Raw genomic sequence first — 72,089 nt, 5'->3', positions numbered from 1 at the left:
AACTCGATACTCAGCTTCTGCAGAAGATCTTGACACTGTAGTTTGTTTCTTGGACTTCTAGGAGATCAAAGATTGGCCTAAGAAGATACAAAAACCTGAAATGGATCGTCTAGTGTCGAGACAAGTGCCCCAATCAGCATCAGAAATTTTTTTGAGCTGAATGTCTACTGAGTTGAGGTTGGTTTCTGCATAAGCTCTAAGCTGAGATGACTTGGAATAAAAAAAAAGTCCTTCACCAAGTGTCCCTTTGCCACTCATTCAACTCTTAGCGCTGCCTGTCAATCTCCCTCTGCTGCAACATCATTGTTCCACATTTTCTTGATTAGCCATCAGCTTGGCTAATTCCTCTTGCAACACAATCAAAGTCGTCCTCAAAGTTTCAGAATCCATCTCTTTCTCCTCCAATTCTACTTGCGGCTCATCCTCAGCCACATTTTGTGGAGGAGGCTGGGTTGACGCATTCCCAAAAGGATGCCCAGATTTCCTAGTTGTTTTTGCCATTTGATCTTCTTGGAAGTCTTGAGTTCGGCTCTCAATGAAAGCACCAAAATGTCGACCCTCGGTTTGGCCAACGACACGGAGTCAAGTAAAACGACAGAATTGAGATGAAATCAAACCAAAAAGATAAATAGCACAAAGATTTATAGTGGTTCGGCCCCAGAGATGGTAATGACCTATGTCCACTTAGTGTTCTTATTAATGTAGAACTCCAAAACCTGCTATCAATGAACTAGGGTTCACGAGTTTCACAAGCTTGGAGATGAATACAAATTTGGTAGATAAAAACACTATAATTCTCTCTAAAGATCCCCAAAAGTCTCATCTCTTGAACCCTTTGAGTCTTATTTATAGGCTCAAGGAGTTCCTTATGGGCCGGTGGGCCTTGATTACATTTAATACAAGCATATCTCAAATAATAATATAAATTAAAATTATTACATAAATGCAAGATTACAAATCTATAAAAGATATCTGAAATATTGCGACCAGCCTGGTCGCCCATGAAATATGCCTTCTGTTGGGTGAATCCTCTTCTGATCGATGGTCGAACAGAACGTACCCACGTTAATAGTCACGTGCAATCCACGTGCAGACTAATTTTGCCACGTCATCAGGTGAATCTTTTTCCGGTAAACAGAATCTACCATATGAAATAAAATTGGAAAGAGGATGGGCGGTGGAGTACTCACAAAAATAATCATTTAGATGACTTGGTTTGTTGATATTTCTGCCAGATTTTGTAGTCCTAAGCTGCTCCAAATGATGTTTAATAGGTACATTAGTGGAAATTGACAGTGGAGGCAACATATTGGGTGTTGACTCAATGCTGGATGAAGAATTCAAATTGTGATCTGAAAAAAAAAAAACTCAGTTAATCCTGCATCTGAATGGTCGAATAGAACGTACCCACGTTAATAGTCACGTGCAATCCACATGCAGACTAATTTTGCCACATCATCAGGTGAATCTTTTTCGGGTAAACAGAATCTATCATATGAAATAAAATTGGAAAGAGGATGGGTAGTGGAGTACTCACAAACATAATCATTTAGACAACTTGGTTTGTTGATATTTCTGCCAGATTTTGTAGTCCTAAGCTGCTCCGAATGATGTTTAATAGGTACATTAGTGGAAATTGACAGTGGAGGCACCATATTGGGTGTTGACTCAATGCTGGATGAAGAATTCAAATTGTGATCTGAAAAAAACTCAGTTAATTATGCATCTGAATGTAATTTTTGTAGAGGAAAAATATGCTAATAAAAGATGACATCTCGATAATGAAATATTTGTTGAGATTGTATATCAAGCAAAGTGTAAGCTTTCATACTTGGAGGATATCCAATAAAAATACAAGCTCGAGAACGAGATGTGAATTTGTGTCTCTTGCTGTGAAGTGTACAAGCATATGCAAGACAACCAAAATTTCTAAGATGATCATAAGATGGTGGTTTGTGATGCAATAACTCAAATGAAGTTTTGTATTTGAGTAGAACAAAAGGAGTTCTATTTAATAAGTAAACTGCAGTATTGATGAAATAATTCCAATAAGAGAGGGATAGGTTTGATTGAAAAGCAAGGGCTCGGGCTACATTTAATATATGTTGATGTTTTCTTTCAACCACTGAGTTTTGCAGTGGTGTTTCAACACAAGAATGAAAATGTTTGATGCCTTTAGTTGCATAAAATTTTGTGAGGTTTAGTTCTTTTGCATTATCAGTTCTTATAGCCTTAATATTAGTTGAAAATTGAGTTAATACAAAAGCAAAAACTGTGGAATAATGAATTGAACATCATATTTGCATTTCAACATATATATCCAAGTAAAACGAGTATTATCATCAACAATGGTAAGAAAATAATGATAACCTTCTATACTTATTGTGTTAAATGAACCCCATAAATCCATGTGAATTAGCTCAAATGGTGCAGAAGCTATATTATTGGAAGAATTAAAAGGTAATTTTTTTTTGCTTTGCTAAATGACAAACATGACAAGGAGACTTAGAATGAGAAACTGAAAAATGTAGATTTTTATTAAGAGGATTGGTAACCATCATAGATGGATGTCTGAGTCTTTAATGCCAAGTATTAACATTTGTACAATTAGTTTTTGTCTGAACAGAGGAAGTACAAGAGATTGTATTATAAACAGAAACACAAGAATGAAAATATGACTTGTCTTGTTGAAGGAAGTATAGGTGGCCAATGCGATTAGCTATCCCAATCGTTGCCTTCTGAGTTGGTGCCCGAATAACGCAGTTAGAATGAGTGAAGTATATGACATGGTCATGGTGCTTAATATAAGCAGGAACAGAGAAAAAATTGAAGCAAAAATCAGGCACAAACAGGACATTTGTTAGAGTAATATATGGATTTAGTTTAACACAGCCAGACCTATAAACTTTAATTTGTGTGCCATTAGGTAAAGTAACAAATGGAGTATGACATGTAGAATTGAAAGAAGATAAGCAATTCTTGTCAAAGCACATGTGGTGAGTAGCACCACTATCAATTAACCAAATAGCATTAGGTATAGGATAGAGGTTACACGAAATGTTTGAAGTTGATGGTAGAGTTGCTTCTGCTTGAGGTTGTGTTTGTTGAAGTTGTTGAGTGAGCATACAAATAAGATTTTGTATGTTTCCAGGAGTCATAACAGTGGCTTGATTCATGTTTGACTTGAAAGGGTTGTCGGGTTTCTTCTAATCTCCATAACAGGGTGGAAAACCATGGAGAAAGAAGCATTTTTTCTTGAGATGACCCGGTTTATGGCAGTGTGTGCAGGTTGGGCGCATCTTTTTGGGTCGAGAAGAGAAGTTGTTGTTGTTGTTGGTGAAAGGGCTGGCAGCAGCCAATGTAGGAGTATGCAAGGGACAACGTTTCCTTTGCCTTTCTTGCTGAACCACCATTGAAAAAACTTTGGACAGATTAGGGAAGGGTTCTATAAGCAAGATTTGGTCACGAACAGCATGGAAGGAGTCGTTGAGGCCAGTCAAAAACTGAAGCACTTGATCTTGATTTTGATATTCAAGATTATCACAAGAAGCTGCACAAATGCATTGAGTTCTTGGGCGGAGCTCTTGGATTTTATTCTAAATGGCCTTCAATTTGGTGAAGTAGGTGCTTACAGTATCAGAACCCTGGTGAAGAATAATAAGAGATTCACGAAGTTTAAAGATCTTGGGACCATTACCTTGATCAAAGCAATGATTGAGCTCACTCCACATTGCTGCCTCAGATTCAAGGTACATAATACTGGTCTTGATCTCAGGTGAAACTGAGTGAAGAACCCACGACATGACCATTTGGTTGCAGCGTTGCCAAGCATTGAAATGGGGATCGAAAGCAGGTGGTTGAGGTAGAGAACCATTGATGAAGGCAAATTTGTTCTTAGCCCCAATTGAAATCTTGAAATCTCTTCTCCAAGATTGAAATTTTTTTTCTGTGAGAAGAGGAGATGTAAGTATTATACCTGGATGATCGACAGACCCTAGGAAATAGGGATTTTCATGGGCTGAATGATCATTGATGTCTAGGTTTGGATTTGTTTGAGGGTTGTGATGAACCCTAGTGTCGACGGAGCCTATCAGAATCAAAGGAGTGTGATTGACTGAGCTAGTGGGAGGGATGCCACCAGAAGAGGGTGGAGGTGGAGCAATATCTTCGACAATGGAAGATGGAGGACGAGCGGAAGTTCTTATTCTTGGGCGAGCCATTTGCTGGAGAAGAATGGTGAGACAGATTAGTTTTCGTCTGATACCATATTAGAGAAAAAGTTCTGATTTTATTATTCTCTCAACAAATGTATTTTTATTATCAACTGTGTTAAAAGAAATGTCTACAATGAATATATATACAACCAAAAAATAGGAGTAGATTAGGAACAAAGTAAAAAACTATCTAACCAACTCATAACAACCAAAAAATAATTAGGGAAATAAACTACTTTTAATATAAAGTGCTTAACTCAAATTTTATGTGTTGTTGATGTGCTCAACACTATTTATTAAATTATAATAATTAGGATATGAATTTAAATTCATTGACATATGAAGTGTTAGTTAAATAATATTAGGCATTTAAGATCTCTTAGAGCTTTAATCACTCATTTTTTATAATCATATTTTCTATTATTTTATTTTTATCTTGGAATTATTGTAATCTAACTTTGTATATATTAATTTGTTTGACTGTGTTGACCCTCATTTTGGTCAATGACACAGAGTCAAATAAACGATAGGAGATTAGTACGATGCTTGAGAAAACAATCTAATGGAAAGTAAAGAACACAAAGAATTATAGTGATTCGGCCCCAGTGATTGGTAATGACCTACATGTTGGGGTTTAATGCCCTAATTAAAACCCAAATTCTTTGTAATCTCATTTTATTATCAATAAAAGAATAGAAATCATTTTTTGACTTGGTCAATCACTTTGCTCACATGTTTTATTTTCATGATTATTTGTTTAATATAAACTTCTATTAAATCCCGAGCATATAGCTAATCTTATTTATAGTGATGTAATCATAGTGGAATATAAATATGATTATATGTTCAAAAATAAGTTAGTCCTAAGATTAGTCAGTGCACCAGATTTACACTGACTTGCAAATCTACCATATGATCTACTTACACATTACAGTGTTATGTTCTTTCCAGAACATTAGCAAAGTAGTTAAGATCGGATGTATTTGTTACATCGGACAGGACCGATATTGACAGTTGATAAGATAAGTAAACATACCGTTATTATCTATTCTAGTCATATCATATAGTCGACCATAGGTCAATTCAATCTCAATTCTGAGTGGTTAGTATTCTAACTGATTGTATTATTTGAGTTCTTTGACTTGTTCGTTACCAGCTTACCCTACGGACTAGCCCATACTTACATCTTGGGAACTCGGTAGTATAATTGAGTGGGAGTGTTAATCATAGATATGAACATCTATAGCTTCTGATGAAGAAGTGAAACGATGGTTTCCTTTTAGTTTGGTTCAAGGTGTTAAATGATAGACATCTCATTTCAGTAATTAAATTAGTTTACTGAAATATCATTTACAAGGAACTAAGTGTTTTAAGGATAAAATACAATGAGGGGTAAAACGGTATTTTAGTCCTATCTCATTGTAGACCGTCTATAGAGGATTGAGTGACAATTATGGTTGTAACAATGGATAATTAATAGCGTATCTATATTTGTTATAGAGCGTTCTATGAATTCAAGAGTGCAATTCCGAGTCTATAGTGGAGTCACGAGGAATTAATAAGTTAGTAAATTTATTTGTTAGATTTATGATAACTTATTGGAGCTTGATTTCATAGGCCCATGGTCCCCATTGTACCTTGGATAAAATCATCTAGATAGTCTCAATTAATTGATTTAATTATCAATTAGAATTATCAAAGTTGACTAGGTCAATTTTGGATAGTTTCACAGAGTTGTGTAATTTTGAGAAGAAAAGAGAAATTATGGCAGATTTATTAATTAAGATAAATTGGTATCTAAATTAATAAATAAATTAAAATCAAGGTTCAAATTATAAATAATTAATTTGATAAAGGATTTAAATAATTAAATCAATAGAAAATATTACAGGCCTTGATTTTAAGTCCAATGGGCTTATAATCAAATGGGAAATTTCACGGGCCTATAGCCCATGATAATTTCGACCTAGGGCTTCAAAATGGCTGTTATTTTATTGATTTTTTAATTAAATTAAATGGCCTAATTGAGTCTATAAAAGGAGTGCTTAGAGAGAAGATTTTAGAGACGGCAGATAAGTCACAAGTCAGATTTTCTGATAGTTTTATATTCTCTCTAAACACAAGTCCTTTTCTAAGCCACTTTGTTATTTTCTCTTCTTCTCTCTATATCTATCTCATGTGTTGAGAATTGCCCACACTAGTCTAGGTGGTTCTAAGGATACATTGGAAGATCGTGAAGAAAATAGAAGATCGGTTCAGTTTCTTGATAATACTCCGCGACAGAAAGGATACAAGAGTTAGAGAAACTGAAGGAAGGACTCTTAATTCCGCTGCGTATACTGTAAGTATTATATTATTTGTTTCTCTTTGAATTCAATTTTAGAAACATGTTTTAGGCTATCTCGTATTAATTTGTTTAATATTAGATATACATGAAAATAAATAAAGATCTTGTATAAGCTTAATCCAACACTACGTCCACTTGATACTATTATTAATATTGAGCTTCAAAGGTGTGATCAAAGAACTAGGGTTCTTGAGTTTCACAGACCTTAGAAGGAGAAAACAATACAAACGATGGATAATAGTAATGCAATTCAAAAAAAGATCAAAAGATCCCCCCTTGAGCTATTTCTTGTATATTTATAGGCTCAAGGAGGGTTACAAGAGTCAATTAATTATATCTTTCCTTAAATAACGGATCTTCAGGTTATAATGAAGAGATATTCTCGGATATCATCACAACTGTACAGATTTACATATAAATAAACGGAGTATACGACCAGGCTGGCCATATATAAAACTTGAACTCCGTATATGGAAATATCTCTGGTCGATAGGCGAGCAGCATCTCTGCCACGTATCGGCCACGTGTCGAAAATTCTTGCCACGTCATCAACAGCTATTTTTTGGATAAACAGATTGAAACCAACACACTTTAGTTTTAGGAAATTTTAAATAAAAGAAATTCCAATGGGAGTACCTCACAAAGTTGCCCAAAATTGTCACATCACTCTAAAATACTATATTTAATTTTTTCTCTCTTCTTATTCGGGCACTCTTCTAAAAAAAATAATCCAATAGTGGGCAACTCCAAAAATAGCTTACCTTGTCTTTCTTTAAAGAAACTCTGCCTATAATATATTGTGACATTTCATAAAACTGCCAACTTTTCTCAAAATCATGCCGGACATGATAATATGAATATCTAATATGCAAATTTATGTATACTTATGCATGCCATGCATGAATGCTATGATAAAATGTCAATGATCAAGCTTTCTAATAAAGAGTAAAGTAGTTAAACACATAATATACTCTCATATAGCATATAATTCTTGCGTTGTAGTTGAGTACTTTACTTGTCTCATGAAATGATCTTTGCTCAAGGTATAAGAAACAAGTGCCTAATATTTTACATTAATAATCTTTTTAATTTTTTTAAATTATTAATCAAATATATCACATAATTTATATCTTATACTTTAATATATTTATGTATATGCCTTCGTATGAAACATTTCTTCAAATATATAATACTCATGACTCCATATAAAAGGGTTTTGTCTAAATCACTTATACTGTACTATCACATCTAATTATTGATTCAGGTGGTGACTTGAACCCCATTGAATATACTGATTTTGATTTCCAATCAAATAGGGACACTTGAAAGTCGATGTCTGGCTCAATATTCACTCTTAGTGGAGGAACTATAGTCCAAAGAAGCATTAAAGAATCCAACAATCCATATTTAACCATGGAAGCCGAATATTTAGCATACTGCACTTTTGAGGAAATTTAAATATGATTATTGAAATATGTTATTTCAAATATTGTTTATTTTTAGTGATTTTTAATCATATTGAGAAATGTACTCATCTTAACTAAAAATATGGTAACTCGGTTTGGAACCGAGCCAAAAATACTTATCGAGGAAAATTTGAGAAGATAAATATTCATTGACAATTAATTATGGAAAATAATTATTTTGGGCATAGGAGATATTTATAAAACCATGAGAAATTTTACCAAGTTAAAATTCTTAGTAAAGAATTCAAAAGTTTGCATTTCTTAGAAAAATGCTTATTTTACCTTATTGTGGAATAGGTGGGGTTTTTAGTGAGATTTATAGATTTTGTTGGGGTGAAATTTGAAATAAAAAGAGTGTGGGTGTAACATCCCAATTTTCTAATAAGGTTTGGGACCTTGATTAGCGTGTCTGGAGGGCAATAAGTGAATTAACATGATAATATATGTGAATTTGAATGAATATGTGATTAGAATGCATGTTTAGGTGGTATAAATATGCATGTAGACCCCGTTTGTATGTTAGGGGTAAATTGGTAATTTTAGCCCGCTGAGGGCATAAATGTGATAATTGTATTATGTGATTTATACCACGTGAGTGTGGTGATATTAATGTGATGCACGTGCCGAGACGGTCCTAGGGAGCTAGTTAACTTAAAAGTCACAACGGGATTTTATACCCGGCTCGGGAGGAGCCTAGGGGTGCTTTGGCAATTTTGTAAGTTGAGTTGAGAATTAGCGGTTAATGGTTAATGGTGGTTGAGTAACTTGAGTGACCATTAGTAACCATTAAGAGTAACAGATTTTAGGTGAGGAAAGTGGTAGAATTGCAAGGAATGTGAAATGCCTAGGATGTCCTTGAAGTTTAGTTAGAAGGGGAGTTAGAAGGAAGGGCAAAGTTGTCTTTTGGCAGGGATTTAGATTACTTCAGCTAAGGGAAAGATCATTCACGTTATTTCACTTGGGCAATTCAGTTTTAGCTGAAAGAAAAGGAGAATTAAGGGCAAAAAGGAAGAAAGGAAGGAAGTTGGGAATTCTGAGATTTAGGAGAAGAATCAAGGTGATTTGAAGCAATTGAAGCCAAACAAGAATCAAGATTGGTCAGAGGTAAGTTTCATCTCTGGAATCTCTGTGTTTTTAGCAAGTTCTTATAGAATTTAGGATGAAAATTTAAAGATGGTTTGTGGCTGGTTTGCTTGAGAATTCAGTTTGGGAAAAACCAAAGGGTTTAGCTTGAAGTTGGAATCAAAGAAGCTTAAGGTTGAATTCTCTATTTGAGGTAAGGATTTTGTGCAATTATAAGGTTTATTTCTGTTATGGTTTAAGGAATTTGAAGTATGGTTTAGGTTTTTGTAGGTTTTGGTCTAAGTTTCTAACTTTCTAGTTTGAACTATTGAGGCATGGAACCAAAGTGTGATTTATGGGAGTGATTGTATAATTGATCCTGTTTATGATGTTTATAGGTTGTTAAAGGGTTCATTTGGGGTTTTAAATTGATGTTGGGGTTTAGGTACTTGTTTGGGTTGAATTGGAACTGTTTTGGCTCGGGAAAAATGTAGGAGAAAACCCAGAAATCTGGGTGTAACGACCCAAAATCGCTAATAAGGCTTAAGGGCCTTGATTAGTGTGCCAGGAGGGCATGTTGGGATTTATGTGTGATTTTATGAGTTAAATGCATGGTTATGATTTAAAGCGTGTTATGTGACTATTTGATTATTTGAGATGCATGACTATGTATATTAGTATGCATGTAGGCCCGGATTGTGTTAGAAGGGCATAATTGTAATTTTGGCCATGTTGGGCATAACTGTATTAATATGTGATGATTTTTGAGACCACAGTGGTATGTGGGTATATCCGTGATGTGTAACTTTCGGCACGAGGCGATCCTAGAGCTGGATAGCGGGGAAAAGTCACAACGGGGCATTATGTTTGACTTTGAGCGAGTCAAGGAGTATTTTGATGTTGGGTTATGAAAATAAATAATTGGAGATATATTTGAGGTTAGGATGTCTAGGCGGGAATACTGGGGGATTTTACCATTTTTGCCTCGGGGATATTTTGGTACCCCGAACCTTGAGGTAACCAGCTTAAGTTATAAAAACAAAACAAATAAACCATTTGGAGACTTAGAGAAACCGACCCAGCCTCCACCCTCTCTCTTCTTCTTCTTTCTTTCCTTTTTCTTTCATGAATCCACAGAAATCTTAGGAGAAATCAAGCTTGAATTTCTGAAAATTGATGGTGGGATTTGGAGGTTTAGCTCATGAGTTAATCAAGAACAAATCAGGGTAAAGGTAAGCAATTAATTCTTTTTCTCAAGTTAAATTTCTGAGATTTTGTTGGGTTGTGAATGTTTGTGGGTTTTTGATATTCAAGGTGGAGTTTGAGGCTTGAAACTTTGAAGATAGGTCATGGGATCCTTTGGGAAACGATTCTACAACTGAGGTAAGGTTTAAATTAAAGTTTGATGGTTGAAATTGAGAATTTCTATGGTTGGTTTTGAGTTTTAGGTTTGAAATTTCAGAAATTTGGAATTTGGATCTTGGTGAGTGTTAGGTTGGATTTTTGGTGGAATTGTGTTGTTTAAACCATCCTAATGTTGTGATTATTAATTGGTTTTGATTTGGGAGCTTTGGGATGGCTTAAGGTGAGGTTTTAAGCTTGAAAATGGTGCGTTTTTCTGGGTTCGAAGGGTCGGGCCGCGGCATGGTTCTTGGAGGGCCGCGGCCCTTGAAGGCTAAGTTGTGCTGAGGATGGAGGGCGGGCCGCGGCATGGTCCTTGTAGGGCCGCGGCCCTTACCTGTTTCTGGGCATTTTGTGGCTCTGTTTGGGGGCCATGCCGCGGCATGGTTGGGCCATGCCGCGGCGCTTAAGGAATTTTGGGATTTTGAGAATTTGGGCTTGGGAATTTAACCTAGGGTGCTCGGGGTTGAGTCTTTTACAATGTTTGGTGAATTTCAACGTTCCGAGTACTAGAACTTGGTTTAGAAACTCATTTGAGATTAATCTTATTGGTATCCATTATCTTGGTTGTGACTAGGTGTTAAGCTAGTGCTCGGGAAGTGGATCGTGCTCGGGGGCCGTCATTTTCTATTTAAAGCATTTGGAACTAAGGTAAGAAAACTATAACACCCGTAGGATAGGGCATGGGCCCATAGTGTGATTGCCGGGCATGACCCTATATTGCATGTTGCATGATGAGATGATTGCAGGGCATGGCCCCAGATTGTGTTGTGTGCAAATGTTTAACCTTAAATGAATCATGATGTGTGAATGATTATTTTGAATGTACTATATGTGTGATTATGATGAAATGAACGGCAAGTGCCGAGAACGGCGTAGGCCGGGGCGGCCGTGGGCCGAAAGTAACACCTAGCACATGGGATGCTATATTCGGGGTGGGACCCAAGGGATACATGAGTTATCCTCGCGGTGAGAACCGATACCCCAGGGCTTTGGTAAGGCTCTGGGGCGGCATGGCCGTGTTTGCTTAGTCTATTGATTGACTTGTTTATCTGTGGATTATCTGTTATGATAAACTGTATTAACTGCATATGTTATGTTCTGCATGAGTTTTCTTGCTGGGCTTCGGCTCATGGGTGCTCCGTGTTGCAGGTAGGGCAAAGACTGAGTCAACCAACCATGAGTACGGAGAGCGTGAAGCGACGCGTACATGTTTGGCCTGCCCGACTGCTTTGGTTGGGGGTTTATATGAAATTGGCTGTAATAATCTATGATTTTATAATTGATCAACTGTAAACTTACTTCAAGATGAAAATGGTTTTCAGACCTTATTTTTGGGATCCCAATTGTTTAAAACTAGAAGTTTTTATTGAGTCAATGCATTTTCAAGGATTACAGCCTTAACTTTTATTAGTCACACTTTTGCTTCAAAACCTCGGTTAGCGAGTTCATTGCACTGTTTTGTCTTAAAAATTCACTTAGTAACGGCTCTAAGGGAGTAGGGCGTTACAACTTGGTATCAGAGCGAGCCAAGGTTTATTGGTTCTGGAGATCGACCGAACATGTATGCTCGCTGCAGTGACAAGCTCGACTCAGGGTTGGTTGGTATGAATGATTAATATGCTTGAATATATGTTTGATTGCCCTGTTTGCCTGCTTATCTATATGGAGCATGAGAAATGAGTTGACATATGCAGGAGATGCTGTTGGGCTGAGCCCTTGATTATTGCATGTTGAGATTGATGCATGCTGAATAGTACTATTATGCATATGGATGAATATTGGCATAATGGTTCGCATATTGAGTGTATGTGGATAATTTTCTGGATTTAATTCATATGTTATATCTGTATATTGGCTTGTATGAAGCATGATGAGTATGGTTATACTTAGTGATGATAGAATCTGGTAGCTAAATGCATATTATTGTGGATTTGACCTAGTATATGCTTGTGTGTTCATTATACCTGTGGATATTTGGACCTAGTTGTGGTTTGGTTCAGGGTATGAACCACAGAGTTCAGGAGTCTGGTCGGTTTGACGGGTGAACTCGTGTTGGTTGTTCCTAGAAGGGTTTCGTGGACCTGATATTGTGTTAAAGAGGGGATTCTAGATATAAGTTGGAGTGGAGATCTCCAGTTATCCCTGGATGCAGCAGCAGAGGGTCACTAGTGTGTGGGTAAGCTGTGGAGTTTGTTAGTCGAGATGGGATAAGTGATCAGCGGATTTCTCGGGGGAAATAGCTAATTTCGAGGTTTTAACAGTAAGGTTACCGGTGTTGGTTTACTGTGAGGTATGGACAGATAAGGGTACTATATGAAAGGGGTATAGGGTGTTATCCTCTAGTGTTGAGGAAGGTTCGAGTTGACAAGGAATTTATCAATAGACGAGCAGAGTTAATTCCACCCATGGTTAAGAGGATGAGAGATCCTGATTAGAGGGTTATGTTAAATGTTGAGGCAGAGGGATGCCTGGAATTGGTACTTGGGCTGAGGTACTGGCTTAATGGGTTGGAAAGAACCTAGATGATGAATGGTTAGAAGAGATTTTAAAGACATGATTAGAACCGTGGAGGCGGGCAAATGTTTAAGTCTGGTTTGGACTGTTAGGGGTAACGACAGCGTAGATCAATGGGTTGGGGAATTGGATAGTTCATTTCAGAAATTTATACAAATGGATGTATCTGGAATTGGTGGCGACCCATTTAAGGACATGAGATCTGGAATAGTCTAAAGCATTGGGCTGCTTTGAGGAAAGAGTTTTCGTTTGCATGTGGATGGCGGAGAGGGCCATGTTGTTCGAGGAACTGATGGTTGATGATTAGAGCATGAGTGCTAGAGCCGCAAGGGCGGTGCTTCCTTTGATGGAATTAGTAAAGATAGATTCGTGATAATCAAGTTGAAAGAACCCCGGTTAGTGTTGTGGCTTCTGGATTGCCAAGAAATAGGGGAAAAGTATGACTGATGAGATGGTACTTGTATTGATAGAACGCAGCGAGGTCGGATTCTCAATTTTGAGGGAAAAAGGACTCCAGACAGTGCTTGGGCACCTAGATTGAGATTGGAAAGAAGCCGGATCGAAAAGGTAGTTATCGGGATGGCGACAGGAACCAGGAGGTTAATTGGTATGCACATGAGGAAGAGGATGCCACCTGAGAGGAGGTCAGGTGAGGGCATGACTTCTACGTAGAATGACTCGGGATGTTAGGATGGATTTCCCATGGTGCGGGAAACGGAGAACTGGAATGCATCGATACATTCGAGGTTCGAGGCTGAGTCCTCAAGGATGAGTATTTAACTGACGAGCTTATACTTTGGACATGTAACGAACTGGAAGGGCTCGGTGTTGAGAATGTTCCGAGAGGGAGATGGACATAGAGAAGTTACCTCAAAGGTGCCATTTGAGAGGCCGAAGACAGTAATACTTATTGAGAAGGAATTAGAAACTCTGGCAGATGGATTGTCGAGGATATCATCTGGAGTACGTAAAGGAGACAGAGCTGACCAGTGGAAAAATTATGTGGGTATGAAAAGAAATATTTGGGAGTACTTCAAGGTTGGACTACAGATAGGATTGGTATAAGGAACGAGGTAAAGGACGGTTATGGCTGGCAGAAAATCTAATGAAGCAATCGAAGGAATTTGATCTTGGATTAGCCAGAGTGTTATACTGCGAGGATTGCTAGTATCGTCGGGTTAGGACGAAAAGTACAATGTTGGATACAAGATGGGACGATGTCCCCAAGAGTTGGTCTATGACATGGTTATTGCCAGTTGGAAACCGAGGATAGAGACATTTCGTGGATGGTCTAGTTTGCGCCGGCTAGAGTGTGAGGAGTTGGTAACAAAGATTCTGGAATGGTTCAAGCTATAGTAGCACAGGTAAGTTCTTTAGACAGAGAATGCATGAACGGTGTGGGCAAGTCCCCTTCAAGCTCACGAGCAGTGCATGTGGATTACTCCCAGACGGAAATGGTGAGCAACTGATTATTATGCTGAAGACGTTAGTACCCAGAAAGCAGAGTCTCAGGTAAGGTTCTACGGAGTGTTAGTTGGGTGTCGTCAGGAGTTCTCAGATTATAGCTGCAAGAAGAAAGGACAGGTAAGAGAAGAATTGATCTGAAGCCGCAAAGAAGCTAATGAAGAGCGTCTGAAGGATTGAAAGCACAACAAGACTGGTAAGTGCGTCATCTACTGCATAAGCACCTCCGGTGATTTCTACATCAAAGATGAGGAGAACAGTAAAACTTGAGGTTAGACGGATTGAGTGGTGTCAAATCAGAAAGAAATTCAGAAGACAAGGTAAGATTTGATTGGTTACGGACGATGATGGAATTTGCGTGTGTTTTGGTTAAGTAAAGAGTGATTGCATAAAGGACCTGATCTATGGTAGGGTTATGGATATGTGGGAGTGTACCATGATTGGACACGCCCAGGAATAATTGACGCGAGGATGGATCGAACCTGGCGGGAGGTGAAAGAATGAACGTGGTTGATATACTTGGAGCGTTAAGTTAACAGTTATGCATATCATAAGGTGCTTGAGTATTGGGTAATAGTAAGAGAGATAGCGTTGAGACACAGATGTGGTGAAAAGTAACGGACGGATGATCAGTGTTTGAAATCCTCGATTGAGCGAGGGGAGTTATAATTGGAGACGGAACTCCTAGATGTGAGGCGTGTGTCAGTCAGGGGATAGCGCCATAGACTGTGATAGAGTGGACAAGGCGACGACCGAGTTTGGCGTAACGCTAGTAGGTATGATTAGCTGGTGAGTGTCAATGATCTATGGAATTTAAAGTGTTGGCTTGAGTTGAAGCAGGGAAGGACCCTGCTAAGGTAGTACAAGTTGGGATACCAGGAATGGATGAAGGATCCAATTAGATTTGGTTTATGAACGAGAATTCTGAATGGATATCATTCCACCTCCTAGGGTACGTCGTACCGGGAGGGTTGAGCAGGTGGCAGAATCTAGTGTTTCCTTTGGACCCTGAGGGGTTAAGTGATGTGGTAGTGTATGATGGGAATAGACCACTTTAGACCTTGAGTAAGGTGTTTGGACATGAAAAGTTTTAACTCAGTTGATGGAGTTAATGTGGTTGGGTCAAGTGAACTAGTTTCAGGATGGAGCATCGATGATATCGAATTGAGACCCTATAGTATTTTAAATTTTGGAATGGATTTAGAGAACGAAAAGAACAGAGTGGGAATCTGGGATTATCAGTTGATTGCAAGTGTAGTGGCAGTCTGAAAGCTTATCGGATATCTTAAGGAATTAAGCGCTGAGTAGGCGAATACTTGAGGTATTAAGGGAAGTGTAATCCCTGTTGAGTTGGTCGTGGTGGCAAATGCTGGCGTCTTGTTAAAGTAACACGACATAGGACATGGTAAGAGGTGAAGGATAGTGAATACTACGATTTGGCATTGGTTCAGAGAGAGCGTCGAAAAGGTTGTTGGAACTCTTAAGGCAGGAGTGTCTGCCTATATGAAAGCATAAGAGCTGGTAAATTGTTAAATTACGAGGAAACAAAGCTCCGGAAGGAAAGAGCTGCATCTCTGCACAATAACAGACGAGGATCTGTAAGGTGTTCAGAGAAAGAAGGGGGAGTTCTGACTCTTGATTCAGCATAAAATTCTGAACTTGTACTAAGGGTTAGGCCAGCGGGGCCTACAAGTTGATCCCACCTGGTAGAGGTGATGACTTTTGGGTATCTCTGGAATCAGGAATAAGACAACGAATTGGTCATTGTAATCTAAGCAGACCCTGAGGCTTCAGCAGGGTTGCGGTGTAAACAAGAGGCTATCGAGTGTATGGCCGTTAGACAAGATCTTGTGGGGCAAGATTGTTGCGCCTGGAAGAGAGTTGTTGGAAACTAAAGTAAAGGCGGTGGACCTTGGGATTCAGGGTCAGAGTTGCGAGTTTCCTGATTGATGTGTTTGGATAAATTTCGAGGACGAAATTTTTATGAGGAGGGGATAGTTGTAACGACCCAAAATCGCTAATAAGGCTTAAGGGCCTTGATTAGTGTGCCAGGAGGGCATGTTGGGATTTATGTGTGATTTTATGAGTTAAATGCATGGTTATGATTTAAAGCGTGTTATGTGACTATTTGATTATTTGAGATGCATGACTATGTATATTAGTATGCATGTAGGCCCGGATTGTGTTAGAAGGGCATAATTGTAATTTTGGCCATGTTGGGCATAACTGTATTAATATGTGATGATTTTTGAGACCACAGTGGTATGTGGGTATATCCGTGATGTGTAACTTTCGGCACGAGGCGATCCTAGAGCTGGATAGCGGGGAAAAGTCACAACGGGGCATTATGTTTGACTTTGAGCGAGTCAAGGAGTATTTTGATGTTGGGTTATGAAAATAAATAATTGGAGATATATTTGAGGTTAGGATGTCTAGGCGGGAATACTGGGGGATTTTACCATTTTTGCCTCGGGGATATTTTGGTACCCCGAACCTTGAGGTAACCAGCTTAAGTTATAAAAACAAAACAAATAAACCATTTGGAGACTTAGAGAAACCGACCCAGCCTCCACCCTCTCTCTTCTTCTTCTTTCTTTCCTTTTTCTTTCATGAATCCACAGAAATCTTAGGAGAAATCAAGCTTGAATTTCTGAAAATTGATGGTGGGATTTGGAGGTTTAGCTCATGAGTTAATCAAGAACAAATCATGGTAAAGGTAAGCAATTAATTCTTTTTCTCAAGTTAAATTTCTGAGATTTTGTTGGGTTGTGAATGTTTGTGGGTTTTTGATATTCAAGGTGGAGTTTGAGGCTTGAAACTTTGAAGATAGGTCATGGGATCCTTTGGGAAACGATTCTACAACTGAGGTAAGGTTTAAATTAAAGTTTGATGGTTGAAATTGAGAATTTCTATGGTTGGTTTTGAGTTTTAGGTTTGAAATTTCAGAAATTTGGAATTTGGATCTTGGTGAGTGTTAGGTTGGATTTTTGGTGGAATTGTGTTGTTTAAACCATCCTAATGTTGTGATTATTAATTGGTTTTGATTTGGGAGCTTTGGGATGGCTTAAGGTGAGGTTTTAAGCTTGAAAATGGTGTGTTTTTCTGGGTTCGAAGGGTCGGGCCGCGGCATGGTTCTTGGAGGGCCGCGGCCCTTGAAGGCTAAGTTGTGCTGAGGATGGAGGGCGGGCCGCGGCATGGTCCTTGTAGGGCCGCGGCCCTTACCTGTTTCTGGGCATTTTGTGGCTCTGTTTGGGGGCCATGCCGCGGCATGGTTGGGCCATGCCGCGGCGCTTAAGGAATTTTGGGATTTTGAGAATTTGGGCTTGGGAATTTAACCTAGGGTGCTCGGGGTTGAGTCTTTTACAATGTTTGGTGAATTTCAACGTTTCGAGTACTAGAACTTGGTTTAGAAACTCATTTGAGATTAATCTTATTGGTATCCATTATCTTGGTTGTGACTAGGTGTTAAGCTAGTGCTCGGGAAGTGGATCGTGCTCGGGGGCCGTCATTTTCTATTTAAAGCATTTGGAACTAAGGTAAGAAAACTATAACACCCGTAGGATAGGGCATGGGCCCATAGTGTGATTGCCGGGCATGACCCTATATTGCATGTTGCATGATGAGATGATTGCAGGGCATGGCCCCAGATTGTGTTGTGTGCAAATGTTTAACCTTAAATGAATCATGATGTGTGAATGATTATTTTGAATGTACTATATGTGTGATTATGATGAAATGAACGGCAAGTGCCGAGAACGGCGTAGGCCGGGGCGGCCGTGGGCCGAAAGTAACACCTAGCACATGGGATGCTATATTCGGGGTGGGACCCAAGGGATACATGAGTTATCCTCGCGGTGAGAACCGATACCCCAGGGCTTTGGTAAGGCTCTGGGGCGGCATGGCCGTGTTTGCTTAGTCTATTGATTGACTTGTTTATCTGTGGATTATCTGTTATGATAAACTGTATTAACTGCATATGTTATGTTCTGCATGAGTTTTCTTGCTGGGCTTCGGCTCACGGGTGCTCCGTGTTGCAGGTAGGGCAAAGACTGAGTCAACCAACCATGAGTACGGAGAGCGTGAAGCGACGCGTACATGTTTGGCCTGCCCGACTGCTTTGGTTGGGGGTTTATTTGAAATTGGCTGTAATAATCTATGATTTTATAACTGATCAACTGTAAACTTACTTCAAGATGAAAATGGTTTTCAGACCTTATTTTTGGGATCCCAATTGTTTAAAACTAGAAGTTTTTATTGAGTCAACGCATTTTCAAGGATTACAGCCTTAACTTTTATTAGTCACACTTTTGCCTCAAAACCTCGGTTAGCGAGTTCATTGCACTGTTTTGTCTTAAAAATTCACTTAGTAACGGCTCTAAGGGAGTAGGGCGTTACACTGGGTTTGCGTAGGGGCGCCGCGGCCCTGTTCTTTGGTGTCGTGACGCAAGCTTACATCAGGATCAGGGAAATGCCTCTTGGCGCCGCGGCCCTTGATGGGAGTGCCACGGACCTAGGCTATTTCTGACAGTTAAATTTTGCATTTTTAGGGCTTTTGCCCGGGGGCTCGGGGGATGGTTCCAATACATTGTTTTAGGGAATTAGAGGTCCCGGGAGTACGGGATTGGTTCCAGGAAGTGGTTTTGAGATTGGTTAGTATTAAAAGTGTTTTATATGTGTTGTGGCTAGGATTTCGGAGAGGCTCGTGATAGAGGACCGTGCTTGTGACCTTGGTGCATCGGAAAGCTCGAGATACAGGTAAGAAAACTGTAGCACCCGTAGAGTAGGGCACGGGCCCATAGTGTTGTTGCAGGGCGTGGCCCTACGTTGTGTTGTTGTTAGGATGTAGTCTTGATTGAGTTATTATATATTTGTATGTTGTTTGAGAATGCTATATGTGGTTATAGCAGAATGAACGGCAAGGAGCCGAGAAAGGCAGTGGGGCCAGGAATATCATTTAGCACGTGGAGTGCTTATGGTTAGGGTGAGACCCTAATGGATACATGGGATATCCTTACGGTGTGGACCGAGAACCCAGGCTATGGTAACGCTTCTGGGACAGCATGGTCGTATATGTGTTTAAATCTTATAGACTATCTGTTTGTCTGTGGATTATCTGACATAATGGTTATATGATATGCGTATGTTATGTACTGTATGAGTTTTCTTGCTGGGCTTCGGCTCACGGGTGCTCTGTGGTGCAGGTAAGGGCAAGGAAAAAGTCAACCAACCATGAGTACGGAGAGCGTGGGGGCGGCGCGCACATGTTTGGCCTGCCTGACTGCTTTGGTTGGGGGCATTTTGAGAAATGACTGTATTAAACTATGTTTTTGATCATTAGTCGTCTGTAAACTTGTTTTGAACTGTCAATATTTTACAAACCTTATTTTGGGATCCCAAATGTTAAACTCTTGGAACTTTTAATGAAATAGAGTACTTTTAAAGATTACAGCCTTAACTTTCTGTTTAATCACACTTTTGTTCTAAAAACCTTGTTTAGCGAGTTAATTGGACATTTTAAACACACTTAGTAACAGCTCTAAGGTAGCAGGGCGTTACAGTGGGGGTTGAGTGATGGATGACCATAGGGAAGGTTTAATGGTAGTTGGCTTGTTTGAATTTTTTTAGAGAATCAAGAAGCATGCAAAGCTTCTCCACTCTCACACTCCACTTCCCTCTTTTTCTCTCTACCCTAGCCGAAACCCTCCCCCACTCTCTTCTCATTTTTAGTTTTCTCTCCATTTTTCTTCTTTAGAAAAGCTATCTTCTCCCTCTCGCCATTTTGGCTAGCCCCTTTTCCAAGTGAGCAAAAGAAATTCCACTGAATCTCCTTTAGCCTATATTTGGTAGGGAAGAAAGAAAATAGGAAAGATAGAAAAAACGAAGTAGATAGAAAAAGGAAATGAAAGAAAAGAAATGTATTTTCTCACGGACTTTTGAGTTATATAACCCTATGCTTAAGCAGCTTTAACAATATAACCTCCTTATATTTGAGTAATATTTATTTTTTTACAATCTTAACAATACAATTACCAAATGACCTTACCCCCGAAAACCCTATATATATAATAGCTTCCCCTCCTTAGTCTTGTCATTTTCATACTCCCCTATTTTTCCTTTCTGCTGATTACAATGGACCCCATAATACAATTACCAAAGAATTGAAAAGAAGAAAAACAACAAAATGATAGACACTCCCACTGCCATGCTAAGGTGACCAAAATCTCATTAAACATTTCTCACTTTTTGTTTTTTGTTCTGTTTTCTTTCCATTTTCACAACTGTTATATATTTACATGTGAATGAGTTGATTATATTGGGCTCCTTGGATTAAAATGACACTGAGTACCCATTTCTTGTATTAAACTTTTGTATAATTTATTATACTTTGCTATAATATTTATTTTTTTTATTAATTTTTTTACAATCTTAATAATAATGTAAATCATATGTTTGTGAAAATGTCTCAATGAACTAACTTTATTAAATTAGATTGAGATTTTCAACTCATATACAATATGTGTTGTTGCTTATGGTTTGATATTTGAAATGAATACTTGCTTGCATTGATTAATTGTACTACTTCATTATCTTTTTTATTTATTAAAAAAAATACTGGATATGTGATGTTGAGTGTACATTTTAGCTTAGTTTCATAATTGATATATTAACAACCTTGGTTTTATTGAAGATTTCAGTTACGGTACATAATCACTTTAAGTCAATTTTTTTAGACCCATATATTTAAATAGATCTTATTATGATGTTCAAATAATGATATTTTTATGTAAATTTGCTTTCTATTAGCATTTTTAGGTGGATCGACTTTCCAATCACCTAAGCTCAACTCTTATACACTCTATTTCCTTGATTCTATGACACGAACGAAAGTACCAAGCATTAGAGATCCACAACAACTGATTCAACGATGGTTGATTATTCATGAATCTAGTCTGGAGTCACCGTGCTCAAAATCGTTGGATTCTAGTGTGTCACCAACACCTCTCGCAGACACAACAATGACTCAATTAGATAATGAGGTAAATGAAGTTAAATACATTTTTTCTATTCTTGCACTTTTTTAGAATAGATAATATATTTAATTGAAATAAATTTGCTATAAATTTAGAGCACTAAAGGCATGACTTGAAAAATATTGGTTTAAAATGTAGAATTCAACTAGAACGAGTAGAGCTCAAGTGGTTATGGTCGAGATTTTTAAAAACGCAATGGACTTTCAGTTTAGAGCTCAACTAGCATGAGTTGAGATTTCCAAAGTCCAGTTGATAGCATAGAGCTCGGCTAGTGAGTAGAGCTCGACCATACATAGTTGAGATTTTGAAAGTCTAATTAAAATTGTAGCATAGAGCTCGGCAGGTGTGAGTAGAGCTCGATTGATGTGAGTAGAGCTCGACCAAAGTGGAGATTTTCAAATTCTAATTGAAATTATAGTATGGAGCTCGATTGGTATGAGTCAAGCAATACCATACATAGTCAAGATTTCCAAAGCCTAACTGAAATTCTACCATAGAGCTTGACTGGAGTGAGTAAAGCTTGACTGATGTGAGTAGAGCTCGACTATGCATAGTAGAGATTTCCAAAGTCTAATTGAAGTTGTAGTATAGAGCTCGATTGGTATGAGTGAAGCTCGACTGGTGTGAGTAGAGCTCAACCATACATAGTTGAGATTTCTAGGCTTGAGTAGAGCTCTACCAAACATGGTCAAGATTTCCAAAATCTAAATGAAATTTTAGTGTAAAGATCAACTAGAGTGAGTAGAGCTCAATTAACGTGATTTTTTACTCTATTGATTAAAAATTTATCTTTTTCTTATATTGAATTAATAGGTATATATTGAAGAAGATTCAGTGACATGTTTTGAAGAACAATTAGAATCACATGTTGATGAACAATCAGAGTCTTCCTCTGTTCCACCATAGAAAACACATCCAGTAAGTTTTGTTTTGTAAAATATTTAAGTTTTTATGTTATTTAATATTGAGAAATATGATATTTAATTTATTGCAGATTGAAAAGATTCCTCGATTGAAGCCTATATTAGAGGAGAATGAACACTTTGAGTGCAAGATAAGTGTAAAAAGTCAGATAGATAACGTCACAAAACTTGTCAATGATACTGATGGGCATGCGACTTGTGACAATGTTGGTGTTACAATTGAAGGCCAAGCTACAGAAGTTGGTAACAAAAATCATGTCCAATGTATGAGGGAAGCCACAAGAGATGATATTGATAGGCATGAGACTTGTTAAATTGTTGGTGTTACAAATGAAGGCCAAGCCACTTGTCAAGCTACAGAAGTTGGACCAGAAGAGAGTCAAGGTGACAAAGTTGACTGGTTTGCTCTCACGGCTCACATAGATCAACGATTTTCATTGATAAGATCATAAATTTCAATGTTTCCTTCAAAGATAATTTCCTTACTTCAACAACAGAATATCGTATCAATGCCCCAAGTACCATTACATAAAAATTAACCTCTAATAATGGTTCATAATTAATCGGGAATAAAATTACCATTTTACCCTTTTAATTATATTTTGTTTCCTTAAGTACCATTGACTTTCCTAGTGAAGGTTAATTCATAACTAAATTATGGATTTGAGCTCAATAACCTTTCAGTCCCAAAAGTTAACCCTTAAGAGAACCATAATTCAATCTCTTACAAGAATGTATAGATTCCATATCTGTATACTATGTCCCCAGCCATTTATATTAATGAGTTCCAAAAACAAAAGTTTCTAGCCTGATCATTCTGACAGACCCTAATGAGTGAATCAAAGAACTCATATAACATAAACAGGAGTTCATAGTAACTTCAGGATTAAGATCTATTTGTATATGATCATCAGTTGATATATTTAATTAATACTTCGAAACGGTATTTAACTAAGTATTAATAAACATATCTGGTCCAGTTTTATATATTTTCTAATATATAAAGTACCTCCACTAAAGTGTCTTACTACACTAGTGATCCGGATCTAGATCACAAGTATTCATAATACTAATGGACCGTACTTACAGTAATTAATCTAAGGATTTCATAACTTTATTTTATTGCGAACTATTCAAGTTCATTTATCTTAAACACAATCCTCCCGTACCAATACGTGATTGAGATCACATATATGAACATAGGAATTTTTCTGATATTTACTTAATATTATCACAGAATAATATAGTCCATAAAATATATGCATAACAAATTCAATTTATTTATTTATTTCTTAAAACAATGTCTACTGCATATGCTTTTAGGGCACAATTCCCAACATTCTCAACTCGTGGTTAATCAAGTGTTAGGGGAATATCCAGCTCAAGGAATCAAAATGATAGCCTATCCAGCTAAGGTAAAAAGTGAACTATCAGAATTAGAGTTCTATTCCATCTAGTAAGTTCCACACAAGCAGAATACGAAGGCAAATGCTCTAGCCTGACTCACCACCACCAAAGAAGCAGACACATTGAGTGTGGTCCTGGTGGAATTCGTATAAAAGTCAAGCATAGAATAAAAGCTGAGAGAGGTCAGAATGATTCACGAAGGACCGACCTGGATGACCCCAATAGTAGAATATCCAGCTCAAGGAATCAAAAATTGTTATACTAGGTCCTAAGCTATGTTATGATTGAGGGGATTCTGTACTGACGAGGTCATTCTATACCTCTTTTAAGATGTGTTCTGCCCGAGGAAGCGTATGCTATTTATGTGTATCATTCGGGGACAAATCTGGACGACACGATTAAAGCAGTTTGAGATCCAAGGGTCAAAATTAAATGAACCAAATGGTGGAAAAGGGTTGACAAGACAATGGTCATAGTACTCGAAACTCGAAGAAATACCTATGGAAAGTAGACACGTGCCCCGTACTCGAGTGGGTAACTGGGCATGTTTCCCCACAATGAAAGTAGAAAAGCCCCTACTGTGTGCGTTAAAAATGACGTTGATAACTCTACAAAATATAGTTATTTTACCACTTTTTATGTGCTAATTGTTGCTTAATTCTTGAGTTTTTAATTGATTTGTTAAGTTTATAAGTAATTTTGAATTTATTGGGTTTATTTTGATTTTTATATATTTTATATGTTTTTATAGATATTTTATTGTAATATGTTGTAATTTAATTAGTTGAAAATATTGTTGTTAGATTAAAAGTTAGAAATGAAATTTTGAGCTTAAATGTTTAAGTAAATTAAGTTTTAATTAATATTTTCATGAAACTTTTATTGTATATTTTATTATTGAAAATATTTAGTTTTAATTTAATTTATGTTTGTTTTATAGGGAATTTGTTGTATTGTATTTTCTCTTGAAAAGGAATAAAAATAATGATAAAAAGTGGCATTTTTGTGAAGAAAAAAAAACAAAGGAGATTGGCATTTTCCTCCTGCCAGCCCGAAGCCAGCCAACTGGGCCCAGCACATGCTCTCCACTTGGGCCCGTCAGCTGCACAAAGGCCCAATGCCTCCTTGCTCCAGCCAACTCTTGCCCAGCTGAACACTTCATCACCCCACGGATCCAGGCCCAACGCCAACACCAGTGCCCCCACTCGGCCCAGCAAGTGTTCAACCCAGCCAACCAACTCCTCCACCTCCTGGCCCACCTGCCACTCACAAGCCAGACCCAATTTCCCCCAGCTGAACCCCCACGCCCAGCCGCCTGGTTCCCTGCCACAGCCCACCAAGCCACTTTTTCCTTGTTCCCTTGTCCCATAATGCCCAAAAATGCCACATTTTACCCAATCTTTTCACTTTTTCATCACAAAAATCATCATTACACCCTATAATTTACCCCTATATACCATATTTACTGTATTTAATTAATGTAATCAATTTAATTAATTTAAATTGATTATTTTAATAATCTCATTTTGGCTATAAATAAGGGTTTTCAAGACCATTTTGGGGTGCTTAATTTTTGGGTTACCATCTTCTTTTCTCCCATTTTCTCTCTACCATTCTCTCTTCCATTTTGGGTTTTTCAAGAGAATTTTCAAGTATGTATTTCATTTATTTTGTAATTTCTACTCTATTTATGTGCTTCTAATCTTTTTCATAAGATTATTACGATCATGATGAAGCAACTTGTAACTAGATAATATTTATGTTGTACGTTGATTTCCCTTGTAATGCAACAAAGTTTATGGATTTTTCTTCTTCATAAATGTCTTTCATCTTTAATATCTCATATTTTGGATTGTTAGATAATATGCACTTTGTTCTTCATTTTGCAAAAACACAATATTCTTTGTGTAAGATGTGTCATTAAATTGTACATATCCATGCTTAGAACAAAAATATTATGTTTTGCCTTATAAATAATGTTATTTGATTTTTTTTTGTTTCATTAGGCTGATTCACATTAAATACTTTGAAATTATAATTTTTGAAAAGTGAAGAAAAATCCTATCTTTTTAGAAGCAATTTGTGCTTAAAGTTATAAATCTATTTGGAAAATGATAGTTTGAATTATTTTAACTATCACTAAAACTTGAGAATCAATATACTAATAATTATTATTAAACTTACATTTTGTGGATTCTAGTATCTTAATAATATTTTCTTTTAACACTTATTTTCAAATCATTATTGGTTCATTTTTATTCTCTTAAATAGCTTTATTTTCAATCTTTTATTTTATGTTCATAACATTAAAACTCATCAATCTTTGGAGCTAGGTTAGAATTTATTAATTTTGATTTAAAATAATTTTCTTTTTTATTTTAGACAACTCTGTTATCCAAAAAACAAGCATGGATGACATGGCAAACATTTAGTACACGTGGCTAACATCTGGCAGAATTCGTGCTCGACTATCAACCAGGAATACATCTAGTGTTACGATGTTCGATCTCTTCATACGACCAGACTGGTCGTATGAATGATATACGTGGAAAAGATCTTATGCAGTTATGATAGTATCCGAAATTATCTCCCATGATTTCCTGAGTATTCGATTATTTAGGAAATAATATTTGTAACAAATTAATGTAAATCCTCCTTGAGCCTATAAATAGAGAAGGAGGGCTCAAGGGAAAGGGATCCTTTTTCTTCTTTCTTGCTTTTGGATCACTAGAGATTAGAGTTATCCTATTTGATACATTGTATTGTTCTTCAGAGGTTGGTGAAACTCATTGAACCCTAGTTCTTTGATCACTCCATTGAATCCTATATCAATAACAATTCAAGTGGACGTAGGTTATTACCAGATTCTGGGGCCGAACCACTATAAACCCTTGTGTTCTTTATCATTTCATCATCACATTCTTTCCAACGTGTTTGTCCACATCAAGAAAGTTTGACTCCGTGTCAGTTGGCCAAAATCAGGGTCAACATTCAGGTGCTTTCATTGAGAGCTTGATACATTATCGTTGAAAGATCAATGGCGAAAACTACCAGGAAAACTGGACAGGCGGCCAGCGCTGCACCATCTAACCCGCCTCCTCCTCCTCCCAACGTGGCTGAGGATGAGCCACATTTGGAATTTGATGAGGAAGAAATGGACGACACGACGCTGAAAAATACTCTAGGGGTATTGCAGGAGGAGCTGGCTAATCTGAGGACCGGCCAGGAAAGTGCTGCCGAAATCATGGCACGACAGCAACAAGAAATTGAACGGCAGCGCTTGGAGCTGAGTGAAAGGCAGGCGAAGATGGACCGTCGCCAGAGGGAGGCCATGGCAGCCCTTGAGGCAGCCTTACAATTGGCTAGGAATTAGGTTGCACCTGCCTCGCAGCCTGACCAACCCGCGAATGGGCCACCCCACAGGGGTCCCAATCCTAGCTCGCCTATCCAACCCTCGAGCCCACAAAGGCCCGAGCAGCCACCGGCGCCTCAGGACGATGTCCCGCTAGTTGACCCTGAAGCACAGCCTCCATCCCAAACTGGTCACGGCAATCCCCCACAGCAGAGGCAGAATAGGGCCGAGCAGCAGCCTCGCAGTCCTAGACGCCATAGGGGAGACGAGCCTAATCTTCCGAGCAGAGGACAGCATCCTCCTGGAAACAGGAGGAACTCAGAGTTAGGCTCTGCAGTCCGAGGCCCCCCATGGCATGATAATGCACGGGGACCTAACGACCAACGCAGACCACCCTCTAATGCTCGGGAGGTTCCAGCCCGGGAAGGCAATCGAGGGAACAGTCGATCCCACCATAGCCAATCAAAATTCAGAGACGGCCATGGTTATAATGAGGTCGACTCAGGCAGAGGAAATGCCGGTCGGAGGAATGAAGAAAGAGGTGGAGGCAGGAGCCAACCACCTCGGGATGACCAACCCGACAGACGGGATGTTGGGGGGCGGCCCAGACAAAATAACGTCTTCAACCGGCTCGGAGCTAGCGAGCAGCGGAGGAGAGACGATGACTTAAGAGACGTACTCAACGATCGCCGCGAGCGGCACGGCGAGTACATCCCCCCAGCACCAGAGGCCACGGCGATTCCTAGCGTCGTGCAGGCCCAGATAGATGCCCTCAACCAGGCAGTGCAGCAGTTGGTCGGGGGAAGGACATCTTATATCGACCACGATAGGAGAAAAGGCACTCCTTTCATCCAGAGGATAGCTATGGCAGAAACTCCTAGCAAGTTTAAAATGCCTACGCTTCCAAACTTTGATGGGTATGGTGACCCAGTATCTCACGTCAATAAATTTGAGATACAAATGGACATTCAGAAAGTGTCCGAAGACGCTCGGTGCAGGATCTTCCCTGCAACAATTTCTGATGCCGCACAGGAGTGGTTTTTTAAATTCCCTCCTGCAAGTATAGTTTCCTGGGAAATGTTCGTAAAGGAGTTTTACGGATAGTTCTACGCGGGTCGTGTGTAACCGACTGAGGCAAACCAGCTGGTTGAAATACGCCAGCAAGATGGAGAACCACTGAAGGACTATGTCCAGCGCTTTATGCGAGCAGCTGCTGGAGCAAAAACAGTGGGAGAAGAAAGGAAAAATGATGGCCATAACCGCAGGGGTTAAGCGCCACACGCCTCTCTGGGAAAGCCTCCGAAAACATGGGGTTAGAACTACCCAGGAATTCTTAGATCGGGTTGATCGCTACATTAAGCTTGAAGACGCCATCGCCAACGAAGGAAAGCCCCCAGGCAAGGATAAGGGGACTGCCGAGCCCGCCAAAGCCGCCAATGGGTCCAAGCCCAACGGCAAAGGCAACGGGAACGGGAATGACAATGGCAAGAATGGGGGGAAACGGCCACACAACGAGCCTTCCACCTCTGACAATAAACGATCCAAGGGTAACCGTTATGAACCTCGGTTCACTAACTATACTGCCCTTATTGAATCTCAGGGAGAGGTTTATCAGGCCACGAGTTCCAGCGTGCCTTATAAGAAACCTGCTCCCATTCGAAAGGATATTTCGAGAAGAGACACTACCAAGTTCTGTCGTTATCATAACGACTACGGACATGATACCAACGAATGCAACCAGCTGAAGGATGAGATCGAGTTCCTTATTAGACAAGGACACTTAAGAAGATATATACGAGCCTCGGGAAATTCCCAACGAGAAGCTCCAGGTGGCAACGAGCAAGCGCCTACACGCCAACGCTCACCACCTTTGCAGCCTGACCCTGTAACTGGCACATTGTTAACCATCTCTGGAGGCCCGCACCTCGCGGGAAAAGGCTCGGTCAGAAGAAGGCGAGATAACCTTCTCTGATAGCAATGCCCAACATGTCTGCTTCCCACATTCCGATCTGACGGTCGTGGATATCCAAATGGCCAACATGATGGTGAAGAGAGTGCTGGTTGATACAGGAAGTTCGGTGAATATCCTGTATAATTCTTCGCTGGAACGCATGAAGTTGTCCGTTAAGGACTTGGAGCCCTGCAACCAAACAATATACGGCTTCTCTGGTGAGGGACTCACCCCCGCAGGGTCAATCAGACTACTAGTGACAGCAGGTACAACGCCTGCTACCAGGACATTACTCGCGACTTTCATAGTAGTCGATTGTCCTTCGGCGTACAATGCCGTCATTGGGAGGCCTGTACTGGTTGATCTACAGGCCATTACCTCTATGTGGCACTTAGTCATGAAATTCTCGACCGACGCAGGGGTAGGACACGTGTTGGGAAACCACAGGGAGGCTAGGGAGTGCTACAACGCCTCAGTCACGAAGGCGAAGAAGGGAGCGTCAAAGAGCACTCCCCCAGATAGGTTGCAGATGGCAATTGATACACAAGCCCAATCCGGTGATGAAGTAACCAAATAGGGTGTTGCCCAAAGTGAGGATAGAGATTTAGATCCTTGCTTTGGGGATTTTGAAGAAAACAATGGACCCGTCGAGGACCTGGAAGAGGTCCAACTTGACGAGAAAGACCCGACCAGAGTCGTGAAGGTCGGGAAAAACCTAGAACTAACCACGAAGCGTGCACTGGTGGAGTTTTTGCGGAAAAACCAGGAATTCTTTGCCTGGTTGCATAAAGACATGGCTGGGATAGACCCTGCAGTTATCAGCCATGTCCTGAACATAGAGAAGAGTTTTCCACCCGTGCAACAAAAAAGAAGGCTGCTCGATAAGGATCGGTCGAGAGCCTTAAAAGAAGAAGTTGAGAGATTAAAGGAGAATGGGTTCATCAGGGTGGTGTTTTATCCATCGTGGGTCTCTAATCCAGTACTGGTTCCTAAGCCTAACGAAAAATGGCGAACCTGTGTGGATTTTACAGATCTCAATAAAGCCTGCCCGAAGGATTGCTTCCCACTCCCAAGGATCGACCAGTTGGTCGATGCTACTGCAGGACACGAGATCCTCTCTTTCATGGATGCATACGCAGGCTATAATCAGATCAGCATGCATCCCCCTGACGAGGATCACACCAGCTTTCGGACCGATTAGAGATTATACTGTTATTAGGCAATGCCCTTCGGACTGAAAAACGCAGGTGCGACTTACCAGCGGTTAGTTAACCACATGTTTAAAGAATTGATCGGAGTAAACATGGAGGTATACGTGGACGACATGCTGGTAAAGTCGAAAAAGGCAGAAGGACATGTGAAGGATTTGCAAGAGTGTTTCGATGTATTGAACAAGTACCAGATGAAACTAAATCCTTTCAAATGTTCCTTCGGAGTTGGATCAGGGAAGTTTTTGGGGTTCATTGTTAATTCCAGAGGAATCGAGGCCAACCTCGACAAAATAAAACCCCTGATCGACATGAAATCGCCAGAGAAGATCAAGGATGTACACAGTTTAACCGGGAGAATTGCAGCCCTAAGTAGATTTATTTCCAAGTCAACGGATAAATGCGTTCCTCTCTTCAATCTACTTAGGGGCAACAAGAAATTTGAATGGATAGGAGACTGCGAGCAAGCTTTTCAGGCCTTGAAAGCCCATATGGCACAGCCTCCTATTTTATCAAAGCCTATCGAAGGAGAAACTTTGTTCATTTACCTGGCGATCACTGAAGTTGCTGCTAGTGCGGTACTAGTACGAGAGGAAGAAGGCGTACAAAAAGCGGTTTACTATGTAAGCAAGAGGCTAATCGGAGCAGAACTGAGGTATCCTCCCATCGAGAGGTTAGCATACTGTTTAATCTTGGCCTCAAGGAAGCTACGTCCTTACTTCCAAGCCCATCCCATTACAGTCTTAACTGACCAGCCCCTTCGGCAAGTCCTCCAAAAACCAGAGGCGGCTGGGCGTTTATTAAAATGGGCAGTCGAACTGGGGCAGTTTGATATTACATATTCACCGCGAGCAGTAGTAAAGGGACAAGTCATGGCTGATCTTATTGCAGAGTTCACCGAACTCCCGGACAGCGAGTAGTGCGAAAAGCCTAGTGCGCCTGAGCCTCAAGATGAAGCTCCCTCGTGGAAGTTATTCACAGATGGGTCGTCAAACGAATCTCACGCAGGAGCAGGAGTGATATTGATAACGCCAGAAGGGCATCGATTTCACTGCGCCATTAGGTTCGACTTCACAACGTCGAATAATGAAGCCGAATACGAAGCACTCCTCGCTGGATTAAGAATGGCAAAAGACATGAGCATAAAGGTGCTGGATATTTACAGTGATTCACAGCTGGTAGTGAATCAAGTCCTAGGGGAATATCAAGCACGAGGCCTAAAAATGATGGCATACTTGAACAAAACAAAAGACATATTGGCCCAGTTCAAGAAGTTTACCCTCCAGCAAATACCGCAGGATTAGAATTCGAACGCAGATGCCTTAGCCAAACTCGCGAGTGCGAAAGAAGCTGACACTTTGAATATTGTGCCAGTAGAAAGATTGAGCGAGCCAAGCATACGAGCAAATGAAGCCAGTATGGAAATCCGAATGAAAGATACATGGATGGCGCCTTACTTGGAGTATTTGACAAATGGTGTACTACCAGCAGATAGAAACAAGGCCAGAACTCTTCAAAGGCAGGCTGCTAGGTATATACTGGTCGATAATGTTCTATACCGGAGGGGATATTCCATGCCACTGCTTAGATGTATTACACCAGAGAAAGCTAAGGAGCTAATGAAGGACGTACATGAAGGCTTCTGTGGAGATCACGCTGGGGGGAAAAGTTTGGCGAAAAAGATTCTAAGGGAAGGCTATTTCTAGCCGACTATGAACGAAGATTCAATGGAGTTTGTACGAAAGTGCGATAAGTGTCAAAGATTTTCAAAAATCCCACGTACATTTCCAAACGAATTAAAACAGATGCAGAGTCCTTGGCCTTTTGCAGTATGGGGAATAGACTTGATTGGGTCCTTGCCAACAGGAAAAGGCGGAGTGAAGTACGCAGTTGTAGCAGTCGATTACTTCACCAAATGGGCCGAAGCTAAACCACTCGCTACCATAACGACCAAGAAAGTTCTTGACTTTGTCATCAAGAACATTGTTTGCCGATATGGTTTTCCTCAAAAAATCGTCTCAGACAACGGCACCCAATTTGACAGTGACTTATTCACCGACTTCTGCGAAAGGCACGGGATTATCAAAAGCTTTTCTTCAGTCGCGCATCCACAAGAAAATGGGCAGGTCGAAGCAGTGAATAAAACGCTTAAGGACACCCTGAAGAAAAGGCTTGAAGACGCTAAAGGAGCATGGCCAGAACAGCTGCCTGAAGTCCTCTGGTCGTATAGAACTTCTCACCGAACAGCGACAGGTCATACCCCATTTTCCTTAGCATACAGATATGAAGCTATGTTACCTGTCGAATTAGATCCCCCCTCACATCGACGCATTTCATACGACCAGAGCCAGAATAGCCAACTGATGATGGAGTCCCTAGACTCAATTGAAGAAATACGAGAAAGAGCCCAACTCCGAGTTGCTGCGTACCAGCAAAAGGTCGCCCGGTATTTTAACTCAAAAGTGAAAGAGAGGAAATTCAACATCGGTGACCTGGTGCTACGACGATTTTTCTTAAATACCTGCGACCCCACTGCTGGAGTACTCGGACCAAACTGGGAAGGACCTTACCAGATTGAAGAAGTCCTTCATCCGGGCACCTACAAACTTGCACGCTTAAATGGAGATCTCGTTCCACGCTATTGGAATGGAGAACACCTGCGCAAGTATTATCAGTAAACAACCCTTCTTAAAGGACTGGCTTGTATTAATTTTTACTTTTTACAAGTTTCGAAAAAGGGTTAGCCACGTTGTATGGCTAATCGCTTATAAGTGTAAGATCTTTTTAAGATCACTCGTAAAGACATGATTAGTCCATTTTTAATACAAGATTATAAGGGACTGTGCGCAACCAGTCATTCTTTCCAACCTTCGTAAATTTATTTTTACAAGTATTTGTTCATTACGTGTGTTGTTTTGCTGTATTACGTGTTGTGTTTACCATCGAGCAGTAATGTTCGCACAGGCCGTGGTCAAGGCAAGTGACCAAGGACCTAAAGCTCCTCGATCACTTGGGGGGCACATAAGGTACATCGATAGCAAAGCATACCAAAGAGTATGTAAACACATGAACAAAATGAGTGAAAGCATGCTACGGTACTTAGAATATTTTTCAAAATTTATGTTTTGCTAAATCAAACCAAATGACTATGCTAAGTTCGGTCATGTGAACATATATTATAATAAAAGAAATATTATAATATCAATAAAACAATCTTTTACACCACAAGCAGTATTGCTCGGATGTAATTGTTCTATTAAAAGTAAAAAGCTTTTGCACCGCGAGCATTATTGCTCGAATGCAATTGTTCAGTTATAAGTAAAAAAGTTTCCCTTGCAGCAATAAAAATAAATTGTCTTTACAAACAGACCCGTGGGCCGTAAAAGGAAAATAAAAGAAAATTTTTTATTGGGCAGGAGGGTCTTGAGGATTGGGGGGAGTGCCCTGGTCGGTAAGAGGACTAGCTTCAGCATTAGCAGCAGGAGCCTTAGCCTTAGCCTTCTCCTCTGCCTCCAACCGGGTGGCGCACTGCGCCATCAAAGTTCTCTTCAACCGCTCAGAAAGATAGTTGAAGTTAGCCTCCCAGTTGTTCTTCCAGAAGTCATAAAAGCAAATGAGGGTGGCCTCCTTATACTTCTTCAAGTTCATGACCCATTCCTCCTCAACCTCCTGCACTCGCCCCTTGAGCTCTCGTACCCGCTCCTCAAGCTTCTTTGCCTCATCCCTGCTGGCGGTCAGATCGAGTTTGAGCTATTTACACTCTTGGGTATTAAGTACAGAACTTTCCCTCCATTTATGCCGCTCCTCGTTGGCTCTCATTAAGGCCCCTTGGCTGTCCTGAAGCTCCTGGATGAGAGTGGCTTTGTCCTCGCATAGCTGTTCATTCAGCTTGGATAGCTCCTTGTTCTCCTCAAGCAGCTTGTTGTTCTCATCCTTAAGTGTTTGCTTAGCCTGAGCAAGCCGGGAGTCGAAGTTCTGTCCCCGGGAAATCAACGCCCCAGCACGGCGCCAGCTAGCGGTTAAAGACAGCAGCCCCTGAAGACAAAAAATGAAAAAGTAAGGAAAAGAAGTCAGACATAAATGATGAAGTAGCAGAAGATGACTTACACTGACTATCTCATTCAACCCTCTGTTGATGATTTGGTTGACCTCCATTGAGGCAGTTTCATTGATGGCGGCCTGGCTGCGTCTGTGCTTTGAGAGCTTGTATATCCTCTCCCTAGCCGACCCAACCACGAGGCTGGACAGGGAGCCTTCGGACAGGTTGTCCAAAGTCTCCTTGCCAGCGGCCCTAAAGGAGGACTGTGGATTCACAGGCATGGGCGTCGACTGTTCGGTGGGGGGCGGAGGTGTCATGTTTTCCTTAGAAGGGACGGCGGTTGGAGTATCTTCTGTTCGAGCCTTCTTCGAGGGGGTCTTGCTGCTTTCCCCTCGAGCCCTCTTGCTATCCTTCTTCGGGACAGAAGAGGTAGTGGCGACCTCATAATGAGTGAAGACGTCTCCAGAGTCCATGACTGCACAAAGGGAAACAACTCGAGCAGTGAGATTAAGTGGTCAAAGGGGGAACAAAGATAAAAGTAAAAGGATTACAAGCAAAGTACCCGAGCTACAACTACTAGTCGTAGCAATATTTACTGAACTACCTAGTTCCTAGAAGAAATCTGAGTTTAAAGAGGGAGCATTCCTAAAGTTTCCGTTCCCATCAAATAGATGAGAAGGAATTGGAAAATTATTGTACCGTTTACATCCGACGAATCGTCAGAAAGTTCGGTAGGCTTGACAACCTTTTGTTTTCCCTTGCCCTTGAGGACTGAAGGTTCCTCTGCTCGGGGGGGACGGCAGGTTCCCTGATCGTAACCTCGCCTAAGGTTGCTGCTTGGGTTCCTGTTCGGGTTCCGCATTAGCTTGAACATCGCCCACCAAGGGTTCGTTCGTCGCAGATTGAGATCCCCAAAGGCCGACCAGTCTAAGGTTGGCCTCGTTGACTAGGTTTTTTACACTCTTATCAACATTTGGCATGCTGGCTAAGAGTGTTGCCCTTGAATCCATCCCTGGAGTAGGGGTTGGACGTATCCACGAGCCTGGAACATGATAGATATCAAGATATTATGACAGAAAGACACTAAGTAAAGAAGCTACTCGCATAAGAATTTTTACCTCCTCGGGTGAAAGCCAAGTTGTCCGCAGCAAGGTCAGGAGGGAGGAAGTATTCGTGGTGATACTTCCCTACATTAGAAATATGGGTGGTGTCAGACAAAAAAGCGCGTCTAGATTCCTGATGGTAGAAGTGAAAAAACCCCGTCCATCTTGGTTGGGGTTGGACTTAAGGTCAAAAAGAAAATTGACCTCATGGGGGGAAGGTACTGGCCATTTTTTGAGCTTATAAAGGATATAGAGTGCGGCCAGCATTCTATATCCGTTCGGGGTGATTTGAAAGGGGGCTACTCCGAAGTAATTAGCCACCCCATGAAAAAACGAGTGGAAAGGCAAGGTGGCACCTGCCTCAATGTGGAACCTTGACTAGGCACTGTAGGCCCCGCCTGGCAAGTTGGCGCGCTGGTCGATAGAGGGTTTGACTAAGGTCACACCCGTCAGATTGTATATGTTTAGATAATTGGCAATCGTCCACAGTGTCACCGTACTTTGAGGAACGACGTGCCATGCCACGTCTGGCTGGTCGACATGGCGAGGGCGGGCATGCCTTTGGACATCGGTCTCTGGAGAAAATTTGCCTCGACCACTGGTCGAGGGGGCATCAGCAGAAGGCTGGCCTGAAGAGTTAGGGTTATTCCTTTTTTGAGCTTTTGTTTTGGTTCGGGCCATTCTTTGGTTGGGGACTGGAGGACGGTTTGAACTAGGGTGAGAAAAGGGGATCTCTGGTATCAAAGTAGATGGGTTCTCTTCCCCTTCAAGGAGTTAGGCCAAGAGGTCGTCTTCAATGGGTCTTTCTCCCCCCCAAGGGTCTTGCATAAGAACTGCAAACAGACAATGGAGGAGATAAGACACAGTTTGCGAAGTAATGTGGAAGATTGGGATAACGTTGTTCGTGTCTAAATAACCAGCAGCATCCTACTCATATGCTAAGTTCGGCATTAATGGTTTGAAAAACGGATCAAAGAGGGAAAAAACCGTTTTCTGAAAAAGAACTATTTCGACTCCTAAAGGGCGGGAAAATACCCAGTTTTTCACCTAGCTTAAAGGTTGAATTTTTACGTCGATCTTACGCCCTAAGCCTGTGATCCTTACTATCAAACTAAGTCCTAACCTATACAAAGCATAAAGACGCCCTATTACTTAGCAATGGAAGGTTTATGCAGAAGACAAAATCCTCATGAAACCCTATTCGAGAACACATAAATCACAGAGCATAGAATCGGTGTGCATGGCATAATGAAAAATTTAGAAAGACAGTGATTACCTGGGCGAAGATGGAGGTTCGAAAGAGAATGAAAATGTTCGAGTCAGGAAGATCCTCAGCTAGGCGACTGTCTGGTTTTGAAGCTCTGAAGGCAAAGTTCTTGAAGTTCTTGACAAAGACGGTAAGAAAAACCTTTTTGAGAAGAAAAAGGAGGTATTTATGGAGACCGAGGTATGGCTAAAAAGTAACAATCATTATTTTTAATTCTTGAAACGTGGGGAAGTGTATAAGCCGTCAATTTGTTTCTTGAAAACTGAAAAGGCTTGATTAGACATAATTATGTCACGATTTTAAAAAACGCACGGGGATGCTGACAGGCATCGTGGGGATATGAACGGTTGCTTCCTTAAAGTTTCTTTATTGCTGGTCGCACTAAACAAACTTGGGGGGCAAATGTTATCCAAAAAACAAGCATGGATGACATGGCAAACATTTAGTACACGTGGCTAACATTTGGCAGAATTCGTGCTCGACTATCGACCAGGAATACATCTAGTGTTACGATGTTCGATCTCTTCATACGACCAGACTGGTCGTATGAATGATATACACGGAAAAGATCTTATGCAGTTATGATAGAATCCGAAATTATCTCCCATGATTTCCTGAGTATCCAATTATTTAGGAAATAATATCTATAACAAATTAATGTAAATCCTCCTTGAGCCTATAAATAGAGAAGGAGGGCTCAAGGGAAAGGGATCCTTTTTCTTCTTTCTTGCTTTCGGATCACTAGAGATTAGAGTTATCCTATTTGATACATTGTATTGTTCTTCAGAGGTTGGTGAAACTCATTGAACCCTAGTTCTTTGATCACTCCATTGAATCCTATATCAATAACAATTCAAGTGGACGTAGGTTATTACCAGATTCTGGGGCCGAACCACTATAAACCCTTGTGTTCTTTATCATTTCGTCATCACATTCTTTCCAACGTGTTTGTCCACATCAAGCAAGTTTGACTCCGTGTCAGTTGGCCAAAATCAGGGTCAACAAACTCCTTTGGGTTCGATCTCATGCTTACACGAACACTATATTCCATATACGATTCATGCACTTGCGAGTATAAATTTTTAAAGCATACCCGTTTTGGGTCCATCAGACGTCATACACGAGTTGGGATTTGGGGGTAAATGTTGTACCCTAAAAATACGAGCTCAATTATCTTGCTCGGGGTACGGTTGGCACATAATAAATAAATGTTACAAGACTTTGGAGATATTTCTTCAACTCCAGATCAAACAACTCGAGGTTGTGTCACTGAGTTTGGGACTACCCAAGATCATCCAGGTCGTCTCAAATGCCAATGACAGAGATCGAGGTGTCTAGTGTCCAGATTACCCTCATCAAGCCCGAGCATTATCTAAGTCAAGTTGTCCTGGTCCAATCACATCCAGTTCAAGAGTTGCATCTAGCTTGTGGTGGTTCAAGGATGGGCATATGGAAGAATCCCAATAGACTCAGATGCTCAATATGCGCAATAAAATGCATGTACTCATTATATATTTAAAGATCAATATAATGACAATACACTTAATTAGGGTATTTATGTATCTATTTATTTTGAGAGATACCCAATTCTGTAAGTCACCATTTATTGTATAGTTACCCAATATTGTCTACCATAATTCTATATAAATATAAGGGAAATTGGTAGTAAAAGGGGTCGACCTCTTGTATGCCAAAACTCTGTAGAAGTTGTCATAAAAAATTTCTCCAAGAGTTCCCAAAATAAAAATAAGAGTGACCCGTGGACTAGGTGGATTTTAACTACAGAACCACGTAAAATCTTATGCGTTCATACTTTTGGTTAATTATAAGTCTAATCTCTCTATTTCAGATTTCTTGATCCCCTGTTGGCGAAAAATCGCATCAACAGGTTTACTAAGTATATTGGATGCAAGTAATTTAGATTCGGATTACTGATGTGGATAGACTCTCTTGGTAAATGAACTTTATATAATAGTGATTATATATGACATGACCGATGTAAATTAGTATTATTTTTTTATAAACTTACCATTTGCAATAATTCATGTCTTAGTAGATGATCATTTGTAGATCTGTCTAAATCCTAAGTTATCATGAATTCCTGTGTTATGTTTATTGGATCTTTTGATTCATTCGTTAAGGTCTCTTAAGATAATGAGGCCAATGACTTTTGTTTTGAAGATTCAATATCATGAATGGCTAGGAACATGACTTTACAATAATGAAATCCATGCTTTCCTAACAGATAAATATTGGTTCCCTAAAGGGTTAATTCTGAGATTGAATAGTTATTGAGCTCCAATCTATAATATGATTATAGATTAATAATTCACTGTTGGATTAATGGTGCTTAAGAAACAAGAGCTAATTAGATGGGTAAAACAATAATTCTCTACCAGCTCTAATTAGCGAACCAATAAATGGAGGATAAATTACATATATTGATTATATCAATGGACTACAAGAGAATACTCTCTAAATATAATTCTATAATAACTTAGACTGCAATTTCATATTTATAGTGGAGTAATAATTGAATTAATAAATAAGATTATTTAATTAAAGAGTTTAATTAATAGTCTTGTTTATTAGTGCATCGCATTTGTCCTACACTGTCAAGGGTAAGGATGTCACAGACAATATTAATGGAGAAAAAGACTAAATTGCAGAGTCAATTTTCTAGGACTAAGTGATAATTATGTGCAATTAATTAATTAAGATTAAATTAATTATTTGTCTAATTAGTTTTTATTTGAAAAACTTTATATTAGTTGAAATAAATATTAATCAATGTTTGGATTAATATTAAATAGAGTTAATTGTTATCTTAGTATAAAATTAATATTCAAACTAATAGCTTTAAGATAATGTTAATTTTGAATTAACTGATATTTATATTTTAGGAATAAATATATTGTCTTAAAATTAATTAAACAAACAAATAAGAAAAATTAAGGAGGCAACTAAGTGGCATCACTTGTAGTGCTACATATCCTTGATATTTGAATTTTGAATTAAAATAACTATTTGTTTATTTAATTATTATTTTTATTTGATTAAAATAAATAATTAAAATAAAAGATAACTGATCAGTTTGAATTAATAAAATAAAATGAAAAATAAAATTATTTTATTTATCTTTATAAGTATAAAATGAAGTGATTCTTTGAAGTTCAGCTTTTAAGTTGTTATCAGATTCCTCTAGAAAGGTATCAATAAAATTTTCTAGACTTGAAAAATTCTAGAATTTTTCTATAGCCTTCTCCCTTCTCCAAACTCTCTAGATCTCATATGTTGAGAATATCTAGAGAACCTAAATGATCAACATGTGAATCCTACGTGCCCACATACGCCCTTGTGTGTTTGAGGAATGACTTGGAAGACTAAGGTGTGAGTCTTCGTTTGATAGAAAGATCAATCAATTATAGTAAAAGACAAAGGAATCTTGATAGGCACAAGAGGTAATCTCATTTTCCTTGTGTATGTTGATTTAATGTATGGAGATATGTAATGATTTTTGACTCGGCACTAATGATTTTTTAAAATCCCCTTACCCTACCTTCTGTTGCGTCCTTGATTTTATTCAAATTAATACCAACAGAAGGATATTAACTTCCTACTATCTCAACTATTAGAGCGGAGGGACACCCCTCAAAGTGCATCCAATACCCCTCAGTCGGAGGAGCGTATTGTTGTAGTAGATCATTCACTGAAAGACCAACAAGATGCCACAAATGACATTATAAAGAACTATCAGGTGCCAATTGAGGGACTTAGTGTAACGCCCTACTACCTTAGAGCCGTTACTAAGTGAGTTTTAAACATGCATTCAACTCGCTAATCGAGGTTTTTAGGCCAAAAGTGTAGTTAAACCATAAACAGTGAAACAAACTTTGAAAATAATTCCATTTACTATAAATCGTTGAGAGTTTGACACTTGGGATCCCAAGATACTGTTTAGAAATATTTACAACATATAATTTACAAATTTGAGTCGACTAGACGACAAAAATCTAGGTTTTAATACAATCATCTCCCAAAACCACTGGCCGTGGCAGCTAGGCAGGCCAAACATGTACACGCCGCTTCATGCTCTCCATACTCATGGTTGGTTGACTATCCCCTTGCCCTTACCTGCAACACAGAGCACCCGTGAGCCGAAGCCCAGCAAGAAAACGAAAGCAGTACACAATATACGCATATTATACAGTCACTGCAACAGATAGCTCATAACTAGTCAGACAGTCCATATAATCAACACATATATGGCCATGCCGTCCCAGAGGCGTTACCAAAGCCTGGGATCTCGGTCTATACCGTAGGGATATCCCATGTATCCACTGGGATCTCACCTAACCACGAGCACTCCATGTGCTAAGTGGTATTCTCAGCCCCACTGCCGTTCTCGGCCTTTCGCCGTTCCCAGCCTTTCGCCGTTCCCGGCCCTTCGCCGTTCATTCTGCTATTTCCACATTTAGCATACTCAAATAACAATCAAATACATAATCATTCATGTAATGCTACATCCTAGCAATAATACAGTCTAGGGCCGCGCCCTGCAACAAAACTATGGGCCCAAGCCCTGCTCTCGGGTGCTACAGTTTTCTTACCTGTATCCCGGGCTTTCTGATGCACTAAGGCCACGAGCATGGTCCTCTATCCCGAGCCTCTCCGAAAACCTAGTGACAACACATATAAAACACCCTTTAATGCTAACCAATCCAAAACCACTTTCCGGGGCCAATCCCACACTCTCAGAACCCCCAAATCCCTAATACAATACATCGAAGACATCCCCCGAACCCCCGGAGCAAAGGCTCAAAATTGTAAAATCACATGTTCTGAAAATGGCCTAGCGCCGCGGCGCTGCCCTAGAGGGCCGCGGCGCCCAGCAAGTCAGAAAGCCTCCCCTACCTAGAAGCAGCCTCGCGCCGCGGCGCTCCTTCGCGAACCCAGAAATCTGGGTTTTCCCCGAGCCAAAACCACTCCAAATCACCCCAAACAAGTACCTAAGCCCCAAAACCAATTCAAAACCCCAAATGAATCCCTTTACAACCTATAAACATCATAAACAACTCAATCCCGCAACCACACCCAAAAATCCACTCTTGGTTTCAAATTTAAGAAACTTAAGCTAGTAAACAAAATCTTAAACCAAAGCTTGAAAAACTTAAACCATGCTTCCAAATTCTAAAACCACATCAGATACGAAAATTCAGAGATATATAAAGCTCTTACCTCAATCAAGAATTCAACCTTGAGCTGCTTTCCCAACCAAATTTCAAGCTCAAACACAAATTCCAACTGAACCTATCCTCAATTCATCCCAAGAATTCACCAAGCAAAACACACAACTCAATTCTCAATTCAATGATACTCTTAACTGAATTTCACTTCATATGCATAGAATTTCCTTACCTTTGTATGCTGAATACTCCTTTAAGTTTCCTAGCTTTAATCCCCTTCTTGATCCCTAGAGAGTTGCCCTTCTTCCCTTCCTTCTTGCCCTTAGTTTTTTCCCTTTTCTCCTCTAGGTTTTCTTCCAATTCCAGCAAGATCAAAATATGGCTAAGTGATAAACGTGAATCCCCTTTTCCCTCAGCCGAAGATATCTAAGCCCCTGCCAAAAGACTATTCTACCCCTCATCAAAGCCCCATCCTATCTAAACCTCAAGGGCATTCTTGCCATTCACCTTTCTTACAAATCTACCATCTTTCTTATCTAAAATTGTTACTATCAACAGTTACCAATGGTCACTCAAGTTACTCAATTACCATTAACCATAACTCATTGATTTTCAAACCCAATTTATAAAATTCCCAAAATACCCCTAGGCTCCTCCCGAGCCGGGTATTTAATCCCGTTGTGACTTTTAGACTAATTAGCTCTCTAGGACCGTCTCGGCACGTGCATCACACTGTTATCACCACGCTCACGTGGTACAAATCGCATAACACATTTATCACATTTATGCCCTCAACGGGCTAAAATTTACCAATTTACCCCTATCATGCAAACGGGGCCCACATACATATTTATACCACCTAAACATGCATTCTAGTCACATATTCATTTAAATTCATATATTAGCATATTAATTCACTTATTGCCCTCCAGGCACGCTAATCAAGGTCCTAAACCTTATTAGCAAATTGGGGTGTTACACTTAGAGTGGAGATGACAAAGTTTGTAACGTCCTACTAATCCAGGATCGTTACACCGTGCGTTTAAAACAGTGCATAACTCATTAAGTGGGTCATTTGGACTCAAAAGTGTTATTAAAGCTAATCAAAGGTTTAGGTACTCAATTTTTTGGTTAAACATATAAACTTTTATTGAAGCTTTAAATATTTACATGGAATACCAAAGCGAGTTTTAATCAAAAAGTTGTTACAATCAAAGTTACAAACGTAGCCGACCTAAGTGGCAAACTAATATTTGTAACCTAATCCCCTCAAAATAAATCGATCGTGGCAGCTGAGCTAGCCGAATATGTACGTGCAGCTTCGAAGCTCTAGAGCACTAGTGAGTTGAGCCCCATCAAGAAAACTCCCACAAGGCATAATAATAATAATAATAATAATAAGAATAATCCAATTATTAATAAGCAATAAACACATGCTTCACATAAAAATAAGTGCATTCATCCTAATCATATAAATCATAAACATGTCGCATAGTTTACAAGTATATACATTCCAATCACATGAATTGAATCGCCTTGAATATTCAAGACCATTACACCGTGTGTTAAAAACAATGCTTAACTCTTTAAACAAGTCATTTGGACTTAAAAGTGTACTTAAGGTTAAACGACAGTTTAGGTATTAAAAATTTTGGTCAATATGTTGAACTTCTCATTAAAAAGGGGTTGAATAATTACAAGGGATCCCAAAAGTTTCTAAATAAAATACAAGTTTATTAAAATTATAGACTTAGCCGACCAAAGCGGCAAATTTCAACTAATGACCCCTGCTCCTCAAAATATTTCGACTGTGGTGGCCAAGCAGGTTGAGTATGTACACGCCGCCCCTACATCTCTCCAACTCATGGCTGGTCCAGCTTTCCTTTGCCCTTACCTACACCAAGAAGCACCTGTGAGCCAAGGCTCAGCAAGAAAACACAAACAAATAATACATGAATCCAGATAAACATTAACATGTATTGCATACTCTATAACCACAACTGGTTCACATAGATTTTTCAAACAATATACGAATCATGTCGAGTAGATGGATATCACATCTTCACAATGGCCCCACCACTATGGCAGATATCGCATATGCGTTATGGGCCCACCACTACAACATACATTACACATGTAATGCTGATAACGACCTCCCAACCGAGCGATCAGTATAAACAGTTATAACAGCATAGACTCATACAAAGCAGACATTTAACTTTAAACAGATTTATGACACGCTCATCCCCGTATCCTACAATTGGGGCGCATGCCCTACACTTGCTGCAAGTGTCAACTTTCTTACCTCAAGTTCTGAGCGATAGGGTAAATTGACAATGAGCACGATCCTTTTCTCTCGAGCCTTGTGGTACCCCTAGTCATAACATATTAAAGGATATCCATAAAGAACTAAACAAATTAAGAGCTTCAAGATTGAGTCCTAGCCTCCGTGACCTCGAATTCTACTAAACCGGGTAGTAGAATCCTTCCTGAGAACTTAGGTTTGAGTCCCGGCAACTCATAACCTCATTTGGCCATTTTCCACAATTATAGTTGCGGTCCGCCCCTGAAGGGCCGCGGCGCAGCCTACCAGAGGTCGTGCCACCAAGGCAGTTCAGAGGAACCCCCACGACCTCTAAGTTCATGCGCGTCGAGGCGCTCCAAGAACAGCGTTGCGGCACAACCCCGCGAACTAGAATTTTCAGCAATTTCAGAAATCGCAAATCCTCCCAAAACTCAGTTTTAACCCAATTTGACCACAAAATTAATCTTAGCAACATAGAAATATAGCAAACCACCATTAAAACTCATTAGAACAACACCAAAATCCAAAATTCAGAAACTTTTTAGGAGCACCCAAAAACAAAAAACAAAAAAACAAAAAAGCTTAATAAACTGAAGTTACCTTTGGAATTCGAATTTCCCTAGATGAATTCCTTAATTTTGACAACGCCTAATCCTCAAGACCAACTAATCTCATCTTGAATCACCTCCCAACTTGATCTACCAAAACCCAAGTCTTAAAAAAAATACTAAGAAACCACCTTTAAGGGAAAGAGAGAGAAAGAGTGTATACTGAGAACGTGAAGGGTGTAGAAGGCCTAAGACTCAACTGCAATAGGAACAAAATTACCATTTGCCCCTGCCTTAATCAATCCTCATAACTAGGCCCCAAGGTTATTTTAGCCCTTTGACACCAATTCCCCACTAAACCTCAAATTATTTTTAAAATTCCAAATTAAATCCACTAATCTTCCAAATACACCTATTTTCTCCAAATACCTCTCATACCCCAATAATTCCCAATAATTCACCAAATAACTATCATACCCTTAGGCTCACTTGAGCCGAATATTAATTCTCGTTGTGAATTTTCCACTACATTACTCACTAGGATCGCCTCGTGCCAAATATCTCCAATATATCTGCATGATAATGTGGTTCCACTCATAAAACACATATAATTACAGATATAACCTTAGTAGGTCAAAATTACGAAAATACAATTTTTAACAAAAACGGTCCTATAAGCACATATAATACACTTAAGCATGCATGAGCAGTCATATCATAATATAACTCATACAATTCACTTATATAATCACAATTAAATCATATTAACACATAAACATCCAATTATTCCCTACTGGCACAGTAATCAAGGCACTAAGACTTATTAGCAAATTTGGGACGTTACATGAATCATTTACACGACCCAAGAAAAGCAGCCTTGCCGAACGAACCAACTGAGTGAGTGGGGACTGCACCCTCAAACTAGGCTCGCCTTTACAGCCTGCGTTACACATGCTTGCCAGTCGACCCCACGTTTAACGTGATGGTCGAATATAAATCGTATCGATCATCCACATATAAATCAATGCTAATATACATAGAAAACAATAAACTCTTGTGCATATGCCACTTTTCTTACTTCAAGTCCTGTGCTGACAACAAAGAGACCTTGAGTGTGATCCTCTTTCCCGAGCCTCACGGAACTCCTGGTCACAACATAAATTGTACACTTATTAAGGACTAAGTGTCAATCACGGGTTTCAAAACTAAACCCTAGCTCTCAGGACCACCCATTCCATTCAACTGGGAATAGAATCGTCCTTCGAGCCCCCAAGTGGGTTCTCAAATCAAATCCCCTAAGCCCCCCTTATTCCAAAAATGTGAAATTTGTGCCTTAAAATAGCATTAGCGTCGTGGTGGCCCCACTAAGGTCCATGACTCCAAAGAAGTCTGAGAAGCCCTCCTAAAAAGAACACATTAGTGTTGCGATGCCCTTGTTAAAGGACCGCGACGCTACAACGGTCCGAGAGCTCGCCCTGAAATTATACTACATTAGCTCAGTGACGCCCTTCCGGAGGGCCGCAACGCCAAAGGGGTCAGAGGGCAAACCCTGCCCTTGAGAAAATGCAAACGCGTTGTGGCGCCACCACGAACTCAGAAACTGCATTTTCCCTTGTGATTTCATACCCTAAAACCCATTCTAAATCCCCAAACTTGACCCCCATCCAACTAAACCACCAGCATACAATATCAGCACACTATAACCAATCCTAATAACATCTTAAATTAACAATTCAAACATAAAAACAACCAAAATACAGCCATCCATAAAAAATACACTAAAGCTTGAAAAACTAAAGAAAAACCAAACTAACCTCAATCCTTGTTGCAAATTCGAACTCCTCAATTGACGGTAGAAGACTTTTGCAGCTCTAAGCATCTTAAGCAATTCAATTGCTCTAGAACCCCCTTCAAATCACTTGGCTTTTGGTTTAGTTAAGAAAATAAGAAAACTAGAAGACTATAGGAGGAAACAAAAGCTTAAATGTGAAAAAGGGAAAATTTGTCTATACTTAGCCTTTTCTTTCAAATTTTAGGGTCAAATGACCCATATGCCCCTCCTCATTAATACCCTTCCTAATAAATCTCAAGGGAAAAATGGTCATTGCCTATAATTCCTACTAAACCTTAAATTTCACCACTATTCCCAAAATTAATCCATTAATCATCAAGTATAATTATTCACCATTTTATTTAATTTATCAACAATTTCCCCAAATATATAAAATTACCAAAATACCGCTCGACTCTCCCGAGCCGGATATTTACCTCGTAACCATGTGGTCTCAAGCATATAGCACATAGAATACAAATTTACCTGCAACGGGTCAAAATTACGAAAATGTCAATTTTTGACCAAAGCGGATCTTTAAACACATTTGATACACATAATCATGCATACTCAATTATATATTAATATAATTCACATAGTTATTCCACTTCCCCTCTCGACACGCTAATCCAAGCACTTGATCTTATTAGGAGTTTTAGGACGTTACAAAGTTACATGCAATGTTGTGTTGGGATATGTGCCATTAAAGTGTATTTCTGTAAAACATTTACTGCATATTTAAATAAAGAAAATAATTTCACTCATATTTGTAAATTTATTGACATGCTATTTATCTAGAAAGATCAATTGTTTTTACATGTAATGTTGAAGTAAGTGTCTATATATATGATATTATATATATAAGAAGATTTAATTTAAGATGATAACATACACATTGTCCGTAGTTGCTAATATTAAAGTGAGAGCTATTATAATAATTAAGATTATGAGCATAGTTTATCTTTTGTCTTTGAGAGGATAGTCTATTTGGAAAGTTACGTGTAGTTGACACATGAAGATGTGGGTATTGTATACAATATAGATTGTATATGACTATGGACACAATGAAACGAAGAACTTTTAATAATCTACGTTAAAATATAGAAGTTCATCATTCATCACTCGATGGTTTATTGAGACCTGACATTAATCCTGAAGTGAGTAATATACTCATATTTGTAGTCCTATGACTTTTTATTTATCAGGTACAGTTTATGAAAAAAAATCATAGACCTAATTCCTGATATATTGGAGTAATGAGAATATGGGTAGCTGAGAACATACTTCACAAATATGGAATCCACTCATTCCTTGATTGGAAGTAGATTAATTTTTCCTTTCGGTATTGATAGCGGTACTTGAACATGGAGCGCTCAATTTCTCTTGAGAACAAAAATATTATTTGTATATGACTTATAGAAATATTGATTAGAGTATAAGGATATTGATTGATTGATATATAATTAAAAGGTTAGCGGACTTTGACATAGCTCTAACTATAAATAATTAATGGAGAGTCATAACTCATGACTATATCAATGAACAACTAAATGAGTTACAAATTCTAATAATATAATATTGTATGTTATGAAAGTGCAACTATGAGATTTTAGTGGACAAAAGGTTTAAACCTACATTTGAATATAGTTTGAACCAAAAAATCTTATAACACAAGATATTTGGTGAAAATTTGTCAAATCAATTCGAAATCATTTGTCTCGTTATTTTTTTAAACACAAATTAACTTGAAATAATGATACAATTAATTTTATAATACAATCTTTAACTTAAAATAACATATTTGCTTATTCATTATCTAACCCGCTAGTTTCAAAATTTGTATCTAAAAAGTTCTTTGGGTGAGTGTGATGACTTGTGAGATGAGATTATGTGAGGATTTGTGAAAACAGAATTTAAGAGATGAGAGAATTTCCCTTATGTTTTGTTATGTTATGTGTTTAAGAGTAATTATGTCATTTTCACCTGTTAGAATGATAGTTTTGTGAGAAACATTAAAAGGAGTATAGAATTAGTAGTTAACATATTAAGGGCATATTTTATGTAGTTTTCTTTGGTCTATATATGTATGACATTATGCTATCCCAATTATAGGAAGATTTAAATTTTAACATTATTTTAAGAGAAATTACTATTTTTGTCCCCTTGGTTTAAATATTTGACTTTGCATTTTCAAGAAAGTTAAAAATAATCCTATATTATTTAAATAGTCTAAAATGGTCACATCAACCTTTTTTAGTCAAAGATACTTTACTTAACATATGATTAATATATTTATGTTTATAAATAATTGATTAACAAAACTTAAAATATGAAATAAATAAATTCAAAACTAAAATAAGCAAAAATTATATTTATTTAATTTTAGGTTTCATAAATCTTGATTATAAAATATTATAAATATATTAATTCAAAAAAATAGGCGCATTATTTATAAATATTTTTTTAATTTATGTTTAGTTTTGGATTTGTTAATCTGTTTTATAACTTATATTTCTCTTCAATATAATAAGTGTGCAGATAACAGAAATTCTTGGTTTTAACGGTTTTTTATTTTTTTAATATTAACTTTAACGGAATATTCTTATATTTAACAAAATATTCTTATATTTAACGGTAGTTTGTAAATATCACTTAAACTTAAACTTAAATAAAATAAAATAAATAATTAAAAAAATTAAAATAAGATATTTTTGAGATATTTTACACTGATAATTATTTAAAAATAATAAGTAATTAAACAAATTAAAATATGACATTTTTGAGATATTTTACAATGATAATTATTTAAAAATAATAAATAATTAAATAAATTAAAATATGATCTTTTTTAGATTAAATCATACATTTTATAACTTAAATAAAATTTAATTAAACTTAAACTTACTTATTAGAATAATATCATATTAAACATATAATATAATCTACTGTCAATTAGCAACAAATTATTTAAAAAAAAAACTAGCAAGAAACTTAAATTTAAAATTCACGCATAATATTTAATATTATATTAAATATATAATACATAATTTTTTGTTGTCATTCTCAAATTAAAAAACTAGAACAAACGTAAACTTAAACAAAAATAAATAAATTATCTAATTAAAATAAGATATTTATTTGAAATTTATATGATATTAATATACATTTAATAAAAATAATTAATAAATTTTATAAATAAAACTAAGCAAACGTGTATATTACACGTTACTTGTATCTAGTATATATAAAAATATGTAAATGAATACATTGTTAATGATGGTATTTTTATCTTTTTAAAGAAAAATTTGACTAAAAATGAGTTATTGAACTATATTTTACGATTGAAGTAGTAATTTTTAGATTTCATTTAAAAAAAAAACTAATATTAAACTTGGTAATAAGTTTAAACATAAGGGGTAGTATAGTAATTTCTCTGTCTTCTTTTTTCTTATTTTTTTTCAGAATAAACCTTCAAATTATAAATTAATCCAATAGTGAAGATACTTTGCAGAATTATTATTCGTAGCATTTATGTTGATTTGGTATTGTGATGAACTGTGAAACGAAAATCCTCTCCAATTGGTAAAAGTCAATAGTTGATCAAAAGGTCACCCCTGGGCCTAGGCTTTAATGAGCAAAGTTGTATTGTTGAATGTTGTGTGTTGTGTATATATGCAAATGTCTTATTAGCTTTTCTCACCCTTGACGGAAGCTCATGGCTCAACCTATTTTTATTTTTCTTTTTCTTTGTTTAAACAAGAAAACAAATTATAGGGGCTTCAAACTCTAAAATCTTATACTATCATTGTATTGTAATGATCCAAATTCAAAATCCTATACGTGCCCCACAATAAAAGCCACATTCTAGTAATTTCCAAGAAATGCTTTGGAGTAACCAAGTCAAATATAATAAAGGTTTCATGTGGACCTAGACAAAGAAAAGGTGACTTTGTTTGTCTTTTCTTTTTTTTGCCAAAGGGTTTAAACGAATGACAAAAATAGTTGGAATATGATATAAGTGGGGGCATAAATGATGTGAAATATTCAAAATCTTTTATCCAGAATATTCTTTCTTTACAGACGTAATGCGTCCTCAACACTTTTGAACGTCCAACTATTTAAAAATCAATTTAATTTTTAACCACAACTAATAATAAAACAAAGAATACAAATTTGGCAAATGTGTGGACTACTTTATCATCTAAACGAGAAACGGAACAAATGCTATTATTTAGTTTTAATTATAAAGTTATTTTTATATCTAACATTCTCTTTGCAGCAAAAATGACCTCTCTCAAAAGCATGAGATAATCACTTTCAACCAGACTAAAAGTTAAAAGTCATTTTGAGAATTGAGTAAATCTACTCATATAAAAGCTTTTTTACTCACATTCTGTTGTTTTTTGAAGTTCAGTTTTTGAAAAGCTCAAAGCCCAAAACCCAAAGTGAAAACTTGGCCAATCAAACCCTAATTCCAACGTAAAGTCATTCATTTCACAACATAAAGCTCAAAATAGCAAGTCATTGCCCCAACACTACTCTCATCATTCCATTTCATCCTAGAATAAAGAAAAAATTACACATAATTATCATTTAAAATAATTTAAATTAATTTCATAATATTTGACCTAAATGGCTGTTGCCACTAAGATCAAGGATTAGAAAATCTGCTGTGTAATTGAGTCACTTGTACATGTAGCTTACTATGGTTGGTGACTGTTAAGTTAGTTGGGAGTCATATGTGTATGCTAAGAGTACTCTTAATGGGTGATCTAAAATAACTAAATAGGTAAAATTATACAAAAATGTACTAAAATAAGTTTCCAATAGATGCTTTATCTTTAAAATTTTTTTTCCTTTCATATATAGTACATAGCTATATTTGCAATACACTATTCATCTATGTAAACATATAATATTAATTTTTCATATTCTCTCTTACATTATTCACAAACAGATAAAATCCCATACACAAATATATATATATATATGCTCTTCTCTTTTTTTTTTCTTTCTCTTTTCATATATTTATTTTTATATATAGTTATATACCTAGTAAATGAGTTTTATTTATATTTTATAATATTATTATATTTCATTTTTTAATAAATTTTTATTGTTATTTTTTTATGGGTAGTATTATAATATAATTATGTGATATGATATATGGGTAGATTTTATAAATATTAAAAGATATTATGATATTATTGATAGTTAAATAAAATATTTAAAAATATAGTATTCAAATGATATAGAGAAAAAAATAAAGAAGCTGATGTATGGTATAATGTAAAAGTTAGAGGTAAAATAGAAAAATGTGTGTTTTGGAGAAGTATTTTAAATGATGGAGTAGAGCATCCATTGGGAGTGCTCTAAGCTATATAAGGCATTTGTACTCGGTCATATGGGGTGTGTCAAACGCTTAGTAGTTTAGTAATTCTCTTGTAAAGAGTTTAGAGTTTTCATTCATTGTATTAATCAAACACTTGTGTAATCTGGTTCTTTAGTTGAAGTTCAATAAAGGCAGCTGGGATTTGTTTTCTCGTTGAGTAGGCCAAAGACACATTGTCTTTGAGTATGAACCATATAATTACTTGAGTTCATTATTGCCTTAATTAGTTTTTAATTTTTCCATTAGTTCAGTTCTTGTTTAGGTTCTATATTCTTGTTTAGTGTGATTCAACTCAAATCACAACAAGTGGTATCAACGAGCTTAGGTTCATGTGGGTCGTGTTTTCAAGAATCAAGGTGAAACTTTCAGAGGAGAATCAAGAATGGCTACTGCAAAGTTTAAGGTGGACAAATTCATAGGGGAAAATGATTTTAGTCATTGGAGAATCAAGATGAAGGCTTTGTTAATCAAATAGGGGATTTTAGAGGCTATAGATGAGACTGTACTGTCTAGTTTGAAGGATGAGAAGATCAAGAAGGATATAGAGGTCAAGGCACACAATACAATTCTTCTTAGTTTGGAAGATGAAGTCTTGAGGGAGGTTTCAGATGAAGAAAATGCATTGGGATTATGAACAAACGTGCAACAATCTACATGAAGAAGTCTCTGGTAAATAAATTGTATCTCAAGAAGAAGATGTACACACTCAAAATAGACCAATCCAAAGGAATCAAGAAGCACTTGGATGAGTTCAACATAATCATTTTGGATTTTAGTAACATTGGTGTGAAGGTTGAAGATGAAGATTAAGGTATTCTTCTCTTTAGTCTTTGCCTAAAATTTATGAACATTTTGTGCATACAATTTTCTATGGTAAAGTTGCACTAACTATTGGGAATTTATGGCTTACACTTTCTAAACCAACAATGAATAATGAGAATTAATTCAATATTTCAAACCCTAGAGACTAATCAAGAACCATATTCAAAGTATGAATACAAATCTTGATAATTAAAGAAACATATTTAAATTATGAATGCTGTAACAACCCCAAATTCGCTAATGAGGATTAAGGGCCTTGATTAGTGTGCCGGGAGGGCATAATTGGGTTAAATATGGTTTGCATGAATATATTGATTTAAATGCATAATTATATGATTAATAATGCTTGTATGATTATATTGGTATTAATGTGTTATGTATATATGGTATTTGTGAGAACCACATTATTATGTGGGTAGGCTTGCAGAGCACGACTCGAGGCGATCCTAGGGTTAGATAGCGGGGGAAAGTCACAATGGGGCTTAGTAGTTGACTTTGGATAAGTCAGGGATTTTTTAGGTATCGGGTAGTTAGTTAGACTATCGGGTTATGAAAATAAATATATGGAGATATATTTGAGGTTAGGAAGTCTAGGCGGGAATATTAGGGAAATTTACCGTTTTGCCCTTGGGGACGTTTTCGACACCTCGATCCTCGGGATTGATTTAATGGGATAAGATTAGGCTAAAGAAATAGAAAACAGTAGACATATAATTAAACTGACCTTTATTCTCAGCCTTGACTCTCTATTCTCTCCCAAGGAAAAACATAAGAAGTAAACAAAGGAATTTGCTGGAATTTGAGCTGGGAACTCAGAGGAATTCAGGAGTGATTTAGAGGCTTAGCTCAAGAATCAATCAAGAACTTAATCAGGACTAAGGTAAGCATTGAATTTCCTTTTCTGTGGTTAGAAATTTTGAGTTTTGGCTGGGTATTGAGGTAAATGTGATTTTGATGTATAAGGGCAGAATTAAGGAGGAAAGCTTGGGGATTAGCTTGGATTTGGCCTGGAGAAGTGGTTCAACAGAAGAGGTAAGCCTCAATTCGTGATTTAGAGGTTTCAATTTGAGTTTGAATGGTTAGTTTGAGTGTTTGAAGTTCTTGAGTTTCAGAAATTGGAAATGGGATTCTAGTGGGATTTTGGGTTGGATTTCAGGCTGGATTTCAGTTGGGATGTGTTGATAGAATCATGATAAAAGTGTTGTGATTAAAGGGTTTTGAATTGGGGAGCTTTGGGATGGCTTTGGATGAGGTTTAGATGTTGGTAATGGTGGGTTTTCTGGGCATGAAGGGAAGGGCCGCAACTCTGTTCTAGAGCGCCGCGACCCTAGGATGAAGATGAGCCAGGAGGGCTCGACCAAGGGTGAGCGCCGCGGCGCCCAAAGCAAGGGCTGCGGCGCGTGTCTTCTTTCAGGCATGCCTTTGGTTCTGTTATGAGGGTAGGGCTGCGGCTAAGCTTCAAGGGCCGCAGCCCTTGGGTGCACACTTGAACATTTGGGGATCTTAGGCATGGGAATGTGATCTAGAATGCTCGGGATCGATTTCACCACCGTGCTTGGTGGAATTTGAATTCCCGGAAGTTAGTTTTGTATCTGGAAACCCTTATTTGAATATTAATGGAACCCTATACCTTGGTTGTGACTAGGTGATAAAAGCTTAGGCTCGGAAACAGATCATGCTTGAGGAGCGTTGCTCGTAATCCGAAATCGCAAAGATCAAAGGTAAGAAAACTACACCTGGTTGAATATCTGTGATGGAACTAAAGGTTCCCTATTATGTATGCTTGAAAGGATGGTATTATGCCATGCAAGCTAATTAGTGAACCAACAGCCTAAGGGTATCAAGGGTTACACTAGCGAACAGGGCGCGGCTTGGCCACTGGTAGCCAAGGACAACTTAATATGCACTGAGCTCGGTTTAAGCGAGCCGGAGTCAGTGGGGTAAAAAGAGGGTGCGGCCTAAGTTGTCGGCCCTGATTATTATGTGATATGAATGTTATAAGTGTTTGATTGCATCCATGATTCTGAATTTATGCTGAATGATTAATGTGGGATATATGATGGAGTTCATGCTTAGTGAGTTTGTTATCTGTTATTACTGTTTGTGTTGTACATGTTTTCTTGTTGGGCCTTGGCTCACGGGTGCTACGTGGTGCAGGTAAAGGCAAGGGAAAACTTGATCAGCCTTGATTAGGAGAGCTCTGCGAGCGGAATGTACATGGCCAGCTGCTCAGCCGCCACGGTTGAAGTTTAGACAGGGACGCGAGACCCAGAAATTGTCCATTTTGCCTTAGTATGGCTGACTGTTGTCTGTATTTTTGGGAGTCTATAATCCAACTTTTAAACCCTATTACTTTTGGGATCCCATGTGTATAACTGCTTAATTATATCAAATGAAACTTTTGAGGTCAAAACCTTTTTAACCCTAGCTCATACATGTTTAGTGACATGTTTTTAAATTAATGACTTGATTAGCAAGTATTGCACCTTTATAAGTACACAATGTAGCGGTCCTGACTATCCAGGGCGTTACAAATGCAAATCTTGATAATCAAGGATTAAATAATTAAATAATCATAACATGAATTTAAAAAATATTTAATCACAATATAACCATGGATTTAGTGTAAGAATAACACAAACAATATCAAGAGAAATAATAGACCTTTGTGGAGAAAAACCAAGTTACATGAAATCATAAGTTTATGATTTTATGTGAATCAACAAATGTAACAAGGTTTGACACAAATTGAGATTTGTTGTTAAAAAATCTCTATTCCTAGCTTCCCCTTTGAGATTGCTTGAAGCTACTATGATGGAATGTGATTAGGATATACAAGCCTTGAATCTTCATGCAAGTCAAGCTTTCTTGATGAAGATCTTGGAGAAAACTAATAATCTTAAGAGCTAGAGAGAGAGAGAGAGGGTTTAGAGAGACAAAAGTGAGTGATCAATCCACCAATTAACTCAAATGAACCATTTAAATAGTATAAGAACCTCATTAGACTCAACCAATGAGATTAGAACATTTTAATTTGAATTTTGGAGCTAGCACACGTCTACGGATCCATACGGATGGGTGAGGCAACACGTAGCCTAGCACCAGGCGATGCATCTCCAAGTAGTAGGTGATGCATTGCCTAAGTGCTCTTTTTAAAGGTGAGCAACACGTCACCTCTTAGAGGCAACGCAATGCCGATGCCTCTGACTTGGCTCTCCAAAAATTGTCTCAAAACATCCCCAAATATTCCCAAAATTTTTGGGTACTCTTATATACTCTAAAGAAACACTTTGGATCAAAAAAGATGATTTATAAATGTCTATACCACAAGTCAACTCTCTCACATGTTGACTTTAGTGAAATCGTTACGGTTTTAACACCTCTTCGTGCCTAGCCAATTTCACTATGTATTTAACCAATCATAACATTTTCCCACTTGGTTAAATACATCATCAATTCTCTAGCCAAACGATATTAGTGCATAAAGTAAAGTACCTTTTGGGTTTGAACTTTACCTTAGTGAAAACACTACAAAGCTTTTACCGAAATGCTAAGGTATTCTTAAAAGATTGAAACCAACATTCCTAGTGATAAAAACTAGTAATTTCTCACACACCTCTATCTGATGACACATGTATTTCCCTCTATTCGCACTTAGTACTTTTGATGGCCTTGTGCTTATCCATTCATGAATCATTCGGAGAGAAAACTCCTACTCTGTTGAGAGGCGGCTCCACCTCTAAGTTTACATAGGTAAAATTCTTACATCATCTTTGTTACCTTTAGAGATGCTTGTTGCTCTTCAACTAAATTTTAGTAAAATCCTATGGCTTAACCCTCATGTGTTGTAGCAACCAAAATTAACTCATCCTGGATGGGACTTTTAAGTCGTTAATGTTGAAACTATTCCCTTATTAATGACTTGTTCTTTCCCATTGAACTCTACACTTTATGTATAGAAGCTTTGAGTTGAGTTGAGTTGCCATCATTGGGGAATCTATTTGTCAAGGAGTTTCCGTCTCATCCCTCAATTTGTAGAACTAACCAAATTTTTCACTAGAGGTTTGGTAAACAGATCCCTTATGTTCTCATAAGTTCTCACATACGATTCAATCTTTGAATCAATTATATCACATATCCATGGCTTAGACTTATATGTCTAGAATTTCTCATAGTCTATGTCATTGTAGGCTCTAGCTAATGTGGCTCGACTATCACCATTGGGATATGCCTCATGACATCCCTAAGCCACTTGGCCTCTTTGCCATTTGTCGCTAGAACTATAAACGCATTCTCCATGGTTGAGTGTAATATATGTTTGTTTCTTTGGGCCCTAAGACTCCACTCCTCCTTTGAGCTTAAACACCCAACCAATGGTGGAGAGATTGTCTCCTACACTAGATATACAACTTGCATCGGAATATCCTCAAGTACCTTAGAAAGCTTTGAACATTGGAAGTCTAGCTTCTTGGTCCTCTCTAGGTACCCTAGAACTCTCTCCATTGCCTTCCATTGTTTGATACTTGGATTCCTAGTAAACCTACTTAGTTTACTAACCGCTCTACCATTGTTATTTTCAGGCTTTATGCTTGAATCAAATGGTGTATTCTCCTCTTTGGTTTTGAGATTACTAAACTTGTCAAGCACTTTCTCAACAAAGTAAGCTTGACTTAAGGCATAACCCCCACTATTTATTCTCACTTTTATTCCAAAGAAGGTATCAATCTCTCAAAGGTCCTTCATCTAGAAAATGGAAGATAGAAACCTCTTCATTTCTATTATGCCTCTCATTTCATTACTCAAAATCAACAATCATCAATATATAGACACACCAAGATGACATAGCCATCACAAGTCTTAGAGTATAAGCACTTGTCCACATTATTGTTTCTAAATTCATCCGAAACAATAGCTTTATCAAACTTCTCTTGCCATTGTTTCAATGCTTATTTTAAATCATATAATGATTTAACAAGCCTACACACTTCATGTTCATTTCTCCTTAGAAAAAAACCCTTTGGTTGTTCCATGTAGATCTCTCAACGAGATCTCCATTTAGGAATTCCATTTAATGAAGATAAATGGCATATATTGATGATAAGGCAAACAAACTCTTTTTGTGGTTGTCCTAGCAACTAGTGATGCATGTCAAATATAATAAATTCCTTCATTTTTTTAAAACCTTTTACCTACTCATCTAGCTTTGAAGGATTTGTATGTGCCATCGGTATGATGTTTCCCCAAAATACCCGCTGGCACCCAATTGGTTTTGAACCTTGTGAAAGGTCTACAAATTCCAATGTGTAGTTTGACATAATTGAATCAATCTCATCACTTATTGCCTCCTTCCAAAAAAGTGAATTCTCTTGAAAACATTGCTTCTTGGTAGATTTTGGGATCATCCTCAACTTGACTAATCATAGGAATTTTCCATGTGACTTCTTTAAGTTTACCGTAGAGTATCTCTACTTGAGAACATTTCTCATTTGATCCCAACTCTTTAAGGCTTTGGCTTCTATGAGGCAATGTAGGTTGCTCATCAACCTTTTGATCTTTCTCTTTACGAGATATCATAATATAACATATTCTCAAAGAACTCCACTTCTCTTGATCTAATTATCACATTAGACTCTAAGTATAATAGCCTATAGGCCATGCTATTTGACACATAGACAACAAATACACACTTTACGACCCTTGGATTCAACTTGGTCCTTTTAGGCTCCATGTTCTTGCAATAAGCAAGACACCCCCACAAAATAAGATAGCCTAGGTTAGGCTTCTTTCCTCTCCATAACTCATGTGGAGATACATTGTTCTTTTCATAGGAATCTGATTCAATATATGACTTACAGCAAGCAAAATTTCACACCACAAATTATAACACAATTTAAAATGTAAAAGCATAGAGTTAATCATCTCAAGATATGTCCCATTCTTTCTTTTAGCTATTCCATTTGTTGTAGAGTGTATGGTGTAGTGCATTCATGTATAATATCATGTTTTTCACAAAACACATTAAAATCATTTGAAAGGTATTCACCATGTAACAACACACAATCACTAATAAGGCTTAAGGGCCTTGATTAGCGTGTCAGGAGGGCATAATTAATATATGTGTGATTTAATGAATTAATGCATGATTATGTGGCATGCATGATTAATATGAATATATGACTATGTGGCATGCATGTTTGTGAGTATTAGATATGAATGTGGGCCATTTATAGCTTATAATGACATATTTGTAATTTTGGCTTGTTAGGGGCATAAATGTGATTATATGTAATAAATTGTTGAGACCACATTATTATGTGGATATATTTACAACGTATGGCTCGAGACGGTCCTAGTGAGCGGATTAGCAAAATAGTCATAGCGGGGATTAATACCTGGCTCGAGAGGGGCCTAGGAGTATTTTAGAGAATTTAGAGAATATCTTGGGAATTATTAGATACTGAATAAATAAATGGTAATTAAATGGGTTACGAGATTAGTTGGTAAATATTAGGAACATTTGATGAATTAGTGGGAACTGGGGGAAAATGACTATTTTACCCTTTAATACACTTAGAAGATTAGAAGGCTTGAGAGGCATAATGGTCTTTTGATAGGCAAGGGATATACTCAGTAAACACTTAGAACTAAAATAGTAAGAAGTAGAAACTTCATGCTCATTCTCTCATCTCTGTCACATTTTTACTCCCCCCATCTCTCTCTCATTTGTGCATTGAAGCTTAGGAAGAAAAAGGCAGGGAACTTAGGTCTAATATGGGAATTCTTTGAAGGAAATTGGAGGTGATTAAGCTAGGAATTAAACCTGGAACATGGGAGAATTCAGCCATTGTTGAGGTAAGCTCTAGTCTTTTAATTTGTTGAAGAATTTAGTTCAATAGGGTGGAATTGAGCTAAGTAGTTTTGAAGCTTAGAACATGCATAATTTTGGGTTCTTGGGGGTAAATTGGGTGATGAATTGCCACTGATTCGGGATAGAAACTTCAGTTTGTTTTGTTGTGATGTTATGTTTAAATATGTGATTTAAGTCCAAACTTGTAGTTAACTTGATTGTGGATAGGGAGGCTTGTTTAGGTGAAATTATGGGGAAATTAAGGGGAAAATTGGCTGAAAAGGGTTGGAGAAAACTCAGAATTTCTGGGCTCGAAGGGAGCGCGTCGCGACCTAGCCCTGGGGCACCGCGGTGCGTGTGGCCTGTTGGCCTGGGTGTTCTCTCTGAGATGGGGGCGTGCCGCAACCCACTAAGCTAAGTCGCGAACCGCCTCCCCTTTGGCTTGGGTCCTTACTCTCTGAATTGGGGCCAAGTTCGACCCACTAAGCCAGGTCATGACCCACCTAGGGATTTTAGCCTTAGAATGGTTTCTAGAATTGGTAAGGCTCGGGGGTTTGAACCTAGGTGCTTGGGACAATTTCTACTACTCGGTTTAGTAAGAATTGAGGTCCCAGAGGTTAGTTTTTATCTCCTAAGTTTTTATTTGGATTGGAAGTTAACGATTACCCATTGGACACTGTGACTAGGTTTATGGCCAAGGCTCGACACTGAGGGTCGTGCTCAGGACCATTCCATTATCTTTGTTCAGATATAAAGGTAAGAAAACTACACCCTTGAGTGGTTGTAATGGGACTGAGTTTCCCAATACTTGAACATGTATATTGTATGGCTAAATGAATGATTTGGCATATGGAAATAAATGGCCTAAGAGAGCCGGGGGCTGATAATTTGCGCACAGGATGCGGCTTGGACACTATGAGTCGGGGTTAGCTAGATAAACACTGGACTCGACCTAAGCGAGCCGGAGTCAGTGGATTAAATAGAGGGTGCGACCTAAGGGTGTTGACCTTGAGTATTGCATATTGGTTGAGATGAATTGTTGAATATAAATGTTTACTATTGTTAGCCGGGCTTGTTGAATACCTGGTTAACTATTTGGTGAATTAATTGGTTATCATCATTGATTATGTATTATTGCTATGGTTTTCTTGCTGGACCTTGGCTCACGGGTGCAACATGGTGTAGGTAAAGGCAAGGGTAAGCTGGACCAACCATGAGTTGGAGAGCTCTGGGGGCGAGGTGTACATTGTCAGCTGCTCGTCCACCACGGCCGAGGGAAAGTACAAACAGAAGCCTAAAAATTGTATTTTTCCATTAGAGTGGCCACTGATTGTATATAACTTTTGAGAGTTTGTAAATTGTCTTTTAAACCCTATTTTTTGGGATCCCATGTACCAAACATCTATTTTAATGAAAATTAACCATTTATGATCAAAATCTTTTAACCCTAAACTGATTATGACTTTAGGAGCACATTTTTATTCAAATGACTTGATTAGCAAGTCTTGCACTATTTCAAATACACAGTGTAACGGTCTTGGTTATCTAGGACGTTACACACCACCTATATCACATCTAAGAGTCTTAATTTTCCTTTCCAATTGATTTTTTTTTTACTTTAGCTTTATAGATTTTAAATGCATTAAATGTCTCATCTTTACTCTTAAGTAAATGCACATAAGTGTATCTAGAGCAATCATCTATAAAAGTCATGAAGTATCTATTTCCTCCTTTAGTTAACATGCCATTTAATTCGTATAAATCACTATGTATTACATCTAGCAAGTTTGAACATCTATCAACACTTGGAAAATGTTTCTTTACCATTCTAGATTTAAACACATAGTTCACATTTATCAGGCTCATTCACATCACAATTAATCAATCCACATTTAATAACTATTTTAATTGTGCTATAACCTATATGAGCAAGTCTTTTATGTCACAAAGTAATAGAGCAAGAATTAATCACATTACAAGAATTAGATGCCTTATAATTATTGTCATTGTCAAGATTACAAAGTTTGATCATTCCATCACACGAATAACCATTTCCCACAAAAGTGCCCAATTTAGTCAAAATGAGTTTACCGGATTCATACTCAATTTTGATACCGGATTTACTCAATAGACTTCCACTTATAATGTTTCTAGCCATATTGAGAACATAGAAAATATTAGTTAATGTCACTTTCTTTCCATTAGTGAAGAACAAATCAATATAGCCCTTTCCAAGTACCTTGGATCTCTTTTCATTTCCCATTTGGACATCAAGTCCCACCTTTTCACTTTCAAAGGTTTTGAAAAGAGTTTTATTATAGGTTGAATGCATGGTGGCACAAGAATCATACTACCATCCTTGCACCTTTCTTTGGGTTTCATTAACTTCACTCAAGGTTGCAATGATCTCAACATCAATTCCATTGATATGTTTACTCTCTCTTAAGGTTGCATTAGTCTCATCACTACATGCATAAACTATGTCAATTTCCTTTAGAGTTATCATACATTCCTCATTGAATGCATTATTCTAAATTAGGGTTACAATGCATTCCTCATTGAATGCATCAAATTTAATTAAGGTAACAAAGATCTCATCATCAATTAAAGTAACCCAATAAAATTCATTTAGAAGTGCAATGATCTCATCATCAATTACCTTAGCCTTAATCTTACTATGATTAATTTTACAATTACCATATCTCATATGATGATCAATAACTTTACAAACAAAACAAGTGTAACACTAACCCTTGAATTGTTCATTAAAATTCACCATTGTACTCTTAAAATAAACAATAAACTCAAACTCACTAAATATTACAGAAAACACATTTCATTCAAATTCTTGAAATCTACACATTTAGAAATAAGGAATTTGATGGTACCAATCTCCTTGAGTATGTAATCCCAATGAGTTGTCTCATCCTTTGTTGATGAAGACTTTGAATCCATATCAACATTTATGTAGTGCTGTTGTGAAAATTAAGCTACGGAAGTATATGTAATCGGAATTGTAGTAAAATTCAGTAAATCCGATTATTGTCCCACGAAGACTAAATTATAAATTATCAAACAATGAATCTTTAGTTTTTATTTGGCTAACGAAATTTTGTTTTATAGAATTTAGAAACAAAAACATAAACAAATGTAAAACTCAAAAGTAAACACAAAGAAATAACACAAGAATTTAATCAAGAGTAAGATCAATTAGGGAATTTAATCTCATCAAATATCCACTCTAATATTTACTAATGCAAGATTCACAATCTTTCTTCTTTCTTAAGATAGTGAGTTTACTAAAACATTTTATATTCAGTTTATGAAATATAAAATTCAACCTAAATGAGAATTTTCTATATTTCTATGAAAAATTCACATAAATGAAGCATTAAGATTGAAAACTCAAAAACTACACAAATAACCATGATACTCTCGTTCAAGATTGAATTTATGTCCAATCAATCATAACATATTCAAATCTCACTTTTTCAGATCTTGATTCAAACTCATATAGAGTATGTAATAAGATGGTCAACCAATCACATATTATAACCACAAATTGAACAAATTTTAATGGAGAAGAAGAAATCATAAAATTTGCATTAATTCATAATAGAGGTTCAAGAGATTCAATTAAAAATCCTAATACTGAAATTAGTTCACCACTAGATTCATAACACCCATTGATTTAGAAAAGAACATAAGAAAAAGAAATTAAAGAAGAAGAAAAGAAAGATTCTTGATGAATTATAATCTTGATCTCCAAGATCCTGTTGATTTCCAACAACCAAAAGTGATTTAAATCAATCAAAATTAAGCTTTTATAGTGACCCTAGCGATTCTATGTGAAATGACCTTCTTGGCCCTATAAAAATGCCATTTGCTTGCTTTTTACAAAAATTGTACGGATCGTAGCGTAGGGGATAAACTTTATAGCGCAGGGGCGCTATTTCACACTTCTTGGAACCGTGCTCTCTGACTTCGATAGCGTAGGGGTGCTAATAGTACAGAATAAAAATGAAACTCGTTTCGAACAACCTACAACGTTAGCTCATCGTAATTTGATCATAATTCCCTCGATATAACTTCGAATTGAATGATTAAAAAATCTATGGAAATATAAGAGAAATATATACAACTTCTATTTCTAGAAGTGTTTCCAGAAAGTAAAGAAATCATGGTCAAAATGTGGCTTAAAGTATCAGACTTGCGTTACAGAGCATAAACGACACGTGTTGAGCATCTTCAATGTGGTATTTTCCACCCATAATATCTTGAAACTCCAAAATAAATACTAAATAGATTTTATTCATCATATTTAACATGTTTATTCTCATTTCACTTCATATTATGTATTGAGCATTAAAGCCTGAAACAAGAAGAAAGCAATCGTAAATCTGCACAAAACAATCCTAAATAACCAAAAACATAACATAAAATAATCTCTAAATCAAACCTAAAATGAACCTAACAAATGCATATCCAAATAGAACTTTCTTTGATCTCTCATAGTTATGTGTTCAACACAAACCAAATCTTGAAACAAGGATTTGAAGGTTGTAGAAGATGAACAAATTTCCCTCATTGTTATTATGCAAAACACAAAAAGAAAGTAATTAGAAAATAAAGATTTTTGATTGTTGGGGATTTATGGCTTACACTTTCTAAACCAACAATGAATAATGAGAATTAATTCAATATTTTAAACCCTAAAGACTAATCAAGAACCATATTCAAAGTATGAATACAAATCTTGATAATTAAAGAAACATATTTAAATTATGAATGCAAATCTTGATAATCAAGGATCAAGTAATTAAATAAGTATAACATGAATTTAAAAAAAATATTTAATCACAATATAACCATGGATTTAATAAAAGAATAACACAAACTATATCAAGAGAAAGAACAGACCTTTGTGGAGAAAAACCAAGTTACATAAAATCATAAGTTTATGATTTTATGTTAATCAACAAATGTAACAAGGATTGACACAAATTGACATTTGTTGTCCAAAAATCTCTATTCCTAGACTCCCCTTTGAGATTGCATGAAGCTACTACAATGGAATAAGATTGAGATTTACAAGCCTTGAATTTTCATGCAAGTCAAGCTTTCTTGATGAAGATCTTGGAGAAAATAGTAATCTTGAGAGCTAGAGAGAGAGGGTTTTAGAGAAAGAGAGAGAGAGAGAGATAGGCGTGAGTGATCAATCAACCAATTAACTCAAATGAGCCATTTAAATAGTATAACAACCTCATTACACTCAACCAATGAGATTAGAGAATTTTAATTTGAATTTCGGAGCCAAAACACGTCATTGTACGAATCTGTACGGACGACCAGGCAATGCATCGCCTAGTAGCAGGCAATGCGTTGCCTGAGTACTCTTTTCAAAGGCGAGTGACATGTCGCCTCCTAGAGAGGCAATGCAACACCAATGCCTCTGACTTGGTGCTCCAAACATGTCTCAAAACATTCCCAAATGCTCCCAAACGTTTTGGGTAGTCTTATATACTCCAAAGATACACTTTTGACCCAAAAAGATGATTTATAAATGCCTATATCCCAAGTCAACTCTTACATGTTGACTTTAGTGAATCCATAATGATTTTAGTACCTCTTCGTGCCTAACCAATATCACTATGTATCTAACCAATCATAACACTAAAAATGTCAAAAGTCAAAGCTACTCTCAATTCAAAAGAAATCCAGAAAAGAACAAATGGGAAGTCAGATGTCAATGGTGAAGGTCTATTTGTGAGAGGAAGATCAGACATAAAAGACTCAAGAAAGGTTAGCAATAGTAACTAGAAGGAAAATAACTACAAAGACAGTAGCAACTGTGGTGGATGTTCAAGATCAAAATCAAGAGCAGGCAAGGAATGCTATTAATGCAAAAAGGAGGGTCATTTCATAGATGAATGCATGGCACTAAAGGCAAAGTTCAACAAAGACAGAAATATTGACAAAGACAAGGGAGAGGCAAGTGTAGTTTCTGATTGATATGAATCTGAAGATCTCTTGGTTGTCTCGAGCAAGAGTTCTTGTGAAAAGTGGATATTGGACACAGGGTGCTCATTTCACATGACACCAAATAAGCACATGTTTTGTTCATTCAAGGATAGTGATGGAGGAACTGTGTTATTGGGGAACAAAAAAGCTTACAATGATTGATGGAGGAACTGTAGTATTGGATCAGTAATGATAAAACTGCATGATGGAATTGAACAAATATTACAAAATGTAAGATTTGTACTTGATGTAAGAAGGATTTTGTTGTTAATTGGTGTGCTTGCATGAAATGGATGTAACATAAAGATTGATGGTAATTCATTGAAGGTGGTGAAAGGATCTTTTGTAGTTATGAAATGAGAGTTCAAGAATGAACTTTACTTCCTGAATTGAGAGTCAATTTCTGGTAAAGCAGTAGTGGTTTTAACAACCCAATAGATAGACTCAACAAGATTATGGCACTTAAGGTTCAGGCATGTATGTGAGAAAGGACTTCTTAAGTTGGAGAAGAACAGTGGTCTAAAGGGAAAGATGTCAGGGAATCTTAATTTTTGAGAAAAATGTGTATTTGGTGAGTGTTTTAGGGACAAGTTCAGTATTGAGAAACGTACAACAACATGTCAACTAGAATATTTGCATTCAGATCTATGGGGACCATCAACGGTGCAATCTATAGGTGGAACAAGTTACTTTATGAGTATAGTTGATGACTACTCAAGGAAGGTTTGGGTTATCTTACTCAAATCTAAATATCAAGCTTTAAATAGCTTTAAGGATTGGAAAAAGGTAACTAAAAATCATATTGGTAGAAAGGTAAAGATGCTAAGAACTGATAATGGACTTGAGTTTTGTTCAAGTGAGTTTAATGACTACTATAGAAAGGAAGGAATAGCTAGACGCTTGACAATAAGGAAGACACCTCAGCAAAATGGATTAGCTGAGATAATGAATAGATCTCTCCTAGAGAGAGTTAGATGTATGTTAAAGGGGCACATCTTGAATTTTTTTTTTGGCCCGAAGTTATTACTACAGCCTGTTATCTGATCAAAAAATGTCCTTTTACAACTCTTAATTTCAAAACATCACAGAAGTTATGGATAGGAAAGGTACAAAGTTATGAGCATCTAAGAGTGTTTGGATGCACAACTTATGTGCACATCAAACAAGACAAGTTGGAACCAAGAGTAGTTAAATGCATGTTCTTGGGATATCCAATTGGTGTCAAGGGATATAAGTTGTGGTGCTTGAAATTAGGTTTTAAAAGATGTATTATAAGTAGAGATGTGGTGTTCAAGGAGGATGAAATGGCTATGAAACCAACTACTGTAGTTCAGTCAAGACAAGAAGAAAAAGGAATTCAGATTGAGGTGGAAGAAGATAGTAAGAAAGGTTCAAGTTAGTCAAGTGAAGAAGAAGGTAGTAGTAGTCTAAAAGGCTATCAATTTTCTCGAGAGAGGGAAAAAAGAGAGACAACATCACCTGAAATATATGGTTATGTAAACATTATTGATTATGCATTCACAGCAGCTGAACAAGTTAATTAAGAACCAAGTAACTATCATGAGAAAATTATTAGCAATGAGATGGATAGTTGGTTAAAGGAAATGCAGAAAGAGATGCAATCACTTGAGAAGAACCAAATCTGGACACCAGTTAAAAGACCTATCACGCAAAAAGATATGGGATGCGAATGGGTTTTCAATGTTAAAGATGGGATACCTAATGTAGAGAAGCTGAGATACAAAGCTAGACTAGTTGCAAAGGGGTTTGCACAGAGAGAAGGGGTAGACTACAATGATATTTTCTCTCTCCTATTTTAAAGCATGTTTCTATCATAATTGTATTAGCAAAGTTCAACCTAGAAGTGAAACAGATGGATGTAAAGACTGCATTTCTACATGGAAACCTTGAAGAGGAAATATTCATGCAACAACCAAAAGATTTTGAGAGCCATAATCTAGATCAGGTGTGACTAAAAGAAACTTTAGTAGAAGTAATTATGATCCCTGTGTGTACTGCAACAATAAGATAGGTCGATTGATATATGTAGATAATATCTTAATTGTTGGTAGTTGTAAAGAGTCAATTCATAGATTAAAAGAGCAGCCGCATAATGAATTTGAGGTGAAGGATATGGGACCTACAAGTAGAATTTTGGGGATTGAGATTGAAAGACCAAGACCTGGAATAATCACCATGACACTGAAAGGGTATTTGAAGAAAGTTTTGGAGAGATTTGGTATGGAGAATGCAAAGTTAGTTTAAAATCCTTTGGATGACCATTTCAAGCTATCTCAGAATCAATCTTGTAATCTGATGAGCAAAGAAAGCATATGAAAGGGTACCCTATGCTCAGTGTGTAGGGAGCCTCATGTATGCTATGGTCTCAACTAGACCTGATTTAGCTCAAGCTATGAGCGTTGTGAGCAGGTACATGGAAAACCCTGGTGGAGAACACAGGAACTCAACCAAATGGATACTAATATATCTAAAAAGATCTATGAATGTTGGGTTTGTATTTGAAAAAGAAGGTGTTACACAGGAAGAAGTTGCTGGTTTTATGGACGGTGATTATGCAGGAAATGTAGATACTCAAAAATCGATAATTGGATATGTTTTCACTAACCTAGGGAGTTGTGTGCATTGGAAATCTAACTTGCAAAAAGTTGTGCCTTTGTCTTCAATAAAGATAGAGTATATGACAGCTATAGAGGTGACAAAGGAAGCTATTTGGCTCAAACTTTTCAACAATGAGTTGGGTTTAAATTCAAACGACATTATTGTATATTATGATAGTCAAAGTGCTTTACATCTCATGAAAAATCCTATGTTTCATGTGAGGTCAAAAGACATTAACATCAAGTTATATTTTATAAGAGAAGTCATCGCTAGAAAGGATGTTCGAGCTAAAAAGGTCAGCATAGATGAGAATCCAGCTGATATGTTGGATAACGTGGTTTCTCAAGACAAGTTTAAGCATTGCTTAGGCTTGATTCATGTTGAAGAATTTTAGAATTGTTGGTATTAATTGGAATAAAATCAAGGACACAACGGAAGGTGGGGAGGCAAGATTTGAAAAAAAATCATTAATATTAGCCAGGATCAATACATATAAAGAAAATGAAATTACCTCCTGAAGCCTATCAAGATTCATTGAGTCTTTTAGTATAATCAACTATCTTCCTATCAAGTGAAGACTCACACCCTAGCCTTCCAAGTTGTTCCTCTAACACACAAGGACGTGTGTAGGCACATAGGATTCACATGTTGATTATTTAGGATCCCTAGGTGTTCTCAACACATGAGATCTAGAGAGTTTGGAGAAAAGAGAAGGCTTGTAGAAAGTTATAGAATTTTCAAGCCTAGAAAATTCTATCGATACTTTTTTGAGAGTGATAACAAAATTAAGAACTGATGAAAATAATAACTTCTTTTTAGGATTTTAAAGATAAAATAAAATGACTTTATTTTTATTAAATTTATTATTTCAAAGTTGATTAGTTATTATTAATTTAATTATTTATTTTAATCAAATTAAAATCAATAATTAAATAAACAAATAAATTTAAAATTTAAAATTTAAATCCCAGGGATAGGCTAGCACCATAAGTGGTGCCACTATGTTGGCTCCCTAATTTTTTTCATTTGTTTGTTTAATTAATTTTAGGAAAAATACCAGTTTTGCCCCTGTATTGCCCCTGTATTTTTCCTGAATACTCAATCGACCCATATGTTTTGTTAAAGGACATTTCACACCCTTTCTTTTGCAAAATAGTATAGTGAGCCCAATTTTGGTCAAACATTTTTTCAAAATGACCAAAATGCCCTCAAATTTCTACTCTAGTGAATTAATTAAATAATTAAAAATATATTTTAAAATAAAAAATCATTAAAATAATATATTAATTAAATTAAAAAAATTTATTTAAAAAAAAAAAAAAGATACACACAAAAAAAAAAAATACCAATCTAAACTAAAACCTAAAACTATATCCAATAAAAAAAATCAAAATAGTTAAATGTTCTCTTTCTTCTTCCATTTCTTCTTTTTGTAGGAATGGTCACCATGGATCTCAAACTGGAGAACTCGTCGAAGATGGTAGCCATAGATATGAAGTCAGAGAACTTGTCGGAGATGGTAGCCATAGATATGAAGTCAGAGAACTCATCGGAGATGGAAGAAGACCCAACCACTCTCCTTGTGTCAATTCCAAGTCCATACTCTCCTCACCCAGAACCTGGAGGCGGCAACGGCAGCGACGTCCCCACCTACACACGGTTGATGGCTCAAAAAACATATGCGTATGAGAGAATTAAGATCATATATAATGAATAAAATAGTTAGTGTTTACCGAGTTTTTCGGAAACGAATAACTAACAGAATAATAAAAAGATAAGAACTGTAGAAATGCTGAAATGTAACTAAACAAACAGTGTTTTTACGTGGTTCAGGCGTTAACAAGCCCTAGTCCACGAGTCGATGTTATTATACTTGGAAAAGGTTACAGTAAGATGGCTGGTGCACAAGAACTTCACACACTCACAGTGTTTCTCTCGGGTTCTCTTGAAGAAGATGAAGCTAGAGAGATTTTAGTAGAGTTTTTGCTATATATCATTTTTCCGTCCCCCTTCTTGTAAAATGAAGGGGTCTTTATAGCTAGGGTTTTGGATTAGGGTTTTTCTCTACGTACATGAGTCTTAATTACACCAGCCATAAATAGGGATACAATTACTGTAGTAGCATGGCTACAAGACTCTATGTGGGTATATTTACGTGAAAGTATGGGGAACACACAAAGTCAGCCGTCTTTTCCAAGTTGTCAGCGGAACAGTAGGCGAAAAGGTACCCTTAGGCGTGCTGGGATGTGTGCGGCTTTGACCTGACGGGCGTGTCAGGCGGGATCCTGTGTCAGGTGGATATCATTCCAAATATGCCCCCTCCAGGACTCGACCGTTTGGCTTTGTTCCGTGCGAGGCACGGAACTGCTTCCGCGGAGACCACTCGAAGAGCTTCTCCTGGAAGGAGCTTCCCCGAAGGATACCCCTTCGGGAGTCCGGGAGAGTTGACGAGTTTCCGTATTGTGTTTGCTTGGAAGAGTAATCCGGACACTAAACGGGAGAGGCGAAGCCTTTCTGTTCATCCGCGAGCTCTGGTCACCTACCGTGAAAGACATCGATAATTCTGCTTCCCCGAGGTCATCAATCTAAACGCTATCCGGAAATCTGGATAACATTTACCCCCCAAGGTCGCGGAGCTTTGAGAGATCCGGGAGCTTGTACAATCGGTTTCTTAGACTAGGCGAGGGGGCACCTTCTGTGTTCCCGGAAGGGTTCCTTTTTCCCGCCTGAGTATTAGTATGAAAAAGAAAAGGAATTTCTTCTGTTTGAGATCAAGTACTCAAGTGCGGCAAGGATCACGTGTCATTCTGGGAATGGTTCTGCGACCAAGACGTGTGCGTGAGGCGACTGGTTGAGGATGCGTGCGTCAGTCATCTGACTAATGATTCGACGGTTTTTAATGGTACTCAGGGCCCGAGGTGGTGTAATGATGGGAAATAAATACTTTATTCCCATCCGAGGAGTCATAAATAGGATCGTCGCTTCCTCTCCAGCCGTTGGATCTGACGCACACGGAATGGGAAGATCGGGACCGTCCACTTGAGGAATTCGAAACGGCTTCTTCCCTGCTATAAAAACGAGGGAAAGGACCTTTCTTCCTCTTTACGCTTTCAGATTCTCCATCTTTAGGATTTTCAGATTTCCAAACCTTCGAACTCTCAGGCTTCCCAGCTTACGTTCCCCCGAACTTGCCATTTCTTTTGGTAAGTATCTGGAAACTTCTCTTTTTGATTTGGCAGTGGGTTTATTCCCCGAAGTTCCTGGTTTGAATCGCCGTTCGTCTTTGCAGCTTTTACTTCTCGCGATCGTGCTGTGCAGTGATCCAGTTACTTCTTCAACCTCCAACTACCCGAATATCAGTAAGTATTTCTACTTTGCTCTTTCCTCTCAGACCTTAGGTTGTTGGTAGTTGTTAGAGTAGAGGTTTCTGCCATTATTGCTTATGTGCATGCGTGAATAGGGCTTTGGTAGGCATGTGATCAATTGTGAGTCAATAAGTAGCCTTTTCTGCATGCTTTGGCGATTTGCGTTTGGAAAGTCGTCCCTTGTTTTGCTGTTTTAGGGCATAAGCATGAACGCCTTTAGGGTGTCTTTCTCTGGAAAAACACTTCTTTTGGTGGGCTTAGGCTCGGGGTCTGAGTCTGGTTCCTTGCTGCCCTTCGGGTGGCATGGTGCCAACCCCTCGGTAAGCTCGGTGGGAGCCTCTCCAAGCAGTTTTCGGGGAGGGTCTCCCCGACGCCTTTGATACCACTAGGGTATGACAAGG

General features: G+C 37.7%; 2 protein-coding genes across 2 annotated transcripts; one reads left to right on the top strand and one right to left on the bottom strand.

Annotated features, from left to right (window-relative positions):
• Positions 1–3,596: 3,596 nt before the first annotated feature.
• Positions 3,597–4,220, bottom strand: LOC133792349 (uncharacterized). The gene has a single exon (XM_062230251.1). The coding sequence runs from the start codon at positions 4,218–4,220 to the stop codon at positions 3,597–3,599; it is 624 nt and encodes a 207-aa protein (XP_062086235.1).
• Positions 4,221–21,343: 17,123 nt separating this feature from the next.
• Positions 21,344–67,104, top strand: LOC133792348 (uncharacterized). Its single transcript, XM_062230250.1, has 6 exons — positions 21,344–21,508; positions 22,316–22,396; positions 22,497–22,668; positions 22,762–22,825; positions 66,289–66,680; positions 66,959–67,104. The coding sequence occupies exons 1-6, from the start codon at positions 21,344–21,346 to the stop codon at positions 67,102–67,104; spliced, it is 1,020 nt and encodes a 339-aa protein (XP_062086234.1).
• The last annotated feature ends 4,985 nt before the right edge of the window (positions 67,105–72,089 follow it).

The sequence above is a fragment of the Humulus lupulus genome, chromosome 7, assembly GCF_963169125.1.
Source record: "Humulus lupulus chromosome 7, drHumLupu1.1, whole genome shotgun sequence".
NCBI classification, from domain to species: domain Eukaryota; kingdom Viridiplantae; phylum Streptophyta; class Magnoliopsida; order Rosales; family Cannabaceae; genus Humulus; species Humulus lupulus.
This window is presented reverse-complemented; position numbering and strand designations above follow the sequence as displayed.

Excerpts from the sequence above, each read along its gene's own strand:
- LOC133792349 (XM_062230251.1), bottom strand. The coding sequence starts at position 4,220 with ATGGCTCGCCCAAGAATAAGAACTTCCGCTCGTCCTCCATCTTCCATT.
- LOC133792348 (XM_062230250.1), top strand. The coding sequence starts at position 21,344 with ATGACACGAACGAAAGTACCAAGCATTAGAGATCCACAACAACTGATT. Across the intron at positions 22,397-22,496 it reads AACAATCAGAGTCTTCCTCT|ATTGAAAAGATTCCTCGATT; the intron begins GTTCCACCATAG and ends AATTTATTGCAG. Across the intron at positions 66,681-66,958 it reads TCTCCTAGAGAGAGTTAGAT|GTTTTAAAAGATGTATTATA; the intron begins GTATGTTAAAGG and ends GCTTGAAATTAG.